The sequence below is a fragment of a genome, unplaced genomic scaffold (genome assembly GCF_019419815.1).
Source record: "Pyrus x bretschneideri cultivar Hongxiangsu unplaced genomic scaffold, Pyrus_bretschneideri_v1 Contig90, whole genome shotgun sequence".
Classification (NCBI taxonomy): Eukaryota; Viridiplantae; Streptophyta; class Magnoliopsida; order Rosales; family Rosaceae; genus Pyrus; species Pyrus x bretschneideri.
Window position 1 is genome coordinate 1,078,495 of NW_025999832.1, and position 72,089 is coordinate 1,150,583.

Here is a 72,089-nt window from a genome sequence, read left to right on the forward strand (position 1 = left end):
TCAACATACTTAGTTACCCCCCCCACACTTCAATCAAACATTGTCCTCAATGTTTTAAGCTTAAAACACATCAAACAAAAGTAAACACATAAACAGCAACCAAACAAACTAAACATGGCAGAATGTATCTAACAAAGAGAAGAGTTTAGGGATGCAAATCTGGTTATGGAGTGTAAATTCCATCTTCTCCTTGGTGATTGCAGTGAGGCTTGATCTTGAGTTTTTCCACAGGCTTACTCTTGAACTGGGCTGAAGATTCTTTTGGTTTCCTCCCATCGTTGATTTTCCTTTGTGCTACTCTTGAACTGGGCAGCAGGATTCTTTTGGTCTCCCCCGAAGGTCTGAGCTTACTCCTTTTATCTGTTTCTTTGTTCAATCTCTCCAATTCGTATTGAAGAGGGTTAGAGGATAGCTCAGCATATGCAGTTGTTGCTTGTCTCCTCATGCTTCAATGTATCATTTTCACTTGCCTTACTTGCTCCCCTTTGCAAAAGTGGTCCCTTCTCTGGAAGTGTATCAACCGTTGAAGATGACTACTCGAGAGCAACGCTAGGTAAGCAACCAGGGAATAGAGTCCAGGTAGACTCCAAGTGCCGGCTGATTGCTTCTTTCACTTTGCCATGCAAGTAATATCAAGGACAAAGGAAAAGACAGGGAAAGAGCATGATATGAGATACCTTTGCTTTCGCCCTTGATGATATGAGATACCTTTGCTTTCGAAGAGGCATCGAATGAATCAGCACATATATTTGTTGCGCTTATCTCCACATGCTTCGATCCATCGTTTCCTCTTGCCTCATCCGTACTCCAGGCATCTGGTATCTTCTTTGGGGGATACATCAATGGTAGAATAGGTGCTCTCAAGGGAAGAAGAAAACTGAGCATGTTTGAGAGGGTTGGTTGCAGCTTACATTTTCGCCCGAGAAGGAAAGTTATGCGTTTTTGGGTGTATGCCTTGCCATGAATGTTGATGTATATAGGAATTGTAATGGCAAGTGGCAGTGCGGATGCGGCAATGTCCTCCACGCGTCTTCTGAAAAGCCGGGAGCTTTTGACAAAGTGGCACGTGTTTTCTGAAAAGCCGGGAGCTTTTGACAAAGTTACACACGCTTTCTGAAAAGCCGGGAGCTTTCGGCTTTGTCACCCACGCTTGTCGGCAAAAGTGTGTAGCTGCTTTCTCGGCCTCCACGCGTCTTCTGAAAAGCCGGGAGCTTTTGACAAAGTTACACACGCTTTCTGAAGAGCTGGCGATCTTTACGCCAGAAAATCTGCTTTGAAGGGTGGTGTCTCTTCAATTCTGAATTGGTGATTGTGTCGCCTCTCCTTTAATAGAGGTGATCGATCACCTCTATCATGCACACTTTGAAGATTGCCCAGAAATCGTCTCCGGCCCGTCGAGATTTTACTCCATCCAATCTTTCTCTTTTAACTTCTTGAAAAATGCCTAGCTCATCTAACCCATCGAACATTTGCTTAGATTTGAATCTAAGCAGTGATCCGGTTGCGCCACGTCAAGATAAGGTATGGTGCCTGTCTTTCTTATCTTCTCATGGCCCTCTTACAGGTGAGGACTCTGTGATGACGGATGCAACAACGGCTACGATAGTAGCTCGGAACCTCCTCACTCCCAAAGATAGTCAGCTGCTTTCAGGACGGTCCGATGAGTTGGCCGTTCAAGAGTCCCTGGCTCTCAGTGTTCAGTGCGCTGGCTTTGTGTCCAACATGGGCCAACGCCTACTTGCTCGCTCCTGTCAGGTTGAATCATTGACGGCGAAGGTGGAGAGTCTTAAGCAAGAGATCAAACAGCTTAAGTACGAGAATCGAAGTTTGCACGTGCTTGCCAACAATTATTCGACAGGCATGAAGAGGAAGCTTGATGTGCTGCAAGAATCTGAAGGTCGAATTCAAAATGACCGTCAAAGGCTTGCGGCTTTCTTCCAGAGGCACCTCTTTCCTGCATCATCTAGCGTTCCACCAAGGATTGGGGCCTTGAATGATCTATCTTCGGTGCATCCCGCTCCTATGCCTCTCGCTCCGATGCCTCCTGCTCCGATGCCTCCTGCTCCTAGAGTGTTGCCACGTAGTGGGGCCTCACGTACACAACCCTTGTGAAGGCTCCATCTTTCTCTTTCTTTGTTAGATACATTTGTAATTTCTCGAAAATTAATGAACAAGCTTTGTTTTATTCAGTGCATTGGGTTGCCTCCCAAGTAGCGCTTTCTTTTACGTCTTGCAGCCGGACGAAGAACTTCTTTTCTCACTTAGGACCCACGACATGGAATTGATCTTTGAATGGGGGGTGATACTTGAGATGATCCGGTAATGGTTTAAATTCTAGAGTGGGTGCCTGGATCATTAACAACATATTAGTATAAAAGAAAATTGGAGGCGGCTTACCTGTGTGCTCCGACAAGAACTCAATGAAAAACACCACTCCCTTGAAAGTTTCAGGGATATTGGACTTGGCCAGATTGCATGTGATGGTTATGACTTGTCCAATGTCATCAAATTCAACTTCTTTGGGTTTTGTGGTTTCAAATATGTCTTCTTTGATGCCTTCTACATCTTTTCCAGCCACTACCTTCTCTTGAATCATTCTTCTTGGTGTACAAAGTCCTTTGAAGAATTCAACACCATCTAAAACTTGCTGTTTTGCATGCCAAGGGATGTGTGATGAATGATGAAGGGTTGCAAGTGGCTTAATGATTAAAGGGTGAGGGAATGCACGGCACAAAGGGAGATGGATGAGATTGTGGAGATGCAAAGCAAAGGATGTGCTGGAATTGCAATGTGAAAAGCTGGAAAAGGAAGGGTAGGCCACGGCAAAGGATGATTTCTTGATGGTTTTGGGGTTGTGATACATGTGAATGCATGTGAATGGTAGCTAGGGTGTGTGATGATGATTGCATGTGGAATAAAGAATGAATGGTGGCTGAATTGAAGGAGTGGGAAGCTGGAAAGTGGAAGGGGATACACGGCAATGGTAAGTGTTTGTGTGAAGTGTGTGTGGATGATTGGAATGTGGTGCAATGATGAATGATTAAGAGTGCATGTGCGTTATGGCTGAAATAGGTATGAGAAATGAAGGTGTTTAAGTGTTTAAAATAGGGAACAAAGCCCTTCCTTGTATGGCAAGGAAGGGAGACACAAGGAAACACACGGCAAGGGAGAATGTTTGGTGCTTGAAATGCATGTGAATGCATGTGAGTGCATGTGTTGGTGGTTTTGCATGGCTTTGATGGATTGTTTGATTGGGCTAGAGGTTTTCCATGGCTTAAAGGATTTGTTTGATTGGGCTAGGCCCTTTGTTTTATGTCCCAAAGAGCATACAAGGCTTCAATTTCGTCCATCCTCTTTGCTCCATGATTAAGCTATCCAATCCATGCCTAAAAATGCTCCAAATAGCCTCAAAATGCACTTTCTTGCTCCCTAAGCCCTTAGAACCTGAAAACACACAAAAGAAGCATAAAGGACTAAAATAACTAGAGAAACATAACGTAAATGCACGAGAACAAGCCATTTAAGTCGCATGAATATGCTCCTATCACTTCACAACGAGATTAGCAATCTTGTGACATCCCGTCCCGGAATTATTGGGAACGTACGTGTGAAAAGACCGTTTTGCCCTTAGTTTGTTTTCGATACGTAATTTGGTTATTTTTGTGTTGTGTTGGCATGTCTTTAGGCCACACACACACTCCCATACCTGCACCACCTTCTGTCACTCTCTCTCTCTCTCCCGTGTCTCTCTCTCCCTTCCTATCACCATAAACGTACGGACAAACACCAAACTCACCCAAACCAGCACAGATCGAGGGAACCAACTACACCATCGAACTCGTGAGGTTGAGAGGAGTCCAGTGGTACCATTTTCAGGCTCGTAGATGTCTTTGTGAGGTCCCAAGAAGCTTAGGAGTGCTTCGTTGGACAAATTTGGACGTCGGGATCGTCCTGTACGAAGTTGGCCGGTTTTTTATTTCGTGGACAGGTGACACGTATCCCGAGGATGAGCGTGCACATTCGAGGCAGGGGGTTTACGACCTTTCCACATACCAGTGAGTGGGCTTTTGTTTTCCGTATATACCTATATACATATTATTTCCCAGAATTTAGTTTGAATGCTTCGTTATATGCCATTCCTTTTATGTAATTAGTGGTTATGCATGATTAGTAGCATATACGTTTAATTATATATTCGATTATGATATGTCATATATATATATGTTGGTGCTGTGGAGGCATAGGTAAGTGCCAGGTAAGCGTTATTTAACGATTGCATTAAATAGTGTTTAGAAATGCTTAGAGAGCTCATAACCTGCACCCCCGGTGTTAGTGCTCCTGCCCAGAGTAGGGCACAGTCCTTGACGTGTTGTTCACCTCCCGCACCACACGCTCAGCTTGGATTCAAGTTAGGTGCACAATCTTGTCGTACAGACCACCATAGGTGGTTCCGACTCGTAGGTGACCCGCGATTATTCGCACAGCCTTCACGTGATCGTATCACTAGAGCGTTCATATGTATTACACCCAGGCTTGTCGTACAGACCACTATAGGTGGTTCCGACTCGTGGGCAGGTTTAGTGATTAAGTTTGAGATTTGAGCTCTACATTCAGCCGTACAGGTCACTTAGGGAACTCCGGCTGTCAGATTATTATGCTATTGATGTGTTTATACCTGAGCACTTGCATGTTATTATGAGGTTTCGAGATGGCATACCTGTGAGCATGATTGGCATACCTTTGAGCATGACTTGGCATATCTACGTATATGTGTTTATTTTCTGGGAAGTATATAGGTTTTACGGCGAGGGGTTAGAATGTATTTTATGAAATGATTTTCAAAGATTTGGTTTTTGCCCACTCACGCTTTTGTTTTTCGCCCCTCCAGGTTCTAGTAGCTTAGCGGGTTCGGTGGTTTTCCCAGGGGACGTTCCAGCATTCTGACAGACACTCACCTATGTAGGGTCACCTTCGGGTGCACTATTGTTGTATCGTTTCTTTTGGACTGCTGTAGGCTTCAAGCTCTGAATTCAGCGTCTTACTTTCGCTAGCACATACGTCATCACATTATATTTGCTAGTTTTTAAATTATTTGTACTTTTATATTACTGTTTTTAGCTTCCGCACTGTGCACATGGCTACGTCACTTCCACGTGACGGCCAGCATGCCCTGATCTCGGTTGGGGTGTGTCAGTTTGGTATCAGAGCTTAGGTTTGGCAGTCCTGTGTCTTTTGTGAGTATTCTAATGGTTTTGGTGCCTTCTGTCATAATTATGCCGCCTCGTCGGGAACCACGCCGTTCAGATGAGTCTAGTTTCCCCGATATCACTCAGCTGGGGGAAGCTATTGCTACCGCTATCTAGGCAGCTATCCGCCCTCCCCAGAGGACTCCTCTGGAGACTATGTATAATCTGAAATTGGATAAGTTCCACGGTCACGAGGGGCACGAGGGCGCGGAGCGTTGGTTAGAGCATATTGAGAAGACTTTCCGAGTGTTGAACAATCAGGGGAATCTTCCTATTGAGAGGTGGGTCGAGACGACCTCATGGTTTCTGGGTACGGAGTCTGCATCCTGGTGGGAGCAGGAGCTTCGTAGTTTGACTCCAGCCGAGAAGACGGACTGGAATGTTTTCATTGGGTTATTTAAGAGGAGATTTGTGCCCCCAGAGTACATCGATCGCAAGAAACAGGAATTCACTGAGTTGAAACAGCGGAAGATGTCTGCGAACGAGTACTATCAGAAGTTCACCGACTTATCTCGCTACCACCCTGAGATTGCTAGTAATCCAGCGGAGATGCTTCGTCGTTTTCTCATCGGCACTAAGAAGAAGTGGCGTTCGATGTCGACCTCCACTCATTGTGATACTTATCAGGAGTTCTACGAGGTTTTGCTGAGGGTTGAGGACTCTGAGAATATGACGAGCGAGAGTGATGACAATGAGAAGAATGGTAACCAGAAGAAAGATGTCAAGGGTAAAGGTCAGGCATCGCTCGGGCCTTGTCAGACTTAAAACTTCAAGAGGGGTGGTAATAGCTCTAGCTCTTCTAGTGGTGGTTTCAGTGCCACTGGTCAGGGACGAGGAGGTAGATTTACTGGTGGCGCTCGAGGCCAGAGACAGGGGGACGGTGGTCGAGGTAGGGCCCCACTTTGCCGAAGGTGTAATAATCGGCACACTGGCGAGTGTAGGCGGGGCAGTAGTGGTTGTTTCACTTGCGGGCAGATGGGGCATCGAGCCGCGCAATGTCCCCAGAGTCAGCAGCAGAGACCGCAGCAGACTTTCCTGCCACCACCTACCCCTATCCAGCAGATTCAAGGTCCGAGTGGTTATGGACAGGCCGGTCAGGGTGGTGCCTACCACTACCAGGGTGATGCTGTTCCCTATGCCCCGGGACAGTATCAGTATCCTCAGGACCCCTACTCCCAGGGTGGTTACCCTCAGTATTCGGGCGGCTATATGCCGTATCCTCCAGCTCCAGCCGGTGGTTCTCAATGGTATCAGGGAGGACAGTTTCAGTCAGGAGAGATTGCTACTAGCAGTGCAGGGTCTTCGAGACAGACCGGTCAGGCCAGTCAGGGGCGTGGTACGCAGGGCCGTGGTACTCAGGCAAGCAGAGGTCGTGGCGGACGGCAACAGGGCCAGGGGCGTATTCACAACATCTCTCTGCAGGATGCTCAGAACAACCCGGATCTGATTATGGGTACGTTAAATATTCTTGGTTATTTTGCTAGAGTCTTAATTGATTGTGGAGTTACACATTCTGTGATTTCTCATACATTTGCTCAAGTGACGCAACCTCGCCCCACACCTCTAGAGTTCGATTTAGAGTTCACTATGCCTAGAGGGGAGAGATGTATTGTAGATCGTGTGTACCCAGGGTGTCCAGCGATAGTTGAGGGTGTTGTTATGCCAGCTGATCTTATCCCGTTAGATATTGTTGATTTCGATGTGATTTTGGGCGCGGATTGGTTGCACCCCAATCGTGCCAACATTGATTGTTACGGGAAAATAGTTACATTTCATCGTCCTGGACTACCCGTGGTTACTTTTGTTGGTGAGCAGAGTGGGGTGAGACATGGTGTTATTTCAGCATTACGAGCGAAAAAGTTGTTGACTAAGGGTTGTCAAGGGTACTTAGCCCATGTGGTGTTGGATGAGGCTCCTCCTTGTAGTGTTGAGGATGTGAGGGTGGTCCGACACTTTCCAGATGTTTTTCCCGAGGATTTGCCTGGGTTACCACCAGATCGAGATTTGGAGTTCACTATCGAGTTGCTTCCAGGTACTAATCCTATTTCTTTGACCCCTTATCGTATGGCACCTGCTGAATTATGGGAATTGAAGGTGCAGCTGCAGGAATTAGTGGATAAGGGTTTTATTCAGCCTAGTACTTCACCTTGGGGTGCTCCAGTATTATTTGTGAGGAAGAAAGACGGAACTTTGAGGCTGTGTATCGATTACAGGCAATTGAATCGGGTGACGATTAAAAACCGTTATCTGTTGCCACGTATCGATGATTTGTTTGATCGGCTTAGAGGTGCTTGCGTGTTTTCCAAGATTGATTTGAGGTCTGGGTACTATCAGCTGAAGATTAATAGGGATGACGTTCCTAAGACGGCGTTCAGGACTCGTTATGGTCATTACGAGTTTCTGGTTATGCCATTTGGGTTGACGAATGCACCAGCAGCTTTTATGGATTTAATGAATCGGGTGTTCCAGCCTTACTTGGATAGGTTCGTCATTGTTTTTATCGACGATATTTTGGTGTATTCTAAGTCGAAGGCGGAGCATGTTTGACATCTTACATTGGTGCTGAAAAGGTTGAGGGAACATCAATTATATGCTAAGTTTAGCAAGTGCCAGTTTTGGCTAAACCAAGTAGCGTTTCTGGGGCACGTTATTTCTGCTCAGGGTATTCTGGTTGACCCTCAGAAGGTTGCGGCGGTGGAGAATTGGGAGCAACCGCGAACCGTCACCGAGGTAAGGAGTTTCCTTGATTTGGCGGGGTATTATCGGAGATTTGTTAAGGATTTCTCGGTAATTGCCTTACCATTGACGAGACTAACGAGGAAAGATGTTAAATTTGAGTGGGATGATATGTGTGAACAGAGTTTCCAGCAGTTGAAGCATTGTCTCACTCAAGCACTTGTTCTGGCACTCCCGGACGATAGTGGTGATTTCGAGGTTTATAGCGATGCTTCCTTGAATGGTCTGGGATGTGTGTTGATGCAGCATGGTAGGGTGATTGCTTATGCTTCGCGTCAGTTAAAACCCCATGAGTTGAATTACCCTACTCATGATTTGGAGTTGGCTGCTATCATTTTTGTGTTGAAGTTGTGGAGACATTACCTTTACGGCGAGAAATGTAGGATCTTTACTGATCATAAGAGTCTCCAATATCTTTTTACTCAGAAGGAACTTAATCTTCGTCAGCGGAGGTGGATGGAGTTGCTCAGCGATTACGACTGCACGATTGATTATCACCCTGGTCGTGCGAATGTAGTTGCTGATGCACTTAGTCGGAAGTCTCAGGGCCGCATTAATGTGTTATATGCAAGCCGTATTCCTCTTTTGGCGGACTTGCGTGCTACGGGAGTGAGGTTAGAAGTAGAAGATCGAGATGTGGCTTTACTTGCTAATTTTCAAGTTAGGCCCATCTTAGTTGATCGGGTGCTTGCAGCCCAAGCAGCTGATGAGCAGACTCAAGAATTAATCCAAGCTCGAGAACAAGGTAGGAGGAGAGACCTCAGGGTACGTGAATCGGATGGCATGTTGATGCAAGAGGGAAGAATGTTCGTGCCAAATGATGTGGATTTGAGAAAGGAAATTCTTGATGAAGCACATATATCGGCTTACGCCATGCATCCAGGGGCTACAAAAATGTATCATACCATTCGACCATTTTATTATTGGCCGGGTATGAAGAGGGAGATAGCCGAGTATGTGAGTAGGTGTGCCATTTGTCAACAGGTTAAGGCAGAAAGGAAGAAGCCGTTTGGGTTGTTGCAGCCGCTTCCCGTTCCCGAGTGGAAATGGGAAAATATCACCATGGATTTTGTGTACAAGCTTCCGCGTACACATAACGGTTTTGACGGCATTTGGGTGATCGTTGATCGACTCACTAAGTCCGCACATTTTATTCCAGTGAGAAAGAAGTATTCTTTGAGTCGTTTAGCGGAGTTGTTCATCTCGAAGGTAGTGAAGTACCATGGTGTCCCGGTGAGTATTGTTTCGGATCGTGATCCACGGTTCACATCTAAGTTTTGGGTGGCTTTCCAGGAAGCTTTGGGTACGAGACTACTCTACAGTACGGCGTATCATCCTCAGACAGACGGGCAATCTGAGAGGACTATTCAGACGTTGGAGGATATGTTGCGAACTTCGGTGTTGCAGTTTGGTGATGCTTGGCATCAGCGATTGGATTTGATGGAATTTGCCTATAATAATAGTTTTCATTCGAGCATTGGCATGGCACCATTTGAGGCATTGTATGGTAGAGCTTGCCGCACATCGTTGTGTTGGTCAGAGGTAGGAGAAAGAGTTTTAATGGGTCCGGAGATCGTTGAGGAGACTACTCAGAACGTTCAAGTAATCAAGACTAATCTGAAAGCAGCACAGGACAGACAAAACAGCTTAGCGGATCGGCATGTTACGGACAGAGTGTACGAGATCGGAGATTGGGTATTTTTGAAACTTTCACCGTGGAGAGGTGTAGTGAGATTCGGGAAGAAAGGCAAGTTAAGTCCCAGGTACATCGGACCATACATGGTCACGGAGCGGGTTGGTGAGGTAGCTTACAGGTTGGAGTTGCCTCCGGAGCTAGCCAGGGTGCATAACGTATTCCACGTGTCTATGCTCCGACATTATGTTGCTGATCCATCTCATGTGATACCTCCTCAACCATTAGAAATTAATCCAGATTTGACGTATGACGAGGAACCGGTGACGATCATCGATGGGAAAGAGAAGGTTCTGAGGAACAAGACGGTGAAATTAGTGAAAGTTCTGTGGAGGAATCATTCAGTCGAGGAAGCTACTTGGGAGACAGAAGATCGGATGAGGGACTTGTATCCTAGACTGTTCTTTGGCTACTAGGGGTTGTTACTTGGTTGTTTTGAATTTCGGGACGAAATTCTAGTAAGGTGGGTAGGTTGTGACATCCCGTCCCGGAATTATTGGGAACGTACGTGTGAAAAGACCGTTTTGCCCTTAGTTTGTTTTCGATACGTAATTTGGTTGTTTTTGTGTTGTGTTGGCATGTCTTTAGGCCACACACACACTCCCATACCTGCACCACCTTCTGTCACTCTCTCTCTCTCTCTCTCCCGTGTCTCTCTCTCCCTTCCTATCACCATAAACGTACGGACAAACACCAAACTCACCCAAACCAGCACAGATCAAGGGAACCAACTACACCATCGAACTCGTGAGGCTGAGAGGAGTCCAGTGGTACCATTTTTAGGCTCGTAGATGTCTTTGTGAGGTCCCAAGAAGCTTAGGAATGCTTCGTTGGACAAATTTGGACGTCGGGATTGTCCTGTACGAAGTTGGCCAGTTTTTTATTTCGTGGACAGGTGACACGTATCCCGAGGACGAGCGTGCACATTCGAGGCAGGGGGGCTACTGTTGGAAATATGCCCTAAAACCAATCATATGATGATACTTTATGGACATTTCACATGTTAAACTAATCTAGTTTAATATTAAGGGCAAACATTATTGTTTGAGCCGTCTCATATAAATGTTATATGCTTAAACGATAAGTCCAAGGAATATGTGATTGGAAGAATGCGATCTAAAGAAGTTAGATTCAGGAGACCATTCTTTCGTTGACACATCCTAAACGTTCCTGATCATAGGATTGTCAATTGGGCATTGACAGTCCGTTAAGATCAGTACGTGCTATGTCTTCTCTCAGGGAGAGTGACTAGTCTCGAGTCATTGGTGTGTGTGACATCAAGACAAGTACGTAGGTGCTCAATAGAGAATGAGTTCACTGAACACGATCAACGAAGAGTTCTCATATTCATGTCACATGAGAACTCATGGTTGGGATAATGCAAATTAGTCTTTTGACCTGAGGCATCACAGTTGTCTTGTGGTTAGGTCCTTAATCTTTGATTATGTCAAAGTCACTCCATCAGGAGGGTGTCCATGGCATCGTTGGGGTTAAGCCACTTAGCCATGGAGGCAAGTGAATGCGCAACAAGGGATCTCTAACCTTCAAACTGTTTGAGGGAGAATACTCTATGATATGATTAAGAATCTTTGGCCAAAGTATGAATGAGATTTAGGAATGTGTTCCAAATCACATTCAAGGTAATCATATAAGCACAAGACTCACATTTGGATAGTAGACATGAATAAACTATCATACCAAACAATGTGGTCAAGAGTATTGTATTAGAGAAAGACCGTATTGCATTTGTAATCCTAAAACTGAATAGGTTCTCCACCTCTTCTGATTAGCTTGGGTAACCATGACATGCTGCTAGGCGTCAACCATGGTTTGTGGAAGCCCTAAAAGTGTATTATCACTAACGGGAGAATTGAAAGTAAGTTTCAATTCACAATCGATTAGAAAGAGTTTTAATCGCCCACTGCCTCGCTAAAAGGAACCTAATGGATCGTTCACCGAGTAAGGTAGAGTTTGAAGAAACAACGGAGATGAGTAAGAATAATTAAATGGTTTAATTATTTATCTAAGGCTAGGATTAATTAATATGTTAATTAATCAAACGAATAAGTTCGTTAAAGACCTCGGGTTAGTTTTGGGCCGCAAGGCCCAATGGGATTTGAATGTCAAGCCCATTAACTCAAGTTGTATGACAACTTGAATAAACAAAGGGCTTGAAAGCCCAATAAACCCTATAGGCTTGCCATGTTAGAAGAATAGGGCTTTTGGTCCATTAGGTCACTTATTTGAAGGGACTATATAAAGGACTTTATAGCCTAAAATTTACATATGGTAATTTTTGGGGAAAGGATGAGAACACAAGCTCTCCTTTCTCTCTAAAATTTAGACCACCTTGGAGCGATCATCTAGCAATCAAACTCCTCCAAGGTCACTCATTTCTTCTTCATTATGCCTTGGTGATGAATCATTAGAGGTTCTCAATTTTGGGAACTTGGAGAAACCTTTTGATCCATCCAAATCCATGGATCTAAGATGCAAGGAATGAAGGCCCTGTCTTTGGGTGATTAGCCTTTGCTTATGCAAAGAGGAATCTACAAAGGTATTGATTTCTCAACTCACTTTGTTTTGAGTTGAGTCTTGGTTCACCTATCTACTAGGCTTTGAATTTCATGGGTAAATGTTTTGTTTTAAGTGCATACAAGCATGATTCCGCCTTTAATTGTTAATTGCATGCTATTGATGTTGCTTAAATGAACATGTTTTTCACAAATCTTCCTTCAAGTGGTATCAAGAGCCTAAGTCTAGTAGTTGGTGAATCCTTTTGGGTTTTGTAGCTCATAGTTTGTGATTTGAATGTTGTAATTGTTACAAGCTTTATTCTTGCTTTTTTGAATGTAAATTTTGTTAGAAAATTTGCCATCTCAAATGTTGTAGATGTAGTTCATATGAGCATGAATTTTGGAGCTAAAATTTGGTGCCATGTTTTTGGGGAAATTCGGCCAAATCCAAAGGGTGGAATTTTGGGTTCTTGTTTGACTTGTTAAAAGTGTTTTAAAGTGACTTTTGGAACCCCTATGTACCCTAGTATGGTTGTATGTTATTTCCCTTAAGTTTGAGTGGTTTTGGTATGTTTTTGGGTGAAGAATGTTCATGGAGCTCTTATGGGTTTTCATGAATGTTCTTCATTGTTCTTGATATGTTCTTGCCAAGAACAAAAGGTTTGGTGTTTTGATTCAAAGTTTTGATTTATTTCATAAAGTTTTTGTTTTGAAATATTTCTTATGTTTAAATATATTAGATATTTGTTTTGAAAAATTAAAGAAATTTTAGTGGGTAGGTGTGTAATGATTTATTCCATTACACACACCCCACTTACAAAAACTTTGAAATTTTTTTTATTACTTTGCTTCAAAACCAGCCACCCTACTCAATTAGGGTCTTTGTGGGGCTTTCATGCAATTACATAAAGTTTTGATACTTTTGTGTATTTGTACTTTGACCCAAAAGTTTACGTTTTTACGTAAAGGTCCAAAATCACTAAAAGGACAAATTGTTTTGCTCCTTTAATGAAGTTTTAGTTTTTGTGGAAATTTTTTGGGTTCTAGTTGTAATTACATGAAGTAGTGGACTTTTGTGTTTTTACAAAGTGACCCCAAAAGTTTAAGTTTTGCAAAATGGCCCAAAAAGTTGAGGTCATAGCATTTTGGCCCAAATTAGGTAGAGAACAAAATTGTTTTGTCTCTTTAAATGAGAATTGGATTTTCATTTCATTTAGCTCCATTTAAATCAATTCTATGGATACAAAAACCAAATGAAAATGTTGCATTCAAGTTTAGTTAGTTAAAGCGTTAATTAATTAAAGAAAGGGTGATTATGAACCTTAGCCTACGATAATTGAGCTATGTGAATGGCCGTTTCAAATTTGTTTGAACCATGGGAATGTGTAGATTAAATTTTGGTTGTAATTTGATATGATCAATTGTTGTAAAAGAGCATAAGCTCTTCTTTACTTTAAAGTAATTTGATTTGATCAATTGTTGTAAAAGAGCATAAGCTCTTATTTACTTTGAAGTACTCCTTTCTTGTTTTATTCGATATGCATGAAATTGGAGTAGTTGGGTCCAACGCCCAATAAGACAACACGCCTTAATGTGATTAAACGCGTAACTAAAATCAATCACCATCCCTAGACCGAGATTCAACACTAGGCTCGTGTTGAATCGAATCAAAGGTTCATAGTCATCCTAAGGCCCTAAGGCAACTATATAGTCCATCAATGAATGCAAATCTTATATTAGTAGTATCATATACTCTTGCTTTAAAAACCGTTTTAAAAGTTTAGTGGGAGTATTATATACAACTAAATCAATCAAATGGACCAATAGTTGTAATAGGACCAAAATGTTTTAATTGGATTAAAATGTATGTTTATATGTGATGAGACCTAAAAACCCTCAACCAAATCAATATTAAGTTGATAAGCGAGAGATGCTTTGAATATCTCTTCGTGGCCTTCCACCGTGGTAGGCTCCAATCGTTTGTGACTTGTACACCGGCTTCACCCTATCATGGGGGAGTACAAAGTGCATGCTTACACTCAGGAGGAGTCTATACGCATATGATGAGGTGAGTGTAGGCAACGAGGATGGCCAATATCATATCATTGTGAGGCTATTCTTGAACCCCTTCATGAACTAAGCATGGTGGGAATAACTTAACTAAGTGCAATGGCGCCGATATCATATCATTGTGAGGCAACATTCTCTAGAGGCCAAATAAGATGGGTACTTGCAAGAGATGCAAATGAGTAAGCGTACTCACTCATTATTATTAATGCTAGCCGATATCGTATCATCGTGAGGTGGGCTTGGTAATAGTGAGCCTCCCATACCCTACTAAGAGTTTCCTCCAAAACTCTCGAATTCCGATGAGGGATATGGAATTTGCTAAAAATAGTGGGTGGTGCTATTTGATTTAAAGACCCGAATCAAATGGCTTAAAATCAATCAATTTATATTCGTTATGTATTTGTTTACCAATATATTTGCAAACGCTATCCAAAACTTGACAAAGAAAAGCCGAATGCTTTAATTTCCGGACTTAGTTCTACAATCCCATAGATTGTCTTTAATGGCTTGTAGATGTAACTAAGTAGTCTCATCCTCACAATCTTCCTATTGATAATGTATCATTGGAAGAATATGTTAGATAAGTCTAACATGAGAAGGACAACACTTTTAAATGTCATAATTCTTCAAATACAAATTGTTGTATGAAGAAATAAGAGTTGCTTTGAACAACCCTTAATCAACACAAACTTTAGTGCTTGTCTCTTTGTTACACGAACAAGGAACTTGAGAAGTAAGCACAAGGGCATGGACACTTTATGTGCCATGATTCTTCACTTACAAATTGTTGTATGAAGAAATGAGAGTTGCCTTGAACAACTCTTGAAAGTTTGTTATTATGTTTAGAACATAATGGTTGGTTGACAAAAGTAGTCCATTTATATGGACTTATGATGATTTTGAATCATTGAGTGTTGAAGTGTTAAACCACTTAATGAGACGGAAACTAGGCAAGGACTTCACCTTTGTGTCCCTATCCTAATGGGTCACTAAGTTTATTGTAAACTATATAGTGAACAATAACCGCACGCTCTCCAAATCGTTTGATGTGTATAACACATTTGAAATAAGTTTCAAGAGAGATAGTGGGAGTTTAGGGACCATGACTATTGTAGTCAAAAGGGAAGTCAAATGAAGAAAGCAAAAATAACTCCAAGGGAACAAACTTTCTTTATGAAAGGATGGACATTGGAAGGGGTATTTGCAAGAAATATCTTGCAAGTGTCAAGAACACACCTTTCGAAGGTGTTGTAAAATGTTATTGAAAAGTTCATAACAGTTGGTTCTTCTACTTGAATGCATGATTCTGTATTAGTAACTATGTTTTACAATTGTTGTAAAAGTGTGCTAATAAGAAGTAGAAGATTAATGAGAGAAGAGAAAGTACTTCACATTCGCAAACGTGAATCGAATATAGATCTCTGCGAAAGCGGATTGTACTTACTTCCTCATATGAACTACCAAAGAAATTGGAAAAACCAAAGATTGTCTTTACGTCCCAATTTTAAAGGAACATAATTCCGTCACAGTTGTAGAGATGGATGAATGTTTTGTTTGACAAAACATTGTTCTTTATTAATGAATGATTAGATTATGGTAATCTAATTAATTGTCTCTATAGTAGAGATGATGTGGTAGTTTAACTGTTTACAATACGATGATGCTTAAAACCCAAAAGGTTGCAAGGTAGTGACTAATCCCAACTGAGTTGTGATACCTCTAAAACATAAGTTACGAGTTGGTCATAGATGGATGCTTTGGATCGTTAGATCCGGATCCAATACCTTCTTGTTAAAATTGTATAGAGGCGAAATGTTCGAATCTTTATTCTTTTGGAAAGAAGAAAGAATCACAAAGTTGTTGAGGTTAATTCACTTAGATGTTAGTGGCACTTGTCCACAACATAATACTACTCATGTTGTATGACATTCACCGAAGATCACTCTCGGTTGGACTATAGTTTATTTTGAATAAACACAAGTCCGAATACTTTGCAAAAGGTTTCAAAGAATTCAAGAAATGTAAGTAGATGAGTAAGACGTCTAAAGTATTTACCTCCTTAGATTTGATCCAAGGTAAAAGTAACACTTTAGATTAATTTCCTTGAAAAATATCAAGGAAAGTAGCATCGTAAGATAATGAATTTCTCCATTAGGAGAAGAATGAACATGAATAAGATTTAGTTCGTTGGACATTATCAATTACCCATATATATATGATATATACTTCTAAGACAACCTAGTTCCTATACCACAAGCTCCAAGGTAGTCCAGAAGGATTTATAAACCGTCTCAGTTGAATGGTTTGGACATAATATGGGTTTCCGAAACCATTATTAAGATAGTCTTGATAATATATGTCTAAAAATATAAATCACAAGACAGGTTAGTTGTAGAGATCCATCCATCATGGATCTTAGCAAGCTAGTGGGAGCTATAAGCGTCTTATGAGAAAAGGTCAATTGTTTGATTTCTCATAAAGATGTAAATGAATCTTTTGTTTACTAGGTTTACAAAAGATTAGTGGGAGTTGATCATATTCCTAAATTTGAATATATATATATATACATGATATATATTAATTTTGAAAATGAAAGGAATTCTTCATCGTTAAAGTTATAACTTTAAACATTCTATAAAGATAGAATGTATATGGGAGACATAGTCTATATACATGGGATGGAAATCTATAATGATAGATTTCAAGATATAATTGGATTATATCAATCCCTAAAATAGACAATGAGATGCTAGGAAGTTTCTCATATGATGATAAACTTCAATTAGAATGACAATTCTAGTGAGACTAGGAAGTTGTTCTTCTCAAAGGGAATGTACCCTTTGACTCCCAAAGAAATAATACGTAAATAGAATCCTTTATGCATACGCAAAAAGGTGATTTATGTATTACATATTGTATGAAAACATTGATATAAGTTGTACCTAGAACGGTACAAGATGATATCAGTGCAAGCCCAGGATCAGAACCATGGCAACTGTCAAGTGAATCCTTAGGTATTTAAGAAATACTAAGGATGGATTCCTCAAGAATGAGGAAGAATTAGAGTAACATAATGGAAGCGTAAATGTATTAGATTATGAATCTAATCCATCATAGAATATCTCTTCATTATGAATGAAGTGATAATGAGATATCTCTTTATTATGACTAAAGAAATATTTGGGTGGAAACGTTAAAAGTAATGACTTTAATGTGTTCCATCATGTATGCAAAATATATTGCCATATAGAAGCTTACAACATTGTTGTTTGGATGGGAAAGTTCATTTATGAACTCTCCATTCGGTTCCAACCAGAAAGTGTATGACACTAATGGGGCGATAGCTCAAGCCAGGGAATCAAGGTCTCATCAAGGTCCGAACTCAAATGAGAGACTAAACCACATGATTGAGAATCATGTATAATGGTGACGTCGTTATTCTCAAGGTTGCTTCTATGGATAACATATAGATATCCATTGTCTAGGCCGACTTCTCAGCCATTTATGAAATGACTACAGAAGAGGTATCATCACTGATGACTAAGCTGATTGGCTCTAGTGCAAGTGGGAGATTGTTGGAAATGTGCCCTAAAACCAATCATATGATGATACTTTATGGACATTTCACATGTTAAACTAATCTAGTTTAATATTAAGGGCAAACATTATTGTTTGAGCCGTCTCATATAAATGTTATATGCTTAAACGATAAGTCCAAGGAATATGTGATTGGAAGAATGCGATCTAAAGAAGTTAGATTCATGAGACCATTCTTTCGTTGACACATCCTAAACGTTCCTGATCATAGGATTGTCAATTGGGCATTGACAGTCCGTTAAGATCAGTACGTGCTATGTCTTCTCTCAGGGAGAGTGACTAGTCTCGAGTCATTGGCGTGTGTGACATCAAGACAAGTACGTAGGTGCTCAATAGAGAATGAGTTCACTAAACACGATCAACGAAGAGTTCTCATATTCATGTCACATGAGAACTCATGGTTGGGATAATGCAAATTAGTCTTTTGACCTGAGGCATCACAGTTGTCTTGTGGTTAGGTCCTTAATCTTTGATTATGTCAAAGTCACTCCATCAGGAGGGTGTCCATGACATCGTTGGGGTTAAGCCACTTAGCCATGGAGGCAAGTGAATGCGCAACAAGGGATCTCTAACCTTCAAACTGTTTGAGGGAGAATACTCTATGATATGATTAAGAATCTTTGGCCAAAGTATGAATGAGATTTAGGAATGTGTTCCAAATCACATTCAAGGTAATCATATAAGCACAAGACTCACATTGGATAGTAGACATGAATAAACTATCAAACCAAACAATGTGGTCAAAAGTATTGTATTAGAGAAAGACCGTATTGCATTTGTAATCCTAAAACTGAATAGGTTCTCCACCTCTTCTGATTAGCTTGGGTAACCATGACATGCTGTTAGGCGTCAACCATGGTTTGTGGAAGCCCTAAAAGTGTATTATCACTAACAGGAGAATTGAAAGTAAGTTTCAATTCACAATCGATTAGAAAGAGTTTTAATCGCCCACTGCCTCGCTAAAAGGAACCTAATGGATCGTTCACCGAGTAAGGTAGAGTTTGAAGAAACAACGGAGATGAGTAAGAATAATTAAATGGTTTAATTATTTATCTAAGGCTAGGATTAATTAATATGTTAATTAATCAAATGAATAAGTTCGTTAAAGACCTCGGGTTAGTTTTGGGCCGCAAGGCCCAATGGGATTTGAATGTCAAGCCCATTAACTCAAGTTGTATGACAACTTGAATAAACAAAGGGCTTGAAAGCCCAATAAACCCTATAGGCTTGCCATGTTAGAAGAATAGGGCTTTTGGTCCATTAGGTCACTTATTTGAAGGGACTATATAAAGGACTTTATAGCCTAAAATTTACATATGGTAATTTTTGGGGAAAGGATGAGAACACAAGCTCTCCTTTCTCTCTAAAATTTAGGCCACCTTGGAGGGATCATCTAGCAATCAAACTCCTCCAAGGTCACTCATTTCTTCTTCATTATGCCTTAGTGATGAATCATTAGAGGTTCTCAATTTTGGGAACTTGGAGAAACCTTTTGATCCATCCAAATCCATGGATCTAAGATGCAAGGAATGAAGGCCCTGTCTTTGGGTGATTAGCCTTTGCTTATGCAAAGAGGAATCTACAAAGGTATTGATTTCTCAACTCACTTTGTTTTGAGTTGAGTCTTGGTTCACCTATCTACTAGGCTTTGAATTTCATGGGTAAATGTTTTGTTTTAAGTGCATACAAGCATGATTCCGCCTTTAATTGTTAATTGCATGCTATTGATGTTGCTTAAATGAACATGTTTTTCACAAATCTTCCTTCAGCTACGACCCTTCCACATACCAGTGAGTGAGCTTTTGTTTTCCGTATATACCTATATACATATTATTTCCCAGAATTTAGTTTGAATGCTTCGTTATATGCCATTCCTTTTATGTAATTAGTGGTTATGCATGATTAGTAGCATATACGTTTAATTATATATTCGATTATGCATATGTCATATATATATATGTTGGTGCTGTGGAGGCATAGGTAAGTGCCAGGTAAGCGTTATTTAACGATTGCATTAAATAGTGGTTAGAAATGCTTAGAGAGCTCATAACCTGCACCCCCGGTGTTAGTGCTCCCGCCCAGAGTAGGGCACAGTCCTTCACGTGTTGTTCACCTCCCGCACCACACACTCAGCTTAGATTCAAGTTAGGTGCATAGTCTTGTCGTACAGACCACCATAGGTGGTTCCGACTCGTAGGTGACCCGCGATTATTCGCACAGCCTTCATGTGATCGTAGCACTAGAGCGTTCATATGTATTACACCCAGGCCTGTTGTACAGACCACTATAGGTGGTTCCGACTCGTGGGCAGGTTTAGTGATTAAGTTTGAGATTTGAGCTCTACATTTAGCCGTACAGGTCACTTAGGGAACTCCGGCTGTCAGATTATTATGCTATTGATGTGATTTATACCTGAGCACTTGCATGTTATTATGAGGTTTCGAGATGGCATACCTGTGAGCATGATTGGCATACCTTTGAGCATGACTTGGCATATCTACGTATATGTGTTTATTTTCTGGGAAGTATACAGGTTTTACGGTGAGGGGTTAGAATGTATTTTATGAAATGATTTTCAAAGATTTGGTTTTTGCCCACTCACGCTTTTGTTTTTCGCCCCTCCAGGTTCTAGTAGCTTAGCGGGTTCGGTGGTTTTCCCAGGGGACGTTCCGGCATTCTGACAGACACTCACCTATGTAGGGTCACCTTCGGGTGCACTATTGTTGTATCGTTTCTTTTTGACTGCTGTAGGCTTCAAGCTCTGAATTCAGCGTCTTACTTTCGCTAGCACATACGTCATCACATTATATTTGCTAGTTTTTAAATTATTCGTACTTTTATATTACTGTTTTTAGCTTCCGCACTGTGCACATGGCTACGTCACTTCCACGTGACGGCCAGCATGCCCTGATCTCGGTTGGGGTGTGTCAAATCTTGTCTTCAGATTCTAACAACTCTAGATCGAGAGTGTTCCTCAGCCGTAGTCGCTCGGTCTAGAAGTCAATAGTGCGATTCTACATCACTACTACATTCATCTTATTCGCCCAATTCACCTCGGTGGCTAGGTGACACGCCCACATCAATCACAAAAAGGACGTAGTTAGTTCTTAGTTATTCGATCTGCGCGCCATGTAAGCTTGGTAGTTTTTGGGTCAATAATTGTTTATTTCATTTGATGTGCTTGTTTGAAGAAACATTCAACTCAAGCTGCTAACTACGTTCTTATTGCGAAATGTCGAAAGCTATATTTATAATCCGAAAATGTATGGTTTCTAAAATATAATCAAAATAAATGCTTCTAGCTAGCTAGTAATGCCATTGAATTTTTTCCACCTTCGGATTGCATCTAATGCTATTGTTTGTTTGTTTGTATGTTTTTTTTTTTTTTTTGAACAAATGATAAATTGTTTGTTTGAACAAAACCGGGAGAGGTCGTTGAAGGTGGGCTGAGGCTTTTTGAGGGACGTGTGTGGGTTCTTTTTATACATATACTCAAACTATAAGCATATTTTTAAAAGAAAATGTTAAGGAGACTACATTGTATCATCTCAACGGAGCAAGCATATCTTTTTACGCTAGCAAAATGTAACATATAGCTATGATTCCAAGTGAAGCAATGCATATATGGCACCCCGAAGTCGCTGTTTTTGTTACAACCAATTACGCTTAATTATAGCAGGTTGATAGGGAAAATTACACTCCATGCATGCTATGCATGAAGGACGAAGCAATGGCCAAACTCAAATCTCGTTGCACCAGCCATTTCTTTCTCACGGTAAAATTTGGCTTCATCCATCTTTTAAGACCTCTCCCTTCTCTCCCTATTTGAAAGCCTATCTGTAAATTAACTGTCCCATATATCATCTCTCCCATCCCCCAATTGTACATATCATTTTAAACTAGACCAAAAAAAAAAAAAAAAAAAAAAAAAAAAAAAAACAACGCCTCTCTCTGTAGTCCTCCCTCCATGAATCTCTGATCGGCTTGTGATGTGGTTTTCACTCACAATGCCTCGCTAATTTACACATGCATCGTACAAGTTATGATGATGATGATGACGAGCAAGTAAAGTGGATTAATTGGCGGAGAATCACATTAAACACACCGATCTGGGTCGAAAATTCAAGAGAAATGGAGGTGCAGAGGATGAGGCAGTTGATGTTGTTATGGTCTAGAATGCAAAGCACTCGTGTGGCTCTCGTGGGTGGGAATCACACCGCCGCCCGGTTTTGCACTCGCTAAATTCTTTTGGCTTTCCGCGCTAAATCTCCCTCTCTGTCCCAAAACAATCCTTCATCGGCTCTCTTTTTTTCTCACAATTCAATATTTTACCTGTCTTCGCATCGGCCGATTTATCAGTCTAGTAATTCTCGAATTTTGCGCACAGCATTAGTACTCAATTTTTTTTCACGACTATGGCGGTCAATTTGATCCAAGGTTTCCATACCAAACACCAACCGAAGCATGCTGCTCCAATCGGATTGTATCCAGATGCCAAGTACTTGGTTATTCAAATTCCGGATTCCAGAGCCTTGATCCTCGTCGCTCGTTCTTTCATCTTGGCTTTGTGCATCGTCTCACTCCTATGGTTGCACGCACTCATCCCCATTGCAACCACTTCTCTGCCTGACATAATTAGCTCATCCGACATGCTTAATCTGGAGCTCCTGCCTTTGATCTTCAGGGACTTGGCCAAAGAAGGCCTATACAAGAGAGGCACACATAAAGCTGTTTTTGTAAGCAGTGGGGACGAAGAAGCTGCCAAAGCATCTCAGATCTTCGATAACGAAGATATTAACGAAATTGAGCTTATCAACTCCGACAAACAAAGATCAATCCCTGAAAACTCAATTGACTTTGCATTCGTCTCTGCCTTCCCTGCCGCCTCACAGTTCGTCGAAAGGACTATTAAAATCGGTGGGATCATCGTGCTTCAGCTCAGCAATGACGCCTCCAACAGCTTCAAGAAGCCTGACAACTACAAGCTGGTGTACTTGAGGCGATTGGACACAACCGTTTTGGCAATGGGGAAGACCAGCACCCACGCAACTGAAACTTCATCCTCTACCACAAGCTCTCCCAGAAGAAGAAGGCTCTTGGCTGAGGAGGCAAAGAAGGAGGCGTTGAAGAGGCTAGAAGATGTGCTTCTAGAACCCCCTAGAGCCGCGTCTCGGAAATCAAGGCGGTACTTGAAGCGAACGAGGTTCCTCCCAGACTTGATGGGTGACTCGCTCGAGAGCTACCCTAGAAGGGTTTTCATTGACGTAGGATTGCCGGAGAAGGAAGGCGGAAGTGGGACGAGCTGGTTTGCGAAGAACTACCCTACCCGGAACAAGAACTTTGAGATGTACAAGATCGAGACCGTGACAGAGGAGAGTTCCGGGAAGGAGGTGGTTCAGACTGGAATGTCAGAGTGGCTGAACAAGAATGTTAAGGAGGAGGAGTACGTGGTGATGAAGGCCGAGGCCGAGGTGGTGGATGAGATGGTGAAGAGTAAAGCGATTCATCTGGTGGATGAGCTTTTCTTGGAGTGCAAGCCACAGGGACATAATGGGAAAATTAATGTTAGGAGCCGCAGAGCATATTGGCAGTGCTTGGCATTGTACGGGCAGCTTCGGGATGAAGGTGTTGCGGTGCATCAATGGTGGGGTTAGACAGAAAAAAGTTTCCGGGCATAAAGAGAGAGAGAGAGCAGAGGGAGTTGCACGAGTTCAGAGAGAGAGGTAACAATATAGCAAGCAAAAACTGTCCTTGTTTTGATTATTTTTCTTCTTTTTTGTTTTCTTTTTCGATTGCATTTGTTTTGTTGGTGTGTACTATTTTGTATGTATGGACTTAGAGTTCATATAATTCATCGTCATGAAGAAGAAACTCTCTGCAAGATCTTGACGACGAAAAAAGAAGATGAAGCGTTTGTGACACGAGGGATGGTTTCAACAGAAAGTTGTACGGTGTTTTGTTCTTAAACAAACAAAGAAATACAGAGAGAGAGAGAGAGAGAGAGAGAGAGAGAGATATACATATATATAATGTGCTGTTGCTAATTATGTCATTGATTTTTCGTTCTTGTATCATTTATTCATGATTCAGAGCTAAGCTGCTCAGATGTGTATGAACTGGGATCACAGTTTTACAGGATAGTGAGAAATTTCAAAGTTTTCTCATATATCGGACGTCTAATTTCAGCTTCTTTTAATAATATTATATATGCATTTTGTTAGGTTTTTTTTTTCTTTCTCTCGTGTGGATTTGAGTTCTCTAGTTTCACCAACCTTGTGTTAAAAATGTTCTATCTTGCCTTTGATACGGAAAGGTTTGAGCCAGTTTGGGTTTAGCCCAGTAGTGAGAGTGGTGGGTCGGTAGGAGTAGGCTAAAGATTCAAAGTTCGAAACTCTTCTTTATAACCCGAAAGTTGTCAAGAATTTGCCTGTGGATAATTAGAGGGATATTTGCATTTTTGTTGAATTACTCAACGCCTTATTCATGAGGCAAAAAAAAATTGAAACTCATTTGGATGTTTTTTTAAAATGACTGAAGGCGTTTTTAGAGAAAATATTTTTTGGTTCCAAAATCACTTAAAGTGTTTTATGCAAGAAACACCAATTATGTGTTTCTTCCATGAAATACTTTAAGTGTTTTTTCAGAATTTACTTGCATTTTTACTAAGGATTAGTTTCAAAAATATTTTCATCAAAAACTCTTTTAATCATTTTAAAAACACATCCAAACGAGCTCCTAATTACCTTCAATTGCTTGTTTTCCCTTTATATACTAATCTACAAGCAATAATGGATGGGAGATGTGGTAACCGATACGGGACCTCAAATGTAAGAGTAAATGATCATAATGACTTGTTTGCTTTTGTTATATGTGTTATGGTTTTGCTCACCAAAATTGTTGGAATAGGTTTGTAGTCGAAATCTGGACGAATAAATGTTTGACAATATCATACACGAATGTGCACAATTACTTGATCAACCATGCCGACCAGCAACAATATTATGGTTGTTCAGAGTGTTTAAGCGGCTGTATGACAATGGTTGCAAAGGGTTTTCCAAGTGTTTAGGCATGTTCACGCCGCACTAAAGCAAGCAATGATTTTTTTTTTTTAAAAAATTTCTTTAAGGATTTATATTCTTACTTCAACAAAATAGTATTAAATTTAACGAGAATTGCAAGAGAGATGCCAAGAGGGTTAGAGCAGGTTACAAAGAAATTAACAAAAAAGGGATAAGCGAATTCTTTTAGTCAAAGTTGTTTCTTCCTACTAAAGGAATTTCTCAAGGCAATCACAAGGACATGAACACAAATTACTAAACCTCGTTAAATTATTGTGTTCTTGTGTCTCTGTAGCCTAAATGGCTACTGTTATTGTTATGTGAAGCAAGATTCTAAAAAACGTTACACGGTAGTCAGGCGACGGGTTGATACCTAGTGCCTAGGCGGCTAGGTGGGGCCTAGGCTAATTTAATTAAATTTATTAATAACATATAAATAAGTATCTACTTACACTCTAAAAATAAAAATATATATACTTGTATTGAGAATTTAGGAAAGTTAAAACTTAAGCCATATTGCCGTCATCATTGACAAATGCAACAAAAAATAAGAAAAAGACCAAAAGTCAAATTTGAAAATTCACTATTTTTTTTTTTCAAACGATAGATTTATTAGATTAGATGTTAGATTAAGGAACCGATGAGATTTGAACTCACACAGTGGTGCAAGAATAACACTCATCTCCACCATTGTGGTAGAGGGCCACTTGCTGAAAATTCACTAACTAGGTAGGTTATTAAAAAAAACATTTAACTTAATTAAAAAAAAGGTAAATTACACAAAACTATCTCCACTATGGATCACACCATAATTTCATACCTTATGTTTTAGACATTACAATATCACATCTCAATTTACGAATTCGTTGCAATGTTAGACATTTGTTAAAAATTCCGTTAGTTTATCTGTTAACTGTTGTTGTGACAAAAGTAGGGCCATACGTTTAATGACCTATCATCAAATTTGTATCACGTGACAAAAATAATAATTTAAAAAAAGTTTAATAGTTTAATAATGCCAAAAACAAGAAAACATATTTAAAATATAATTACATTAGTTAATTAAAAAAAGAGGTATTCATCAATTCCCCCCCTAAACTTGTGACCATTAGCCAATTTCCCCCCTCAACTTTAATTTTGGCCAATCTTCCCCCTCAACTCTCATAATTAGTCAATTTCCCCCCTCAACTTTAATTTAGCCAATTTCCCCCCTCAACTCTTATAATTAGTCAATTTGCACCTTACTGTTAATTTTTTAATTTGATCATAATTAAACAAATGTGTGTAAGAAACTAAATAAGATGTATGTTAATCATGTTCCTATATCTTTATCCTATTAAAAATAGATTAAAATTTAGAATTTTACAATTTATCATAGATAGTATTATTAGTCATAATAAATCAGTATGGAGTAATTTTATTTGATTTTTGACTATACAAAATTGATAACGAAAAGGATTGATGTATAAATTTTTGTATGTGAATACAATTTTCTTTATAAAAGTGAAAGCTAAGTTCAAGTAAATTGCAGAGAATCGAGCTTTAGTGAAAAAATGGCTAGTCTATTCATAATTTTCGACTCCTTATTAAGAATAACCCATTTTATTGAATAGGTCTGATCCATGAGTTTAGGATTATTATTTCTTTTTGTTATTATTTCTTCTTCTACATGCTTTAAACCCAATTCATAACTTTTTCTTATAATCAACCCACATCACATACTAACTGTATTATGTTTTTGTACATTTTACCTTATATTATGCATGTGAGTTTATGTTAATTTTAGTACTTTGTTGGAAGTTATTAGAAAGATTGAAAATTAAGAAAAGAATAGATGGAAAATTAAAAAAAAAAAAATTAACAGTAGGGTGCAAATTGACTAATTATGAGAGTTAAGGGGGAAAATTGGCCAAATTAAAGTTGATGAGGGAAATTGACTAATTAAGAGAGTTGAGGGGGGAAATTGGCCAAAATTAAAGTTGAGGGGGAAAATTGGCCAATGGTCACAAGTTCAGGGGGGAAATTGATGAATACCTCTTAAAAAAATATACAACAATGAAAAGGATTAAACAATAAACAACCATCTTTCACTTCCCACTCTAGTCCCCCAATTCCACGACCACCTGCTTTCCCACCCAGATGCAAATCATGCAATCTTCAACCCAGAAATAACGCCAACATGCCGCCTGCAAATTAAATCGGAGCAGGTACAAGAATTTGTTTGGGTCATTGCAGTTCAGTCACGTGGGGAGTCGCCGCTCTCGCTGGAGTTTAAGTTGGTGGAGTTAGGATGGTGGGTTGGGGACTGCGATGTGAATTGGGGAATAAGGTTAATGGAGTTCTGATGGTGGATAGCAATTTGGGGCCGAGGGGTGGGAGAAAATAGGGCTTATCTACTTTCATTTTTTTTTTTTTCATTATTTTAAATTTTGTAAATTTTTTAATTAACTAATTTAATTACACTTTTTTTTGAACAAAAAAGTATATTTTAAATATATTTTCTTATTTTTGGCATTATTAAATTATTAAACTTTTTTTAAAATTATTTTTTTTTTGTCACGTAGCACAAATGTGATAATATTTCGTTAAACATGTGCCCCAGCTTTTGCCACGTCAGCACTTAACAAATAAGCTAACATAATTTTTAACGAAAGTCTGACATTGTAACGAATTTGTAAATTGAGGTATGATATTGTAATGTTTAAAACATGAGTTATGAAATTGTGGCGCGACACATAATTGAGGTAGTTTTGACTAATTTACCTTTAAAAAAATTAAAAAACAATGGAATTGCCTAGCATCTGCCTAGCCCCCTCCTAGCCCACTTAGCCACTACCTAGCCCGTCTAACCGCCCAGCTGCCTAGCCTTTACCCGATTTTTCTCCATGAATCGGCGTAAATCGCATTGGTCCTCCATTGCCTAGGTCAATTTTTAGAACACTGATATGAAATCCGAAATAGTTCATTTCAAAGATCACCAAGTCATAATCAGAGATTCAGAATAAGAAAACTCCAATATTAAGCTCTCTTTCCCAAAACTACCACATAGTAATTATGTAGATATCGAAATTTCGGTGAAAATAAATGTTCACCAACACATTGAATTCAACATGTAGGGCTTACATGCCATGAACCATGAGTCTCACAAATCTTACACATGACATATATATGCCATCAGAATCGAACTAGTCATCAAGAGGGACATGTGCCAACACTTGACAGAAAGAAATTAAGGAATTATTTTATTTTTTTAAATTAAACAAATTAATTGATTTAAATTTGAAACAAATGAAAATACCAAATCGGGAAAGATTGATTTATTTGATTTTTATTTGATTAAATCAAATATTAACTGATGAAGTCAAATCACGAACCAAGCCACAAATCAAATCTCAGTCCTTTCGTCTATTAATCAGACCACAATCATGGCCAAATCCACTCGTAGGCAAGACTTGGAGAGCCTATAAATACGAGGCTCCAAGACAAAGAAAGGGGCGACGGCAAAGGTTTGCCTATCACTCACTCTGGTTCTTCTAGTCTTCATACATCTACTCATACATTTGATTTGAACAATGTGCAGCACCTTCCTAATTTGAAACAAGATTTGATTGCTGCAAATCGATTTATCATTGATAATTGGTGCTCCATTCATTTATATCCCTTTCACTTCATTGTGAAGGATCTTACTTCGGGGAAAAGGCTTTTTAAAGGCCCTGTCAAAGCTAAATTCTATCCATTTCTTGCACCTTATGTTGCTGGCAATCATCATGCTTATGTGACCAGTGCTAAAGCTTCTCAGGGTATCTGGCATCAACATTTAGGCCATCCTTCTTTCAAAATTTTAAATAAACTAGCTTCACGGTCTAGTATCTCTCTTTCAGATAGGATAAATAAATTTGTGTGCTCTAGTTGTGCTTTAGGTAAATGTTCTCGAAAATCATTTACCTCTGTTCCTTATAACACAAGCAAACATTTTGAGCTAATGCACACTGATGTATGGGGTCCTGCACCCATTTCTCGTTTTAATGGATATCAGTATTATCTTCTCTTGGTTGATGATTTTACCAAGTATTCTTGGTTCTTTCCATTAAAGTACAAATATGAAGTTTTCAGTACATTTGTTCATTTCAAATTTGTGGTTGAAAACATGTTGCGATTCAAAGTTATTACTGTGAGATTTGACTCTGGTGGTGAATTTGTCAATCATAACTTCTCTGATTTCTTTCAAACACATGGGATCTCTCACCAACTCAGCTGTCCTCATACTCTAGAACAAAATGGTTGTGCTGAAAGAAAGCACATGCATTTAGTTGAAACTGTCTGAACTATTCTTGCAGCATCTCAAGTTCCTCACACCTATTAGGTTAAAGCATTTTCAATAGCCCTTTATCTCATCAATCGAATGCCCATTGGTGTCAAACCTTCTCCTTAGGAACTATTATTTCATAAACCGCCAGATTACACAACTCTCAAGGTCTTTGGTTGTAGGTGATTTGCTTGGTTAAAACCTTACACCTCCTCTAAACTTGATCCTAAAAGCAAACCTTGTGTGTTTTTGGGATATGGCCTCAATCACAAAGGCTATAGGTGTTTGGATGCTCACACTGGGAAACTTATATTTCCAGACATGTAATCTTTGATGAACACACATTTCCATTTCATCATAACCAATCTACTGTGGGTCATCTTCCTCCAGTTCAACCTATTTCCAATTCATCCTCCATCCCAACCTCATTAACCTTTACTCATTCCTTTGATCTTCCTTCATCATCTGCTTTATTAAACACTGCATCTATATCACCCTCACATTCCAATCCTTTACCTACTTCACCTACTCTTTCATCCTCAGATTCCAATCCTTTACCTATCTCATCACATTTCCACCCTCTTCTTCTTATCACTAATCTTCATCCTATGACCACTTGATCTAAGTCTGGTATTTTCAAACCTAAGGCTCTCTTAGCAACCAAACATCCTCTCCCATCTCATCTATCTCCTGATTACACACCTTCCACATATCTTCAAGCATCTAAACACTTGCACTAAAAGCAAGCTATGCAGGAAAAGTTCAATGCCCTGCTTCAAACTGGTACATGGTCTCTAGTACCTCCTAATTCCTCTCAAAACTTAGTGGGGGTGTAAATGGGTTTTCCGTATTAAAAGAAAACCTAATGGCTCAGTTGACAGATACAAGGCCCGCCTTGTTGCTAAAGGATTTCGTCAGCAACAAGGTCTGGATTACAATGAAACATTCAGTCCAGTTGTAAAACCAGTCACCATTTGACTTCTCTTAACTCTAGCGGCTAAATTTGATTGGTTTCTCAATTAGTCAGATGTTAGTAATGCATTTTTGCATGGCAATCTCAGTGAGTCTGTGTTCATCAACCTTCGAGTTTTGAAGATCTTGCTCAACCACATCATGTTTGTAAATTGCATAAGTCTCTGTATGGCCTCAAACAAGCTCCCAGAGCTTGGTACGCCAAGTTAACAGCTGCATTACACTCTATTGGATTTTCTGGTTCACAAAATGATCATTCTTTATTTGTCAAGAAAGATGCTTCAGTGGTGTATGTCTTGGTGTATGTTGATGATATTCTAGTTACAGGACCAGATTCTGCAGCATGTAAAACTGTGATTTCTCAACTCTGTGAATTATTTCCTGTCAAGAATTTGGGATCACTTCATTATTTCTTGAGAATTGAGGTCAAGAGGTCTTTGAAGGGTATATTTATCTCTCAAACTAAATACATCCTGGATCTTCTCAAAAAGCCACACATGGATAGTGCCAAACCTTGTGCCACTCCACTGAGCATATCTAAATTAGATCACCCTTCTCCATTACTGTCCAATCCAGAAGAATACCGGTCCTTAGTTGGAGGGCTTCAATACTTAACCTAGACTCGACTTGATTTTTCTTTTGCAGTAAATTTAGTTTGCCAGTTCATATGAAGTTCACAAGAATCTCATTTCCAGGCTGCCAAATGCATTTTCAAATATTTGAAGGGTTCTATTGATGCGAAAATTATACGCACACAAATTAAACCCTCTTTTTGTCAATTGTAGTAAGTATGTAAGTAGGGATCGTTCTAGACCGGGGATTAGGAGGGCTTGCTAAAACCTCTAAATTGACTCAAAAACATAAAAACAAAGTTAAAAACGTTCACAAAGACTCAAAGGACTCAAAACAGGTTCAAAAGACTCAAAACTGCCTAAAAACACTAACTAGGCAGTTTCTGACCTTAAACACAAATTTGGACGAATTTAAGATTATAGGTTGATTCAAAACACTTTAAAACACAAATTAAGACACTTTAACACTAAACTAGACTCAAAGAATGCAAAACTAAAAGTTAAAACACTTAAACAAACCTAAAACCCAAAACAGCAACTAGAAGACCCAAAACTGCCTAAAAACCACTTTCTGGGTAGTTTTGAGCACCTACACTAATTTGGACGAAATTGGATGAAAACTTGAATCAAAATACTTAGAAACACAAATCAAAACACTTTCTAACTAATCTAAGACTTCAAATTAAAGGGGGATTTGTTTTGGACGAAAATTGAAATAACGAAACAAGTTAATAAACTAGACAGAATGTAAATATGAGATTGATGAAATGGAATGAATGGATGCTAGCCAAGGGGTTCATCTCCACACATGTTACACTTGCATAATAAAAAGATTTCCAATTGCATTTCAATAAATTATGAAACTCATCACCCCGGGTTAATTAGGTCCGCTTAAATTAACCTTCAAATCTTCCTAACGTTATTGAATTGGATGATTGCATACGACAACCCAAAACATTTCCCACAAGTCCCCTACATGATTGCATAATAGAGATGCAAGCAAGAATCATTACGCTCTATGAAAATTATAAGTGTTGACGAGGCATTCGTTACTATGATTGCATGAAACTTATGCCAAGAATTCGTTTAACGCGATTGTTTATAAGCAACCTCCACTACTTGTGAATATAAGTTCGTAACTATTAGGTGAAACTCACTTATATTCTAGCGTCATATTCATGCATGAAAATTAAGCGTGCACTCTCAATAAACATACATAAATAAGTTATCAATCAAACAGTTAAACAAATTGAATCCACGACTTATGAAATTCAATTAGAAGTAATCAAATCAAAACGCAAGCATAAACATATATTTCGAATCCCCCCCTAGCCAAAGGGGGGGTTTAGTTCCTCATGATACAAAACAAAGAGAATCAAAGAAACACCTAAACATTCCAACAACTCAAACTTGAATTGTATGAACGTTTAGGCCCTCTTCTCTTCCATTCCTCATTCGTACAAAACAAAGAGTATTGAAATTAAACATTGAAATCAAAGAAACACCTAAACATTCCAACAACTCAAACTTGAATTGTATGAACGTTTAGGCCCTCTTATCTTCCTCTTCGTTGTAGCACAAGGTCTAAGGATAGTTTTGGGGATTATGGATGAATGGATATGTGATGGAGTGAAGTGTTGGAAGTGATGGTGTTTGGATTGGTAGGGAGACTCACGACACAAAGGGAATGGTTGGTGTTTGTGACTGAAATGTGTATGGAAGAATGAATGAGAATGAGTGGGAATGAATGCTTATATATAGGCGAAATGGAGGGGAACATGACAGCTAGGAGGGAATGTGGCTGCATGTTTGAATGATTAAAGGATGCATGTGGGTTGGAAATGCATGTGCAAGCATGTGTTGGCTGATTTAAAGAATGTGAATGCAATCTGAAATGCATGTGAATTATGTTGGAAAGAAGGGGAAGTCACGACACAAGGTAAGGGGGAGTGAATGTGGCTGAAATGCAAGGGGGAATGATGATGAATGCATGTGCAATGACAGCTAGGTATGTGGTGGAAAGCTGAAATTGCACAAAGGGAATGCATGTGCACGGTTTTGGTGTGGAGAAAGGAATAATCTGAAATGGGAGAGCATGTGGGTGGAAATGCATGTGGGTTAAAGTGGAATGATGATGGGAGATGCATGTGGCTGATTTATGCATGTGATTAAAGGGAGTGCATGTTTGAATGATTAAAGGGACATGTGGGGGTGCAATGATGAAGGAATAATCTGAAAATGCAAGGTGAAATGAAGTGGAATGATAATGGCATGTGGAATGGCTGGAAAGTGTATGAAACTCAAGGCAATGATGGTGATTTTCTGGTGGTGAATGGTAATGCAATGTGTTTGCATGTGAATTAAAGCTATGTGAATGATTAGGGTGAATGTGCATGTGCTTTGATAGCTAGGATGAATTAATTAAAGGGAGTGCATGTGGCTTGGCTGGAATGAATGGAATGCATGTGCAATGGATATAGGAAAGGTTTAAATGTCCTAGAACTAAAGGGAACAAGGTTCCAACACTTTGGTCTTCAATTAGGTCTTCAATTTCGTCCAACACTTTGGCTCCAAGCATAAGCTATCCATCCTTAGCCCAAAAGTGCTCCAAAAGTCTCCAAAATGCATCTTTTTGCTCCTTTAGCCCTTTGGACCTACAAACACACGAAAATAGCTTAAAGTACTCAAATAACTAAAGAAACATAACGTAAATGCACGAGAACAAGCCATTTAAGTCGCATGAATATGCTCCTATCATCTATTTCTCTTGGTCTCTGGTTTCCAAAATGCTCTATGTCTCTCAGTATTAACAGTTTTTAGATGCAAATTGGCTGGCTACACTATAGATTGGCGATCCACAGGTGGATTCTGTAATATTTTGGGTGATTCACTCATAAGTTGAAGTGATAAGAAACAACCCACCATGGCTAGATCATCCACTGAAGCAGAATACTGATCTTTAGATAACACTGCTGCTGAATTGACTTTGATTTGCAAATTGTTAGTCGATATTGGTTTTCTTCTTACCTGTCTTCCCAAACTTTCGTATGACAACATATCTGCTATATCACTTGCTAAGAATCCTCTTTTTCATGCTCGAACCAAGCATGTGGAGATTGACTATCTCTACATTAGGGAGAAAGTCTTGGCCAATTCTATCACCATGAACTTTGTCTGTACACAGGATCAAACTGCAGATATTTGTACTAAAGCATTATCCAAGGATCGGTTCCTTCTTCTCCAAGACAAACTTTCTCCTTGGCTACCTCAACTTAGTTTGAGGGGGGATATTAAGGTTAGTAATGTAAAATGATGTTGAGTAGTGTTGTTAGAGTTTGTTATGAGTAGTTTGTTATACCTTACTTAGTCAATAAGATAGGTAGTTATTCTATAGGTAAATGATGGTATATATACCAAAGTGTAACATTATTCAATCAATATAATTCACAATTTCATTCCTCTCTTTCTTTCTCTATCTTTCTTACTGAATCTCTCTTTAGATTCTAAAAACATCAATAACATTAGCTTCTGGTTCTATGTAAATAAGTCCACATGATATATGTCTATCAATTTATATATATATATATATAATTTTTTTTCTAACGTTTGAATTAAAAAAAAAAAAAAAAAGTCTCTATCACTCTGCTTTAGCTCAAAAGGAAGAATAAAAATAGAAATTCCACGTAACATAGCCTTAGTTTTTTCTTGACAAAGAAATATTCAAAACTACTATACTCTATAGGAGAGGGGAGAGTTTTTTCTTGACAAAGAAATATTCAAAACTACTATACTCTATAGGAGAGGGGAGAGGGGGGAGGGATCGAAAAGGGGAGGGAGAACTAACCCATCGACATCTGTCGAAAATAGTACTATTGGCAACAAAAAGAAATAGGAAACTCATATGATATTAACTGGATATCACATTTGTCAAAGTAAATCTTACACGAGAACACGTACATTAGGACAACATCGCTTTTGCTGCCGACATTGTATATCTTAGAGCATATCATGATGGAGCATGTTATGTGGTTACCCTTTTAAAACTTTTGCCAAAGGAACCCACAACAAATTAGTGGATATGACAGACAACTATAAACCCTAAAACCTAATTAAAATACATAAAGATGCTAATGACGTAGCACATGCGTAGAGGGTTACGATCGTATGCCTTCAAAGAACAAAGTTTTCTAAAATCCACCAAAGATTGGGATATAACCGTAAGGTTGTTTGATTATTTTTGAATTGACCATAACAATAGGAGCCAAAAGGCTTACATAGACTCAAGGTTCTAAAAGACGCTAGGTGCTATTCGGGCAACGAGCTGGAGCCTAGCGCCTAGTCGGCTATGCGGGGTCTAAGCGGGTGCCTAGACGGATTAGGCGGATTTAACTAAATCCATTATATTTCATGTAAATAATTGTATGTTTATACTTAAAAATATATATATAATTTCATCATAAACTACAAAATAGAATGACACATATTATGAAGTATTGGAACATAATGAAAACATAGGGAACAAGCATATAATGTGTGCCCATTTAAGTATTCAACAAGTCTCTTACAATTTATTGAAAAAAAATAAAATGCAAAATGAAAGTTATCTATTTTCTGTCTAAGTGAGTCGCAACCTAGTCAGGTGCCTAGGTGGGTCTGGGTGGGCTAGGCGAGCGCCTCAGCAGGTCTAGGTGCCCTTTCTTAATTTTCAAACGCCTAGACATTAATCGGGGTGGTGGCCAATCACCTAGTGCTGTTAGAATAGTGTATAGACTTAATTGACCTTGGAAAATTCATAGGAGGTCTTAGAAAAGACAAAACATTAATCAGATGAAAAAAATGAAAAGTCAAATTTTTATTTCAAACTTTAAAACGGTATTTGGAAGTCTAAACTAACGTTTGTGGCTGCAAATACAATGGGCTCATGGTGTTATTATGTGTCTTGTTCAACTCAAGATTCCCTTCAAAATGATTTATTATATGCCCAATTCTCACACCAAAATAACAGATACCAAGAAGAGCAAAAGACCCTGGACACAAAATGGATCTTGAAGTACTATTTTGCATCTCCCTAACCAAATCCACCCACATTAGGATTACTTGTTAATGGTTGATCAAGTTTGATGGATTCACCATTTGAAATAAGAAGTGGTCCTCGAGGGATGATTTTTCGGCCGCCATCTTATGTTCTACAAGGATCATTTTCTGCATTATGTTAGATATCAAGGAAAATTAATTTTGTTTTTGAAGGATAACCTTCTTCTGATTAATAAATGGAAATATTATCTTGTCAATTTATGGCATCTAATAGGAACAGTTGATAATAGAAATCAAAATTTCCCATTATTTTCGTATCCGTAATAGTGCGAAAAGAAAGCCTGACTCCAAGTTGTTCAAGAGTAGTGGCATTGACTTTCTCAACCTTTTGCCTTAGGATTATCCAGTTCTATTTTACCTGAGGGTTTAAATTAGCCCCTCCTGATCGTATTCACGTGAGATTAAAGAAAAGATGGGAATCTATCTTTTTCAGAGATATCATCCCACTAAAATAATATTCTTGTGACTCATAGTGATCATTTATCAAAGAATGATTATGGTTAGCAAATGATTAAACAACTGGGAGCAATTTACTTTCGATACTTAGTTGACATCCATAAAAAGTATCTAATGAATTATGAGTTCAATACATCCTGTTTAGCAGAAAGACAAATATTCTTCTTCTTCTTCTTCTTCTTCTTCTTCTTCTTCTACTTCTGGTAAATCAAAAGGTAATGTCTCACATTTTGCTAGGGAAGAAATGATAAAAAAGATAAACTTTATAGGTTGACGCGACAAATTCCACCCAAAAAAAATCATATTTTGATTGCGCCTCAATAGTATCAATTGTGCTTTGAATTGTTTGACCTATGGACAAATATGCAAGCATATGTTTCATGCTTGTTTGAGTAACATCAATGAGATTCCCCAATATCATGCTAAAAATAGCTAGGATTTCCAGAAGAAGATGAGTGGTGAACCCTGAGCTTGGTAACTTGAGCCAACAGTTTGGAGAAGGTAGCGTTTCGTGTGGAAACAAACACATGTGTGACCAACGGGTTCAACACAGTGTTGGTTTAAATTAAGGTTCTATTAGACATGCATTGGTTTAACATTAATCCATTCACATAGAAGTACAACATTAGGGTTCTACTGGACATGTATTGGTTTAAATTTATATGAAAAACTTCGGGTTCAGCACAGTGTGCTTCTCTAAGGCGCGACGGCTCTAGCCGCGCCTCGCTTAGGGTTTTGAAACCCTAAATTTATTGTTTTTATTTATTATTTTTGAAATCAAATTCAATTTATATAATTCAATTCAATATAAATATCAATTCACAATAATCATAGGATTATGAATATAATGCATAAACAATTTATGTAGAATCTAAAATTCGTAAACATAAAGTTGGGTCATGCATTATGGTGAAGGTTCATGCTATCAGGGCTAAAAAATATCAAGATTAAAATTATTTTTTTGGAAGAATTTGATTGCGTGATGATATTGATGAATTGCTTTGTAGTAGAAATTCCATGTTAGATTCTGTAGCCTAGCGAAGGAGCGTGCTGATAAAGTGTTGTGGCCAACTTAACTGACAAGGGAAGAGGGCGAGTGGCAAGGAGACAGAGTGGAGAAAGTGTAGGATTTATCTATGTGTATAAGATGTTGCCATTCCCCTTCATAGTGTCTTTATTTATAGTAGTAAAGAGGAGAGGAATTATTTGTCCTCCAAGTAAACACAATCCTATAGGAAAAGAATAACTGGTAACCAAATCTATCTTGGATTTACATAGTCACACTTTAATATAATATCTATAATGTAACGACCCGTCCCCAAATATTATGGTTTTTATAATTTTACAACGTGAATTTAAGAAAATGCCTTTTGAGGCAAAAATGTTGACTTTTGTTGACCGCAATGTTGTGTTGCACAAGGCTTTTTTCCTTGGTGTATCCTTGTAGCACTCGTCGCTACAAGCGTGTTGGCATAAGCGGAATAGAATTTGGAGTTACGATGAACGTTTTACGGAATTACGAAGTCGAGGGGCAAAATAATCAATTCACTATTCTAGATATTAGGGAGATATTTTTATTATTTTAATAATTTTCTATCATGTGGGCCCACACCCCACTTCTTCTTCTTCCACGTGTCCTTCCCTGCCCCAATCTCTGGAACTCTTTCTCCCTCATTTTTATTTGTCACTCCCTACCTCCTCGAGCACACCCACGGACCATCTGCTTGTCATTCTCTCTGGTGAGCACTATAAACCAACCACCACCTCACCACTTTTCCTCTTGCAAACTACTCAGACCACCATCACTTCCCCTAACATGCTTAAGACGTTAGGATTGATGGTTCAAAACGCACGGTGGCTGCAACCACTATTCTTGATTTTCCTGGTAATTCCTCAATTTTTTCGATGAAGGTGAGTCTCGGGACTTCCTTAATCCTTCTCATCCCACTATCCTAAGTTTAATTGTTAGGTTAGACGTGTGTATTGATGAAGTTTTGGTGCAATTGACTGGTAGGAAAAGTTCTCTAGATTCCCGCAGATATCCAGCTGCTTTGAGCTGTTTTTCAGCCAACTCCGGCCATAACCAGTCCTCAAATTGGAAAAACCTTGTTCTTTTCTTCCTTAGCTTCATTTTGAGTTATAGAGTAGTAAAGATAGTAGAGATTCGAGCTCGATCGGAGCTTGGGATAATTTTCCCAATTTTCGATCTTCTTTTTCGTTGGGTTCAGCAACTCGCGAAGCCAAACGAGTCAAACCCGATCCATAACCCAAAGCCCAAACCTGTTTGGCCCAACCCAATAACTCGGCCTAAACCTGATCCGAGTTCCAGCCTAAATCCATGACCCATAAGCCTTAAGTTAGGGACCTGGCCCAACCTAGCAACCCAAAGCCCAAATCTGACCCAACCCGACTCGACTCGAGCCCTAAGCCAGTTTCTATGGTCCGCATGTGGGTGTACGTGGTGGGCTATCATGGCTAGTGCATGAAGCACACGCGCCTTCGCTTGAGGTACTATGGACGGCGGCGTCGGGAAAATTTCCGGTGACCCACCTCGGCCTGTGGTGGCGCGCAGGGGGACCCAAGGTCCCTTCTTAGGTTTTTTGACGTGCTGAATCTGAATTCGCTATTCATTTTCCCAAATTCTTTAGTTTTAGTAAAGTTTTATTAAATGGCCTCTATTTGTGTTTAGGTGTGTTGGTGGAAAGTGACCCCGTCATCTCTAGTTCGAGTGGCTCCCCGACAATGGAATACTGCGAGTGGACCCCTTCTCAAATTGCATATTTAAAAAAATAATATTAGGCTTGCATTCATGAAAAGCATGATTTCATTTAACATTTTATGCATTATTTATGATTTATCAAGTTTATGTTTTACCATAGGTTATGAATTATTGGATTTTCGTATATGAAATTCTATGGATTTATGAATATGAATTATCATGGATTTATGAATTAAGGCTTTGTGTAACATCCCACATTGACCAACGGAGAGGGGGTGATGTGCCTTATATGTACATGCCCACCTTCATTTAGCATAAGGCCTTTTGGGAATTCATTGGCTTCCGGTTCCATCGGAACTCCGAAGTTAAGCAAGTTCGGGCGAGAGCAATCCTAGGATGAGTGACCCACTGGGAAGTTCTCGCGTGAGTTCCCAGAAACAAAACCTTGAAGGCGTGGCCGGGGCCCAAAGCGAACAATATCGTGCTACGGCAGAGCCGGTTTGGGATGTGCTTTTAGGCTTCCGTTATTTGATATGACATTTTTGAGATATGTTTTCGGTGCTTTTCTAGTGGGTTATCATACAACACATACACACAACCGAGTATGTAGACGTCTATGGCCATAGGGCACAATTGATGAGATTTATGACATACTCCCAGCTTCAGTAGCCCTCGGTTAGTGTTGTTATGTTGTGTGTGTGTGTGTGTGTGTGTGTGTGTATTTATTCTCTGGCGTAACCCAGAGTCATACAGCTTCACCTTCGAGTGATGGACCCACTGTATACATATATATATGTTTCTTTTTTGGTGTAACCCAGAGTTGTATAGCTTCACCTTAGGGTGATGGACCCTTATTTCCTTCACTGGCGTAACACGGTGTCGTACAGCTTCATCTTTGGTGATGGTTATGCCTTCGGGCCAGTATGATACCCCTAGTTGAGTACATCATGGATGTGATTTACAGATGTTTTATGGATTTTCCTTCGGATGACTATATCACCATTATTAAGCATTGTTTTATACATACATGATTTACGAAAGTTTTTCATGGCATGCTAGAGTTTTCAGAAAACCTATTATGTAGTACTATATATGTATTTTCAAAACAGGGGGTTAGTATTTTCAGAAAGAAAATGATTTTCTTATTATTAGTATTAGTATTATAAACTTTGGTCCACTCACCATTTGTTTTGCGCCCCCTTCAGGAGTTAGAATTGAGGCATTTAATCCCGGCATCAAGGCACTTTTGTATCGGTATCTTTGAGCCTTCCTTGTGTAGGACCCACTCCCTTTTTCATACTTTTTATAATAATTCTTTCACATTACTTTTGATTAGTTGTATGCTCTAAACACGATTCTGCATTGGTGCATTTCTTTCTCATTACATATTTTGTTTGTATGCATGTTAAAATGCCATTGTCACCCTTGGGTGTCGGCCAGCACGTGCCTATTCTGGTATTTGGGGATATCGGGATCGGGACCGTGTCATATAACAAAATTGTCTTCTCAAACATTTTTTTATTAATAAAGAATATTTTATTAATAAATAGTTTAGATATTGTCAGCCTAGTCCTAACCAAGAAGAAGGAGAGGAGGAGAAGGGGGAGGCCAAGAGAAAAAAAGAAAGGACTATATGTGACGTGACAACAGCAACGCGAAGGCGACGTGAATGTAGTGGTGGAAGGCAATGTGTTGGTTAGAGGGCCCGTATTTATGTGACCCATAAGGCGAGAGGGGATAAAGATAAGGTGTCGCTTTGGCTTCTTATTGTGCTTTTTGTTAGAATGCTGGGGAATCTTGTGGCCATCTTCTTTTGCATTGTCCTCAAACAGATGCTCTATGGAAATGGATTTTCATTCATTTTGGCAAGCCTTATGCTCTTTGGCATTTCATTGAAGATATTTTTGATGGTTCTTTGGTCTCATCTTTCTCCCCATTTGTTCAGAAACTTTGGTTCTTTTGGTGGTTCTCATATTTTTGATGGTTCTTTTGGTGGCTTTGGCATGAAAGGAATCAAATTTGGTTTGAGAACAAAAAATTTAGTATTGTTGCACCCCAACGTCGTCTTTTATGGCATTGGAGGAAATCAACTTCTATTTCTTTTTCTTCTTTCACTGGTTGTGTATCGATTCCCATATTCTCCATGTTAAGAATTTCATCCTTTTCTTTGGATGCTTTTAGTTTTGTGCTTTTGTTTTGGCGTCTGCCTCATGTTAGGTGGATTAAGATTAACATAGACAGGTCTTGTAAACAGAATGGTCATGTGGGTAGTGGTGGTTTTTTTCGTGATTCCAATGGTCTTTTTTTAGGAGTGTTTGCCTCCTCGTCTTCTTATCCAAGTGCAGTTGTTACGGAGATTGTGGCTGTGATCGAGGCAATTCAGATTGCATGGGATAAAAAATGGCATAACATTTGGTTAGAGATAGATTCTATGCATGTCATTAGCCTACTATCAACTCACTCCATGGATGTTCCATGGTTTCTTAAAGTTTCTTGGGCAAATTGTTTATGGCATATTGTTCACTTACACTTGCGTTTTTCGCATATTTTTAGGGAAGGGAATTGTTTGGCGGATGCTTTTGCTAATTTTGGTGCAATGAATAGTAGTTTTACACAGTGGGATTTGGTACCCGATTTTGTTGATGACTGTGGCGGCCTTCCATTTTTCCTTTCGAGGTCATGAGGAGCAAATTGTTGTTGTGGAAGTGGATTTTGGCAATGAAATATGAGCAGCGAAATTATTGGAAATCAATTTCAGGTGGTTGAAGCTGAAGAAGTCTTAAACTAGACCATATCATTTTCGTTAATTGTTTTTAGTAGGTATTGGCTTAGTCCCTCTGCTTGTTTTTCTTTTCTTTTCTTCTTCTTCATATTATTAATAAAATCTAGTAGAGGGAGGATGGGCGGGAGGTTTTTGGGTGCAACGGTCCTTTCTCCTTTGGGAGAAGGTTAATGCCTCGCATAAGACTGTTGACGAAGAACTAATCTCACTTAATCCGTTTCTACAAATAATTAAATAGAATTAAAAAAAACAAAAAAAAAAAAAACCTTAAACGGGCCGTACAAATGTTACAATCTATTTCACTACTGTGTGAAGTCGTACCGAGCACGCCCAATGCTCTCTGGGTAGTAGACCAGCACACCCTTAATGTTTGGTTAGTAACCAAAAACATCTTTATCTAATTTTTAGCCAATAGAAAGATTAAGCGTCTAAAATAAACTAATATAAATATGTAAGTACTTAGTTTGACTATTTACAAAAACTCAGAGTCATAATCAAACCAATTCTAATTTTTGGTTAATTCACTAGGGTTCAAAACCAAACCAAACCAATCATTACAGTTCAGATTGGCCAATTTATCAAGTTGGTCGGATTGGTTCCACCCCTTACGCCTTTAAGAACCTATGGAAAGTAACAAAAAATTGTGACAGCACTTAAGGTTTTATGGGCATTGGCTTGAATTGAAGTTTGAGCACTCAAAACTAATTCACAAATTAGAAGGCAATGTGCAAGGTACAAAGTTCATGAGGCATGGCTAAGGTTTCCCCAAAATTAAACAAATTACTATTTAAAGGATTTTCGAGTTGTTTCTTCTTCACATTTTCTTGACAACATAAGCATAAAATTTGGTTGAAGGGCTAGACTCTAACGATATTCGGTTTAACTATCAAGAATTCAGAGACGGATAACTTGTACCTTATCACCTGCATGTCCCAATGACTTACAAAAGAACAATTCTATGAGGAAGTAATTGTAATGGCACTCCCAAGATTTAAGTCACACACTATATCACATTCTCTCAGCAATCAGTGGCGTGACCAAACAGAGAAATACAAAGATTAATTGCAACGTTGATCGAGTGGTACGGCTACAGTGCAAAGTTAAACAGAAATTTGAATCGTTTTTGTACAATTATGTCTTTTATAATACGAAATCAATTCAAATAATGATGTTTAGGAAAAAACGGATAATTTTATGAAGCATATTTGGACATTCACTTGTAAGTCCACAGTACAAAGTATTTAAGTTAAACTTGGATTTAGGCTGCATCAAATTGAAAAAATTAGGATCTAAGCAAGCCAAAAAAAGCAATCTGAATGCTATAATTTATAAAAAATTAAACATATTTTTGGATTGAAGTTTGAATCGTTATGTACAATTGTGTGCTTCTAAACTTGAAACGATTAATGCACTTTACAGTTAAAAGATATAACAACAATCAACCTCTAACAGACTTGTACTGAATTTATCACATCAAATAGCAACTTCATGATTCTACACTCCAGATCGTATACCAAAACCAGGGGCAGGCTAAATTCTAGGAACAATCGCAGTGCTTGCGTGGTATTTTGCACTCGGTTTGAAGCAACAGACGCCATATGCTTGACCTAAGGCTGAGTTAACCACCTTTACCCTGACATGACCTGTTTTTTTGGGTGCAGCTGCGCTACGGATGAGACAGGAGTTCCTCAGCAGTTAATCTTCTCCCAGGTTTCATGGCAAGGCAACTCTCTAGAAAATCCCTGACCACATATGAGATTTCAGCAGCAATTCTTGAAGTACGCAGATGATCCAACATTGCCACATCGAGTATATCGACATGATCACTACAACCTGGCTACAACTCCCAGGGCAACTTACCCGCTAGCATCTCAAACACTATACAACCAAGAGACTATGTCAGAGGACTCATCTTGCTTGATATCTTTTAAAGCTTCAATGGATAGATACCTAGGAGTGCCTCTCCATCCACTGTATTTCTCCTTGCTTCTCTTAGACAATCCGAAATCTGCAATCTTTGCTACGACAGTAGAAGTTGTAGTGGAAGGCACAAGCAAAATATTCTCGGGTTTCAGATCGCAGTGAACATAACCACACTTGTGAATATGTATAACCTCTTCCGGAATGGACGGTGTGTATGCTTTAACATGAGCTTCAGGTAATCCATGGCCATTGGATCTTTGGATAAGACCATCAAGGGTTCCTCCAGCGGCATATTCTAATAGCAAGTTGTGGACCTTGTCGCCCTTTTTGGTGGTTGTGATTTCTTCGCCAAACCACTCGCTGATAAAAGAGCACCCCTTAATCTCAAAGAGAACCTCTGCCTCATGCTAAATGGGCTCTGAAGCAGAGGGCTCTGCCAATTTCACGGCCATCAATGCAGGAAAATTGCCAGTCAAGAGACCCCTTTTACGTTTATCTGGAGTAGCAAGAAAAACCGAACCAAATCCTCCTTTTCCAATCAAGGCTCCTCTCAACCAGCGCTCTCCATGATTGCACATGCTCTAAGTTTCTTCTTCCGCTTTTGTTTTCACCATTCCTCTCTTCTGTTCACTCGAACAATCTAAGTTGTTTGTTTGCTTCACAAGAAATAAGCTAATGATTCTGAATAAAGGGACTGGGAATGAGTGGTTTAGGGTTTTAGGCAATATCGAAAGTCGGTCAGGTTAATTTGATGCTCAGTAGGTTTGGTTTGTGACGTAAATGCCAAGCTACTTGTTAATGAACAAGGCACTTAATTTACATGTGCTAACAAACTTCCCAATTTTCCATTTTCTTAAAGAGTCACAATTTTGACTAAACAAATTTCCCAATTTTATTTGGATTATTCTATATTGTTTGGGATGGCGATAATATGATAATTATTTACAAAACCAACTTTATTCTAATCATTAGGGGACTTGGAAACCAAGTACCAACAAATTTTGTTGGATCAATGTCATAATTGTCTTGGATTCAACTTCCCTTGTCACATCCCGGGGGGACCACTTCCCGTGCCCGCTCCACCACTGTAGCATGATATTGTCCGCTTTGGGCCCTGACCACGCCCTCACGGTTTTGTTTCTGGGAACTCACATGAGAACTTCCCGATGGGTCACCCATCCTTGGAGTGCTTTCGCGTGCTACTCGCTTAACTTTGGAGTTTCGATGGAACCCGACGCCAGTGAGCTCCCAAAAGGCCTCGTGCTAAGTAGGGATGGAAATATACATATAAGGATCACTCCCCTGGACGATGTGGGATGTCACATCCCCCGTTACCAAGTTCCATATTCACAAAAAATATCACATAAAATAAAAAACTAATTCAAATTTTGTTGGACTGCAAATTAATTCAAATTTTGTTGGACTGCAAATTAATTCAAATTCTATTTAATAATTTCAATTGTGTTGTGAACTTTCCTAGTTTAAGTGTGATTGTGTAAATTCTAAATTAGGTTTGATTATAGTTATTCTTTCCTATATGGACTTGTATTCCTTGGGGATGAAGGATTTATTTTCTCCTTTTACTACTATAAATAAAGGCACTACGCAGGGGAATAACAAATCCTCAATACACAATTCCCCTACGATTCTACAATCACATCTCTCCTCTTTCTCTACCCTTGCTGCCAGCCCTCTTCTCCTTGTCAGATAAAATAGGCTACAACACGTTATCAACACACTTCTACCGTTAAGCTTAGGAATCTGACGTTGAAGCTTTTTCCGCATCAAACCAGTTCATCCATATCATCATGCAATCAGGTTCTTCCAAAACAATGGTTTTTAGCTCGATATTTTTGCAGCCTTGATAGCATGAACATTCACCATAATGCATGACCCAACTTTATGTTTTTCGAATTTTAGATTCTACATAAATTGTGTATGCATTATATTCATAATTGTTGAATTATGTGAATTTGATATTTGCCATGAATTGCATCAAATATATATATATACATGCATTAAAATATTTGAATTGAATTGAAAAAAAAAAAAAATTTTGCAATTGGGAAACCTAGGGGTTTTTTTGAACCCGTGACCTTTATCACCCATCTATGTAGATGGGCCCTTGAGCCAAGAACCCAGACTGGAGCTTTTGCTCCTAGCCTAAAACCTAGAACCCGACACCCAGAAGGTGTCGCCGCCCTTCAACCACCGTGCTGCATGACCTGCAGCCATGCCCAGCTATCTCGGCTACCTCTCTGATGACTTGAAGATCGTCCACGGTGCCCCATGGTTGAAGATTCCTTCGAATCTCATCGAATTTCTCAAAATTCTGATTTTAATTTCTAGGGATTTGGTTGAATCGTTGAGATTTCCCTATCTTCGATTTGTAATTGTGGTAAAAAAACACCCAACAAGGGTGCCCCAAGTCACCCCGTCTAAGAATTGGCCACCTGCAGTGGCGGAGCTAGTCACCTTCTCGGGCGACACCTCCTAGCTTTGCTAAGACTTCTTGGTCCAAGTCAACCCTAGTTTGGGTTTGTTTTTCCGAGCCCAACCCTACTATATAAACAAAAAAATAAAATAAAATAAAAATTTTAGGGCCCGCCTGCAGCGGTCCGCGAACATGGCTCGGCCCAATTCCCGACACCAACCCACGCGACTTTGGTGTCCCGTATCACCACTGCACCTGATCCATGCCCTCTCTGTTTGGGCCAGTAGCCCAGCCGAGCACAAGCCAACCCAATTTTTGGGCTTAGGCTACACGTCTTTGATTACCTAGCCCACCTGTGGGCTTAGGCCTTAATTTGAGCCTCGAGTTTAATTGCCTAATTATTTTTAGGCCCAATGGGTTTTATACTTTTTCACCCACATTTCAAATTTGGCCCGAAGTCTAAATAATTAATTCAATTATAATTGTAGACCTGAAGTTCTATCTGCATATTTTCTTGTTGCATATTTCTGTGTATATATTTGTGTATATTTGCGTTTGTCTGTAGGAACATATGAACCTGAAGTTCATAATTATTTCGAAACCTAAAATTTCTATAAACATGCCTTGTTTGAAAACCTGAATGTTTTACTCATATGTGAATGGATTGATTATTTTTCTCCATTCCACAAATCACATCTTGCCCTTTATTTTGTGATAGGAACATGTGGAATTTGAACAAACTTAATTTCACCACATTGGATGTTTCTGGAAGGAACTACCTCAAGTGGGTCCAAGATGTGAAGCTCCACCTCATTGCAAAGAATTTGCATCTTGCCATTGAAGATGAGATGGACAACCTTGTTGGCTGAGAAAGCCACCGTTATGATCTTCATTTGAAGACATATCCACGATGCCTTGCAAACTGAATATCTTGCTGAGCAGGATCCACGAGCACTATGGGTCACTTTGGCTGATCGCTTTGATCACCCAAAGGACATCTTCTTGCCTGAAGTAAGATATGACTAGCAGCATTTGCGCTTCCAAGACTTTAAGTCTGTGAATGAATATAATTATGAAGTTTGTCGAATTTGATCACTTCTCAAGTTTTGTAATGAAACCTTGACTGAAGACGATCTCCTGGAGAAGACCTATTCGACATTCTCTGCTACTAATATTGTCCTGCAGCAACAATATAGAGCTTTGAAGTTCACTAAGTTCTTGGATTTGATCTCTGTATTACTTCTCATTGAAAAGCAGAACCAGATGTTGATGAAGAATCATCAAGCCCGACCTATTGGGGCGACTGCTATGCTTGAAGCATATTATAGCACAAATCAATGCCCAAAATGCCAAAAGAGGCATAATAGCGATAGCCAGAAGCCATCCCACCAAGGCCAACAGAGTCAAGGCCCATTTAAGGGAGGAAACACCAATGAACGCCTAAACCTGGCTCCCAAGGCCCCAAAACTTCAAGAATAAGGGCAATGCACCTAAAACTATGGATGCGAATATGTGCTATCGTTGTGGTTCAAAGGACCATTGGTCCCGTGTTTGCTAAGCTCACCAGAAGGTTGTAGCTAAATATCATTCTCGTCGTAAGAAGTTTGAATCAAACTTTGTGTAAGTGGATGATCAAGAGAGTACAAAGATGGAGGTTTCTGACTTTCAAGTGGCTATCACACCTATGGAAGATTAAAATCTTAGACATAGACTTATTTTTTAGTTGAAATAAGACCACGGGGCCGAATTCCACAGTAGTGGCTTAACCCCTCCTTTGTTTTTGATTAAATTTTGAACAATTTTCCTTTATGTTTGGATTATTTGCAGGTGATTCATTTTTTGGATATTAAGTTTTAATTAATTTCCGTCCTTGAATACTTAAAATTATTTTGAATGGATATTTGTTTTTAGAACTTTTATGCATGTGATTGATTTAAATTAATTTTTCATTCTAGGTATGACTAGTGGGGAAGTTAGTTCTCAGGCAGATAATGCAACCACGCACATTGTTTTGCATGAACGCATCTATTTCACTAACTTCGTACCTAAGAATGCACGTCTGACAACCCTCTCAGGCCTATCCAACTTGATCGAAGGATACGGTAAGGCACATATAATGTTGTCTAATGGTACAATTTTGACCATTGATGAGTCTTTTTATTCTCCACCTTCCGGAAGAACGTTGTTGAGCTTTAAGGACATTAGAGATAACAATTACCACGCTGAAACTCATGTAGAAAATGGAGTTGAATTTATGTGCATAACTTCCTGCGAATATGGCCGGAAGCGTATTCTAAAGAAGATGAAGCGTATCCCGAGTGGTCTGTATACTACGACAATATGCCGCATAGAAAGCCACTATATGGCCGGCCCTACCTCTGGGACCACGTATGAAATTACACTTTGGCATGATTGTTTGGGACATCCTGGACGAATAGCTATAAGCCGTATCCTTAAATCATTACACGGGCATCCACTAACCCGAAGTTTAGGTTCGATTCAAGGAATCGCATGTCAAACATGTTATATGGGAAAGCTTATTACTTAGCCTTCTTATGGCAAGATTCGTTCGAATCTTCCCATTTTTCTACAATAGATTCAGGGGGACATTTGTGGACCGATTCACCCTCCATGCAGACCATTTAGATATTTTATGGTTTTGGTAGACGCTTCCACACGTTGGTTACACGTGTGCTTGTTGTCCACAAGGAACACTGTATTCTCCAAACTATTGGCTCAGATTATCAAGTTCAGGGCTCACCACTATGATTATCCAATCAAATCTATTCGATTGGATAATGTTAGATAATTCACATCTAAAACTTTTGATGACTATTGCATGTCGGTTGGGGTTGAAGTTGAACATCCTGTACCCCATGTTCACACCCAGAAGGGCCTGGAAGAGGCATTTATTAAGCACTTACAAATGATTGCTCGATCGTTGGTCATACGTACCAAGCTCTCGATCGCTACTTAGGGCTATGCAATATTGTATGTAGCCATGTTGGTCTGCCTAAGGCCTGTTGTGGTGCAACCGTATAGTGCTCTTCAGTTGGTTACTGGATTCAAACCCGACATATTGCATCTAAGTGTTTTTGGTTGTGCGGTCTATGTGCCAATATTGCCGCCTTTACGTACAAAAATGGGGCCTCAGTGAAGGATGGGAATCTATGTCGGATATGATTCTCTTTTGATTATTCGTTACTTAAAACCTTTGACAGGCGATCTGTTTATCGCTCGTTTTGTGGATTGTCACTTTTATGAGGCAGTCTTCTCGTCGTTAGGGGGAGATAAGAACGTCAACTTTCCTGAACAACGACATGAATTATCGTGGACGACTTCCACTTTGTCTCATTTAAATCCCTGAACCGCTCAGCCTGAAATTGAAGTGCAGTGCATATTAGATCTTCAGAGCATAGCTCAGAGCATGCCAGATGCTTTCACTAATCTAATGCGTGTGACAAGATCACATATTCCAGCTGCGAATACACCTGCAAAGATGGATGTACCAAATGTATGAAGGATTTCCCTCCTAGAGGCTCGGGATGCCAATCTTGGTGATCCACGTACATTAGCAGCTAGCCAATCATCTACCCATATACATAAGCATGGCAGACCTCTTGGTTAAAAGGATTCACACCACCGAAAGAGGAAACACATGGCACAGGCCCCTGAAGAGCCTACCGTTTGACCGTCGCTTACTCATTTTATCTAACTCATGAGGAAATTCTAGATTATGGAAACGTCCTTGAAGAGACGAATCCTCATTTCGAGAATCATGAGATTTCGGTCTTTCATGCTAGCTTAGATGATGTGTGGTGTAGAAATGAGATGATCGTTGATGATGCATTAACATATGTAGTAGCTACTGAAATCATGTTGAGCGATGACATTGAACCGCGTTCCGTTAATGAATGTCAACGTGGAACCGATTCGTTAAACTAGAAACAAGCAATCTAAGTCGAACTCGATTCACTTGCAAAATGTAAGGTGTTTGGACTTGTAGCTCATACTCCTCCACATGTCAAGCCCATTGGCGACAAGTGGGTTTTCATTCGGAAGCGTAATGAGAAGAAAAAATTGTGTGTTACAAAGCTCGTCTTGTTTCACAAGGCTTATCACAACACTCCAGGATTGACTATGATGAAATTTATTCACCCGTTATGGATGTGATTACTTTTTGGTACCTTATCAGTTTGGTAGTTTCTGAAAAACTGAATATGCAACTGATGACTGTAGTAACTATGTATCTTTATGGGGATCTTGATATGGAAATCTATATGAAAGTTCCCAAAGGACTTACATTGATTAGATCAAATATTTCTAAACCCTGGAACACGTTCTCAATTCGGCTGAGGCGTTCACTTTACGGTTTGAAGAAATCCCGAACCATGTGGTATAACTGTCTTAGTAAGTATTTGACTAGTCAGGGATATGTGAACAACGAACTATGCCCTTGTGTGTTCATTAAGAAGTCACATTCCGATTTTGCGATAGTTGTAGTATATGTCGATAATTTGATATGAAAGATCTAGGTATGACTCCATACTATCTCGGTCTCAAGATAGAGCATCGTTTGGATGGAATCTTTGAACATCAAATGAACTACACCCAGAAGCTGTTGTGCCACTTTAACGAGGATAAAGTGAAGCCTTCGAGTACTCCTATGGTCATTCGATCACTAAATGCAAAATGAGATCCCTTCCGTTCGAAAGAGGATGATGAAGAGATTTTAGAGCCTGAAGTTTCTTATCTAAGTGCAATAGGCACTTTATTGTACTTAGCTCAATGCACTAAACCCAGCATCTCATTCGCCATTAATCTTTTGACAAGATAGAGTAATGCATCAACATGCAGACACTGGACCGGCATGAAAGACATCTTCCATTACCTTAAGGGTACTACGGATTTGGGTTTGTTCTATCCCTACGGATCCTCGAGTGATGCTGCACCCTCTGCTTCTCGAGTCGATTCTCACCTTGTTGGTTATGCCTGATGAGGCGATATTATACCATATATTTTACCCTAATCTTAGTATTAATTTATTAGTTATTTTGGTAGAATTTTGATACTTTGTTATATATTTTCAATGTAGGACATTCGAATTCCTTTGGAGCAAAAAGTATTCAAATGGATGAATTTGGAGCAATTCTAATTGGTTGATGTTCGTGTGCCTTTCAAGATGATTGTATCAAAATTCTAGATTTTTCTACCAAGTCGTTTGACTGTGACGATGAAATTAAGGCCCAGCGCACAACTTTCCCAGATTGACGTTTCTGGATGTTTTGGGTATTTTGGAGTTCAAGATGGTGTATTTTGAGGAAGATTACTGCTGAGAATTTGTAGGGGATGTCTTCAGTTTTAAAAAGAGACCTTTTGGGACCAAATCGGAGTTGATTTGGTCAGTCAAAAATGTGATTTTCTGTGAACTCCGAATTATAGTTCAAATAGGAAACCTTTTATTTTCTGTTTTATCATTTAATTATGTTTCCTAGTTTTCTTCTAAAGCATTTTCAAGGTAGGATTTTATTTTGTAGTAGTATAAATAAGGTTTTTTAGCCGTTAGGTTAAGAGAAGGGGGAAAACACAATACTTTGGCTTTGGAGAGCTTTTAACGATTCAAGTTTATTTTCAAGGTGTTTTCTATCCATATTTTTAATAATAATTTGTTTTATGGTTGTTAGTAACTAGTTTCGTTTGCTAGGATGATGCCTTGAGCCTTAGCATGAATATGTAGTTTTTATTTAATTGCTTATGATATTATAAATGCATACTTTGAATTATTAATCATTGTGCTCTAAACTATCTCTATATCTTAATGCTTAGCTACTATTATGATGTTTAGATAAGTAATTGGATGCAATTTTGGCGGAGGGCTGTCCATAAAATTGACTAAGGTTTCTTGTGGTTAACATGTGTAACTACTTAGAATGAACGACATGTCTTAGGAGTTACATGGCTTTTCAAAAGGTTTTCACAAAACTTAATGAGTCTTGCATGTTCACATTCGATCTGGACGCCACAAAAGGGTTTCATGTTAGATATACGTTCTATATTGGGGGTAGGGCATACTTTAGGAAAACCTAACCTTCAAAATATGCATGTGTAACTCATAAGGAATTAGAAGAACTACGTAGGATTGTTAAGGGTATGGCGGAACCCTAGGCTTTTACAATTTGGTTTTCAAAACTTTTTCCTTTGTTTTCTTTAATTTGCTAATTTCTTTAACCTTTTTAATTAAATTCGTTTTTATTATTTTTAAATTCAAAACCAACCTCTTCAAATCTTTGTTTTCAAATAATTAATTAAGATTTGATATTTACATAAATTATTCATTCAATCCCTATGGAAAACGACCTTACTTGAGCTGTTTATACTACAACTACCTTGTTCTCTTGCAAGTATTTTTAAGTATTTTTATCCCTACTTTTGCAGGTGGTAAAATCCCTATCAATGCTGAAGCATGATACTTGTCTAATCGGCACAAGGTGCGTTCTCAAACATGTTATGTCTTTACCCTTGAAGGCACCGCAATCTCTTGGGGGTCAACTAAATAGACCTTAGTTGCCACTTCGTCTAACCATGCTAAAATTCTCAACTTACATGAAGTAACTCAGGAATGCTTTTGGTTGAGAGTAGTAGTGTGCCATATTCGAAGCTCCTGCGATCTCTACCCTGCCGTAGATGTCCCTATGAGGATCTTTGAAGACAACGCAACATGCATCAAACAACTCAAGAAAGGTTACATCAAAGGAGACAACACCAAGCACATTACACTGAAGTTCTTCTTTTCACATCAACAAGAAGAGTATCAGAAGATTAAAATTATGCAAATCCGTTCACAAGACAATCACATCAACAAGAAGAGTATCAGAAGATTAAAGTTATGCAAATCCGTTCACAAGACAATCTGGCCGACCTCTTCACTAAATCACTACTGAAGGCGACATTTCAGAAGCTTGTTCAAGGAATTGGTATGCGTAAACTTTCTAAATTGTAACATTGCTATTTCCCTTTGGAATTGTGTCAAACTGAAGGGGAGTAACCTGAAGATACTTGCTTGATCTTAATGTACTCTTTTTCCTACGATTAGGAGCATTTTTCCCACTAGGTTTTTGCTTCCTAATTGGGTTTTAATGAGGCACCCACCTTGGGCTGGTTATATCCCTGATAACGTCTCGTAGATGTTTCTTTTGACTTTACATTTCTCACGCATTTTTCCTTAGACTATGGATTTTGGCCCTACTCAGGTTTTTGCCATAACCTTAGGGTTTTTTTAATGGGACTTACTTCTTTATGCAAGTTCCTACCTTATTAAGAATAAGCGTTGTTCCTTAGAATCAGTGCCGACGAGTCGACTTCCTCAACTTCTGCATGATGTTGAAACTACCTTAAGTATTTACACACTCAAAGGGGAGTGTTGTGAACTTTCCTATTTTAAGTGTGATTGTGTAAATCCTAGATTAGATTTGATTCTAGTTATTCTTTCCTATATGGACTTGTATTCCTTGGGGATGAAGGATTTTTTCTCTCCTTTTACTACTATAAATAAAGGCACTTCGTAAGGGGGATAACACATCTTCAATACACAATTCCCCTACGATTCTACAAACACATCTTTCATCTTTCTCTACCCTTGCTGTCGACCCCCTTCTTCTTGTCAGATAAAATAGGCTACAACAAATTGTTATTTTTCAAGGTGTTACTTAAATTATATTTAGAAAGCTTTTATTCCCTGAAAAGAAAAGAAAGTTTGCCTGAGCCTCCCTTATTTTCACACAGCAACAAATTAATATTTCTTTTCATGAAATATTAAGAAACCTTTCCCAATGAGAAAATGAGTAAACTTCATTTCATCCCCCATCCTTATAAATATCGATCACTAGTCATAACCTCTTCTACCAAATTGCATCCTTATCTCTTTCTCCAAAATCTCTCTCTCACTTTGTCTTCTAGCAAGTTGGAAAACACACTATTATAGACAGCCTTAGTTATCACATTGGTGAGTTGATTTTTAGGTCCCACAAATGGAAACATAATAATTCCAACATCCAATTTTTCCTTGATGAAATGTCCAATCTCTTCATTTGTTCAATCAAGTTGCATTGGATTATGAGCAATCTCAATAGCAGCCTTGTTATCACAATGGCGTTTCATAGCATCCTTGGGTTTAAATCCAAGATCTCTCAACAATTTTTTTCAAGCACAACAACTCATATATACCATGAGACATACCACAAATCTCAGCTTCAGCACTTGACATAGCCACCACTTTTTGTTTCTTACTTCTCCAAGTAACTAGATTACCACCCATAAACGTAAAGTATCCAGATGCAGATCGCTGATCAATAATAGAACCTGTCCAATCTGCATCTGTATACCCCTCGACATTCAAATGATCATTCTTGGAGAACACCAAGTCTCTGCCAAGAGCTATCTTCAAGTACCTCAAAATATAGATTACTGCATCCATTTGAGCTTTACTAGGTGAGTGTATAAATTGACTTACCACACTAATTGCATAAGCAATGTCAAGGCGAGTGTGAGACAAATAAATTAATCTCTTCACAAGCCTTTGATACCATTCCTTGTGAGTAGAAACTTGATTCAGAAATAAGCCTAGATGATGATTCTGCTCAATTGGAGTATCAACAGGTTTGTAGTCTAACATACCTGTTTTAGCTAACAAATCAAGAACATACTTCCGTTGAGACAGAAAAATACCATGCTTGGATCGTGTAACCTTGATTCCAAGAAAATAATTCAATTCACCAAATTCTTTCATCTTAAATTCAATAGAAATAAAGTATGATCTGAATGACTCTGGACATACGCAAACTTCTTCATTGAACTTGTAAACCTCCCAAACCATGCTCTAAGAGATTGTTTCAAACCATACAAAGCCTTTCGCAATCTGCACACAAAACCTTTTTCAAGAGATATTTTGATACTAGGTAAGAGATCCATATAAACTTCCTCCTTGAGATCACCATGAACGGAAACATTTTTAACATCAAACTGCAATAGGGGCCAATCCTGATTTGTTGCTAAGGACAGAAGAACATGCACAATATTAAGTTTAGCAATATGAGGAAAAGTCTCCTAATAATCCACCCCATAGGTTTGAGTATAACCTTTAGTAACTAATCTGGCTTTTTACCGGTCAATAGAACCATCTGCTTTATGCTTAATAGTGAACACCCATCTACATCCAACATCTTTCTTTCCGTTTGGCAAGTGGAATTCTTTTCTAAAGCTTCCATCTCAACATTCATGACATTAACCTACTTAGGGTCAGACAAAGCATCCTGTAATTTTGTTGGAACTTATACATTATATAACTAACATATGTAAGATGCATATGGTTTAGACAAACGATGAGTAGACACATAATTATGGATAGGATACTTGGCTTTGGCATGTATATCAGGCTTATAATGTACTTTAGGTTTTCCACGATTAGCTCATGGAGGCAACTGATAAGTAGAAGATCATCATAATTTACCTCATGTATGTAACCATTTTTTACCAAACTGTTAGAAGAATCATCACTAGACAAACCATCATCAGGCAACTCATTAGGCATACTAGCAGCAAGTAATCGATCATTAGCAGGCAACTCTTTGTGCACATCTAACCGGTCGTTAGTAGATATAATCTCAGCAATAATAGTTGACCGATCACTATCTATGGTCGACTGATCATTATCTCACAACATCTCAAGAAAGATAGTTGACCGATCATTATTTATAGCTGACTAATCATTATAGGTTATATCCCCAACTCTACCTATAACACATCATCTATACCATCTCTTTGAATATGCACTTCACTCCCCCTAAAGTGGAGAGTCGGAAGAGGGCTTCATAAATTCCAAAGTCCCTCGTGGAATGTGACATCTATAGTAATATAAGTTTTCTAAGTCGGAGGATGATAACACTTATAGCCTTTCTGATTGTTAGCATACCCAATAAATACACATCGGAAAACACATGCATCAAGTTTACTCCATTGATGAGAGTAGACAAGCACATACGCAATACACCCAAATACCTTCAGAGGAAGTTTGGATACAGAAACAAGAGAAACATGTTTTTGTAGCACATCAAGTAGTGTCTGAAAATCAAGAACCCTACTCGGAACACGATTTATCAAATACACAGCAGCCAAAATAGCATGACCCCACAAATGATTAGGAACACATTTATCCAACATCAAGGAGCGAGCAACCTCCATTATTTGACGATTCTTTCGTTCAGACACACCATTTTGTTGGGGTGTAAACGGAGTAGTCATCTGGTGAATAATACCCTGATCACGAAAAAAGCATGCCAAAGCGTGACTCACATTTTCTCCTCCGTTATCAGACTTTAGCTTTGGTGTGAAACTGAGTAAACACCTTTGCACAAAATTCTTGAAGAAGTAAAGGGCGACCTGCTCTGATGCTAAGTTAAACTAAATATGGTAAATACCAAAATTATATATGACTATTTGAGAATTTCTTGTATATTCATTAATCTCCAAAGTGGAGTATATATAGGAGTTACAATTGGTATTACATATGCACTTCATCAATGTGGGACAACATACTACTATTTGCACTTTAACTAATGTACAATTTACAGCACTGTCGTCATTGATGATGACAAACAAAAATGGGCAATCTTCGTCTGTGAAGGTTTCTTTTAGTTTTCAACAAGAAAAGCTCAGAGAAAAAAAAAAACAAAATGTCTGGATCTGGAGCTGATCTTTGAGCTCCAGTTTCCACTGGTGACGACTATAATTTTTAGTGCATCATAATGAAGACAATCTTCAAATCTCACAACCTATGGGGTTTTGTTGAAAATGGTTATAAACTACCTTCAAATGAGAAGGAGATGGATGGGAAACAACTGATTGCTGCTCAAGATCTCATTGCCGTTAGTGATGAAATCTTTCCCACAATCACAAATGAAGAATCAGCTAAAGATGCTTGGGATGTACTCAAACAAGAGTTCAAGGATGATGCTTAAGTAATGGCAATGAAATTATAAGGAATTGGTCGTGATTTTGAATATGCTAGAATGAGAAATGGTGAATCTCTCTCTCTCTCTCTCTCTCTCTGTGTGTCTTTCTCTCTTATTATTTGACTAGATTGTTTGCCTTAGTGAATAAAATGAAAATGCATGGTGAAACTTGTTAAATAAGAGATAGGTAGAGAAGCTGTTAACTAACTTAACTTCTACACTACAAATGATAATATTATATTTGTTATTGAGGGAACAAAGAAGATTGGAGAGATTGATCCAACTGAGGTTGTACCAACTCTCAAAAGCTTTGAACAAAGGTTAAAGAGACTTACTGAAGATGAAAATGTATATTAGAGAGCATTTAGTAGTCTGAGTATTCAACCCAAGGGCAGCTCACAGGCTGCTGGATGTAAGGGCACGAAACTTTGTAAGAATAAGGAGAAAAAAAATTTTACAAAGCAAAATGAAGGGCCTAAAATGGTTGTGACGAACAATGCAAACAAAGATGGATGCAAGCACTGCGATAGCCTACATTATGGTGAATGTTGGTTCAAAAGAAAACCAAAGTGTCACAAATATGATAAGTTTCGGCACATTGTAGAAGAAAGATTGGTTAGCAAGTTCATTATGCAAAAATGGTTAAGGAAGCCTTGCAATTCTGCATATGTGATCAGGAATGAACATGTATGGTTTATTGACAGTGGCTGTAGCAATCATATGACATCTCATGAATCTTTGCTAGTGAATGTGGCTAGGAATGTGTTAGTAAGAATTAAAATGGGAAATGATTAAATTGTTCACGTTACTGTAAATGGAATTCTTGTGATTGAAACTAGGACCAGGACTAGATAAAACTTGCTCTGTGTGGGACAAATGATGCAACATGGTTACTTTCTATTGTTTGGGGACGATCAGGTTGCAATCTTTAAGGACAGGAGCTTGGAGAGTCATGTAGTTACTGTGCTAATGATTGGGAACATGTGATTTCCATTACTTATGGAATACATGTGCTATTCTGCACTAAAAACTATTGTTGAAGGTGATGTTCAAGAATGGCACAGAAGACTTGGCCATTTGAATTTAAAAAGTCATCAACTACTATCAGACAAGAAGATGGTGTATGGTTAGCTTAAATTGAATAAAGTTAAGGATGTATGTGAAGGTTACGTAAGTGGCAAGCAGCACATGAAGGCATTTAGTAGGGTGATGACTTAGGGAACAAACAATCCACTAGAACTAATTCACACTGATGTGTGTCAACCAATGCAGGCCACAACACTTAGTAGAAACAAATAGTTCTTTACTTTTATTTATGATTGCACAAAAATGTGTTGGTTGTAGTTCTTAAAGCAGAAATGTGCTGGTTGTATCTCTTGAAGCATAAGTCTGAGGTATTTGTTATCTTTAAGAAGTTCAAGGTTGGTTGAATTGCAAAGCAGAAATAAGATTAAGAAGCTAAGGAGTGACAGAGGTGGATAGTATACCTATTTGGAATTTCAAGAATTTTGTGAAGAAGTGGGACTTGAGAAACAACTAATAATGGCCTATTCTCCTCAACATATTGGTGTTGCAGAGAGGAAGAATATGACCATTGTAGAAATGGCTAAAAGCATGTTGCATGACAAAAGAATGCCTTATGCTTTCTAGGGACAAGTTGCAAATACAGTTATGTATATCCTTAACAAATGTCTAACAAAAGCATTGGAGAACAATGCACCTTTTGAAGCATTCAATGGTAGAAAATAAGGAATTAAACATCTCAAAGTTTTTGGTTCAGTATGTTATTCTCATATACATGGAAAACTAAGATAGAAACTTTATGAGGCTTCTATAAATGGAATTTTTATTGGCTATGGGAAGGCTAAGAAGGGTTATAGGGTGTACAATCTAGCTACCAAGAAAATAATGTTGTCCTGGAATGAAAACTATTCATAGACATTCACTGTGAATTTGAACTTGAATGAAAATAAGGATAGTGGTAAAGGACCACATATAAGTATTGAGAAAGAGTTTCAACTAAAAGGGAGCAATGTTCAGTTGTAGGAGTTTGTTGATTCTCAAATTGAGCTTGGAGAGTCTAGCAGTCCAAGTGACACTCTCATGAAATTGAAAACACTAAGTGAAGTGTATGGAAGGTGTAATGTCAGCATGAAAGAGTCTGAGAGATATGAGGAGGCTGCAAGTGATAATGCTTAGAAGAATGCAATGCAGGCTAAAATTGAGATGGTTGAAAAAAAAAAACTTGTGAGTTGGTAGATAGACCAGCAAACAAGTCAATTGTTGATGTCAAGTGGGTTTACAAAACCAAATTGAATCTTGATGGAACAGTACAGAAGCATAAAGCAAGGTTTGTTGCCAAGGGTTATTCTAAAAACCCTATTGACTTTAATAAAACCTTTGCACCAGTAGTAAGCTTGGATACAATAAGGACCCTCATTGCTCTTGTTGTTTTGTTGACCCTAAAAACTACCAACCCTATGTGGCGCATAGGCCGAGTAATTAATAAGCTAACTACATTATTAGGTTATGTGCGGGCCGTGCTAACTCGTCGGTCGAGCTCGGCCGGGGAGTAAAATATATTGATATGGTGTTGGGCATGCTGCTAACTTCTTGATCTTGTGACTACGGTTGAGGAAGGAACGTGTCTCGGCCTTCTGGTTCTAAGGCCTGAAGGCAAGGCTACTAATTCTGTGAAGTTCAATATGAAATTCGACTTTTATTGTGCCGAATGTAGTAACCTGTAACACCTCACTTCATCGAGAAGGCTGATGAGATAACCTCTACCAACAAGGACTTGAAAATCCTTATCGTCTAAGACTTGGATAAATAACTAGTCGGTCTCGAAGCAGTGTTGTTTATCTAAACTGAAAGTGCTCTTCGGTTGGTTGATTCTATGGCTTTAGTGCTGTTTAACCAAACTGAAGATGTTACTGGTTGCCTTTATAGTGTTGTTTATCCAAACTGAAGATGTGTTGGCAAGAAAAGAAAATAAAAATCTCAAGGTATTTGAGAGGTTTCGGGTAGATTTTGTGTATGGCAGTTTGTGTGTTGAATTGGAGAAGGCTTTCTCGTTGTATATTGTCGTGTAGTTATAAGACTAGATATGCATGTGCTTTCCATGAAATATTCTTTGCTGACCACAATTGAACTCTTTTGGAGATAATCACCTCATTCGAAAATTCATGATAATCATTCTTAAATTGGCCACTGGATTTGATGCTAATCTTGATCTGTGTCTGCCACTCGTGATAGCCATGTGTCAGATCCATTTGTACGCTATTAAAACTCTTCCCGACAACCATGCAATGTTTACACCTTTCTTCATGTCCAAGTACATGGACTGCCAAAGCTAAAACACCTTAGGCCATGCCGTGCTTGTCCCTGAAGAATATGCTAATTATTAGCATATATTTCTGTGCTAATAATTATCCCAATTTCGAATATGCCATTCCATTATCTTTTGGTGATCATCAGATATCACCATTATCGAAATAACCTACATGCATGGTTCGGTTCCGAGCAAAGTTAGCCCTTATCCACCTTTGACATCTTTATCTCCATTTCTAACTGCTAATGATCTTATGCATGAAACGCATAGAAAATATTCTCTTAACCCGCTACGTTAGCTTTCAAACCAAGCATCATGTAACTGTAGCAATTCGAACTGGAATTGATCTCCTTTGCTTCCAAAAATATATTTCATAAGATAATTACTACGAAAATCCAATAGTAATGTCTAGAAAAATATGAAATCCAGCAGTCTTGAACTCGCTCATTCAACGACCTCGATTGCTCAAACTAATATTGTAAAATCGCAAACATGTTCAGAAAAGCTGGAAGTTGTTTCAACTTGATGTCAAGTCAGCCTTTCTTAATGGTGTTCTACAAGAAGAAGTGTATGTGAGCCAACCAAAGGGTTTTGTGATTGAAGGGGTTAAAGATAAAGTCTACAAGCTTAAGAAAGCTCTCTATGGACTTAAGCAAGCACCACAAACATAGTATGAGGAGATTGACATTCATCCGCACAAATATTGTTTCAAGTCCTAGTGAAGCTACGTTATACATCAAAACCAGATGTACAATTGAATCCATCATTGTGTGTATTTATGTGGATGACATTATATTTATTGGTAGCAGCATTGATTTGATGAATGAATTCAATGCTAATCTAATGCAAAAGTATGAGATGAATAATTTGGGATTTATTGTATCACTTTCTGGGATTGGGGATACTTCAATTTGAGAATGGGGTCTTTATGAGCCAGAAGTATGCATTAACCTTGCTGGAAAAGTTTGGATTAAAGGACTGCAAACCAATGAGTATACCTTTGGTAGTGAATGAAAAGTTAAAGAATGAGGATGAAAGTAGTGAAACTAATGAAAACACATATAGACAATTGGTTAGAAGTTTGTTATATCTTACTGCAACTAGGCCTGATAATATGTTTGCAGCTAGTTTACTGGCAAGATATATGCATAATCCAACTAAGAAACATTGTGGCACTGCGAAAAGGGTACTCAAATACATTCAAGGAACACTTGACTATGAAATTGAATACAAGAAATGTAAAATTGCACTGTTAATTAGGTATTGTGGCAGTGACTGGAATGGAGATGAAAATGATTTGAAGAGTACTTCTGGCTATGCTTTCTCTTTTGGCAGCGGAATTTTCTCACAAGCCTTGGTGATATAACATAATGTGGCACACTCAACAGATGAAGCTGAATACATGAGTGCCAGTGGAGCAACAACACAAATAGTGTGGCTAAGGTTTGTGTTTCATCAAATATCGAAACACATCGCCAGAAGATACCGTTATATCAGAGAAACTCTGCAATCAAACATCATTAATCTTTTTTATAGCAAGTCAGAAGAACAACTGGCTGATGTATTTACCAAAACACTAACAAGTGATAGGAGGATTTATAGGGACGATGCTATGAGTGGGTAAAGCAGTAACTTGAGATTATATTGATCATTTCCTAAGAATGAAAATAAGGTTCAATGTGCGAGAGCCCCTGATGAGAGGAACATATGTTAACTTCTCAGATGATTGGAGGGTATGGGTGGAATTTAAATAAGAATCTCTCCCAAAATATTGTTTAATACATGGAGTCTTGGGACATGCTACCAAGGTGTGCAAAGAAAACTATTCCAGAGTGTTGGAAGGGGATGATGTGGAATTGTAGATGGAGGAATTCTATGCCTATAAGTGTCTAGATGTCGTAATTGACCTCAAAGGGCATCCCCTTGAAGTTAGGGTTCGAAAGTATGGTTCTGCGGGTTCGAATGGGGGAAAACAGCATCCTGGTAGGGGTCGTCATAGCTGAAGTGGTGGAAATGAGGACCAAAAAGGGGTGGCACGGTCTAATGTATCAAAATGGAAAGGGGGTTTGATTTGTTCTGGTGTTGGAGGGCATGCGACTGGAGAAGACTTGGGCGAAGAGAAGCTTGTGGATACTACAGTTTGGCCTAGTAAGCCACAAACAAAACGGGGTGAAGTGGGCCTGGGGTGAAGTGGGCCTGGGATGAAGTGGCGATGGGTGTAGAGAATGTCGTAATCAAGGTGCATGGAGATAAATGGGTGATTGTAAAAGAATACGTGTCTAGTAAGAAAATAGTGTGGAGATCGATTTAAATGTGGCGTTGCAAGCTACGAAGGGATTTACTGTAGGCTGGGTGGTGGAGGCACCTAGGGGAGAATCAAGTACGGGCAGTGGATATGTTCTCCATGATAAAGTGTGGACAAGATTCAGACCTATTTGATTTGGCTCCGTTTGAGGAGATTGTCATCATATAATGATGCGGATGAGACCAACTTGAAAGGGTATTGAACCATGAAAATCATCTGTTCCAACTATCAGGGGATTGGGGGTGCCCATCTTCTCAAGGGCTAAAGCTTGACCACGGGGTTCAAGGGTACTAAGGGCGCATGTTGGAGAGATCTATGTCTTTGGCATTCTTTACACCATTGGGCATAAGCTTTGCAATTTTTCTCCATCTCGGGGCAGAAATAGCCATATCTTCTGAGCAACCATCTCATCTTAGTTCCAGCCTGATGTGCCCCACATATTCCTTCATGTACTTCGGCCATTACACTCATTAATTTTTCCTGGCCTAAACACTTTAGCAAACGTCTATCTGGAGTCTTTCTTAACATAACTTTACCCTACAAAACATACTTAGTTGCTTGTCGTCTATTTTTCTTACTTGTGGGGAAGGATAGATCTTTCAAATACTGAACAATAGGCGTCCTCCAATCCTCTATCTCCATTTCTTCAGTCATCATATCTAAGCTGAATCCTGTTTCAAAGATAGAATGGAGATGTCTTTTCTGCACTTCTATATCCATTTCAAACTTTATTTCTTGGATTTATGCTCCAGAAGCCAATTGTGCCATTTCATTGGCCATTGCGTTTGACTTTTTGGGGATATGGCTGATTCATATTTCATTGCCCCAATAGCTCAAAGTTGTGTAGATGTGAAATAGTAACCTACCATGGTGATGTGTCTGCACTTGTATTCTCCATTTAACTGATTGATCACTAATTCTGAATCACCAAACATCTCAACTTCAGTTGCTCCCAACTCTATTAATATTTCCAGGTCGATTATCAATGCTTCATACTCTGCCTGATTGTTGGTAGTCTCTTGATAATCTAGGAGGAATGAATAACAATGGTGCATACCTCTAGGATCAACGATGACAATCCCAGGTCTAGCAGCATTTTGAGTGGAATAACCATCGAGATACAATCTCTAAGGAGTGACCCAGAGGCTATTGATTCTTTTTAACTCTTGCTGGATCCATTCTTCTCTGCCCGAGAAGGCTGTGCTTGGTGGGATCCATACGCTGGTTACCTCCAGAGCTCCTGGGATGCTGATAATCTTCTCTTGAGACTCTTGGTGCTCAGCCAAGAAGTCTGCAATTGCTTGTCCCTTGATAGCTCTTTAAGGCACATATTGAATGATGAACTCTGGTAGTGTTAGAATTTGCTTTCCAATTCTCCCAGTTGGCATTGGTTTTGACAACATGTACTTGATCATGTTTGTCTTGGCAATGATGTGGATGTGGCAAGGCAACATATAATGCCTTAATTTCCAAGCAATGAAGTATAGAGCCAAGCACAACCTCACCACTGGTGTCTATCTCGTCTTTACCTCAGTAAGGATTCTACTAAGGTAGTATATTGCTTGTTCTTTCCCACCTTCATTGTTTTGGGCCAGCAAACTTCCCATTGACTTTTCAGAGGCAGAAATACAAAGCGTTAAAGGCTTCCCCTTTTGAGGTGGCATGAGCACTGGTGGAAAGGTCAAGGAAGCCTTTATTTTGTCAAAAGCCTCTTGGTGTGGTAGGCCCCACTCAAACTCTTCTTTGTTTTTCAATCTTAGCAGAGGAGTTAGCGGCTGAATCTTGCCTGCCAAGTTAGCAATGAATCTCCTCAAGAAGTTGATATTTCCCAGCAGCCTTCGCAGTTGTACTTTATTGTTAGGAGAAGGTGATTCCATTATTACCTGAGCTTTATTCTTGTCAATCTTTACACCTTTTTGATGAACGAGGAATCCCAAAAAGTTGCCCAACTTTACCTTGAAAGAACATTTCTTTAGATTCATTTTTAGCTGATGGATCCTTATTCTTGTTAAAGCTTGTATGAGGTCTATCAAGTGATGTTCGTAATTTTTAGACTTCATCACAATGTCATCAATGTATACCTCCATGCTATGACCGATTAAGTCATGAAAAATGGCATTCATCGATCTTTGATAGGTTGCACCAGCATTTTTGAGCTTAAATGGCATGACTAAGTATTCATATGCTCCCACATGACCTGGGTACTTAAAAGATGTTTTGTGTATATCTTTTTTAGCCATTTTTATTTATTATAACCGACATTCCCATCCATGAAAGATAGGACTTTGTGTTTGGCAACTGCATCTATGGATAAATCAGCCATGGGTATGAGATATTCATCTTTAGGCATAGCTCTATTAATGTTTCTATAGTCAACACAACATCGAACTGCTTTAGTTATAGCTTTTAATACGGTTGCAATGTTGGCCAACCAGGCCTAATAAATCTAGCCTTTACTTGCCTTTCAATTTCTTTTTTGACTTTCTCCTCGATCTCCTTTGACATCCTCTGTGGTGCTTGCTTATAGGTTTGTATCCCTCCTTAATAGGCATACTATGTTCTACTAAGGTTAGATCTAAACCTGGCATCTCAGTCTAATGCCAAGCAAAACAGTCTTTGAACTCGTGCAAAAGGTTAACTATCTTTGCCCGATCCTCCACTTTTAATTAGCCATTAACCTATACAGACCTTGGATTTTCCTTAGTTCCCAAATCAATGGTCTTCAAGGGGTATTGCACCTCTGGTGATGGCTTGTTAGGTTTTGCACATAAAAACTCAACTAACTCTAGATTCTCATGCAAGTCTTCTGGCCCATCCAGGTAATATATACATATGGCCATTTGTAAGCCGCTTCCAACTCTCTTCCAAAAAGCTTTTCTTTACCTCGGTTCTAGCTGCTTGAAGCTTCTTCCCCTTGTTTGTTGGCCAAGCTCTCCCTGTCTCGCTTTTTCTTTCTTCCATACACCAACAATCTTTTGATCAAGGACCTGACTGCAACTACTTGGTCCGTTCTTCTTTATTCTGTCATTATTAGTGTTGAAGAGTTGGGACAACATAGGGTTTATCCAATTCTTCCTTGGTGAGGAATAATCCTTGTTTTTTAAGCTTTTGGGCTGTCACATTTGTCCGGCGACCGTTCTTAACAGCTCCTAAGCATTGGAGAATCCTAACAGTAAGATTGTAAAAGTTGGCTTCTATAACATTAGCAGTGGGGGAAGAATGGTCGTGACTTAGCCTCAACCATCTCCCAAAATCCTGGTCTTATAGCTTATTCCTCGTGGTGAACTGCTACCTGTTGGTGTAGGGTGGAAGGCACATAAAGACTTTGATGAATCCATTCTCAGCCTAATAAAGCTTCATAAATGGAAGTGTTGTCCACCACAAAGAAAGCTAGCATGATTTGCTTGGAACCCAAGTCAACCTTTATGGGCAATATCCCATGAGTTATAGTGATGGCTCCAGAGAAACTAGACACTATTAGATCTATGAGGATGAGGTCCTCTTCACTTCTACACACCTTTTTCGTATGCTTATAAGGGAACACATTTACCTCAGCTTCTCCATTAATCAAAACCCTCTTCAAGGGCATTCCTTTCATATAAGCAGATACATAAATAAGCTTGAGATAGTTAGCTAGGGTCAAGTTCGGGTGACTGAAGACCATTCGATCTGAGTATATTCTTTCAAGCTCTTTCTTTATGAGCTCGGGCAAACCTAATTTGCCCGACTCCTCTTTTTCTGCCTCTTCAACACTAACATGTGCCATCATAGGTTTTGTTACCAAGTAATCACCCTACATTGTGCTAGGTTGATTATGTTTGGGACAAAGCATGGCAGATAAAACATACGTCATGTTTACATGGAAGTTGCTAGGTTCAGGTAAGTCCTTCTTCTTGCCTCTGATGTGGCCTATGAATTCATCTAACTAGGCATGTGCTTCTTTTGGAATCATCAGCTCGGGCAGTGCTTCCTTTTGAGTTATGCCAAAGTTTGGCATTTGTCTTGGAACTTCACAAAGAGCACCGCCAACAATGAAGAGGGTATCCCCTTTTCAGGTGAGATAGTTCCAAAACATATTGGTTCTGTGCTCTATCTTGGGGTTGGCATCATCACCATATCTTCTTGAGCTCTCCTTAAGATTATGTACTTCCCTAGATGAGGGTTTTGTGGCACATGATCTCCTTCCCCCTTAGTCTTGCTATTTTCCTTTTCGACCTCCTTTTTTGTTCTCCAATTGAGTTGATTTCTTCCTCCATTAAGTACTTTCTCAAACTTTACATTTTCAAAGGTTTCCAAGGCAATGGGGATTTTAATGAGTTGATGTGGGTTTGTGCTGCCTCTGAACTTTCCTAATCATAGAGGCTCCTATTTCTTTGACGAGTCTTCCATCTTTTCCAACCACATACCATTTTCGCCCGAGTCTAACATGATTCTTCCTCGTGATTGGATTCACTATCCTTTCCCTTTTTCTGACATCTCCACTGATATAGCTTGGCTGTACTGGCCTCACATCCACCCATCTTGGTATTTTGGCTTCTCGATCCTCCACCTCTTCAGATGCTTCATAATTTCTGAATACCTCTGATAAGCCCTTTGATTGAGAATCTCCTCCCAACCTTTGGAAAACATTTATGGAGGTCTTTTTCTCAGCTGTCCGTAAGATACTTTTGTGGGCTTTTTGTTCTTCTCTCTTTCTTCTTTTGATCAACTCCTGATTAACGATAGCTCATAATGTTGGTACTTTCAACCCTGGCATCTACGCATAACACCACTTCTTTGACTATGGCTGCTTTGGGCTTCTCGGGCAACTTGATAGCTCATTCTATTGGCCTGTCAACTTGCCTCCTTTCTGCTTTGACCTTCTAGGTAGCCTTCCCTTTTCCCTTTCTCAGCCCACGTCAAGTTGATCATGTTTATTGGGGCTTCTGAGAAGGGATTCATGTCAATCATCAAATTGGCTTATGGTTTCTATAATAATAATTTTCCCTTGACTATGAGGTCTTGTATCGAATCTTTGATCTGGACATAGTTAGCTATAGAGTGATTGAAAGTATAATGCGGCTTGCAATACTTCTTCCCTCTCAATTCTTCTGGTTTAGTCAAGTATTTAGTGTTGTCAGGCACGATCACTCTTGCCCGAACCAACTCTTCATAGATCTCAGAGGCTTTGGTCAAATCAAAAGAGTAACTCTGGTATTTAGAGGGTTTCATGGGGACAAATCCACCATCATTCATCTCTATTTTCTGATCTTTGACGGGTTGGACTAACCCTTTCACTATTAAAGGTTAAAAGGGGGTAGTCATCTCTGCCGCGCACATGTACATCCCTTCTTTTCTATGGCCATCACTTTCTTCTGGCTTCGCTTCTTCAAACTCCACTTAGTGAATGCCAGCTTTACTATTGTAGAACAGAGTTACCTTAGATGAGTGTTTTACTTGCTATCCTTCAAGCAATAACTTCTCATACTTTGTGGCGGCAATCACCAATTCTTGCAACTCATTAAATTGTACATCATAAAGCTTATTCCTCAAAGGCAACCTCAAAGCCTTTTGAGTAATGGATATGAGTTGCGTATGATTGATAAGAAATTGGCACCTCATTCTTGTCCTTTTGAACCTTATCATGAAGTCCTCTGTAGACTCATGTTCATGCTGCTTCACCTATACTAAGTCATTGATGGACATCTCGGGCTCCATCTTATATAACTGTTCATGTAAAGCCATATCCATACAATTAACAATAGAATTGAGAGGCATCAGAAAATAGCATTGAGATGCTAGGTCAACCAATGAGTTCCCAAACAATCTTAACTTATAATTAGGATTGTCTTTAAATGCCACAAAATGGATGGTGAATTTTAAAATGTGGTCTTTAGAAGACATACTGCCGTCTTCCCCACTAAAAGTGGGGAATGCAGGCATCTTGAAGCTGAAGGGAAAAGGATTATGCTTATCTATATGCTTGGGGCATGGCTTCTAATAGGTGATCCTGAACAGCGTGCGAGCTTGGGGTTGAGCATTTTGGGCCACCATCCTTCTTAACTTGGCTAGCTCATCTCTGAGTTGTTGGTTAGCTGTATTGTTGTATAAGGTATGTAGAGGTTCCCCCTTCAGGATGCAATCATTGCCCGAGAAAATCTCCTTCTTTGGTTTGGGCTTCGTCCATTTGGCATCTTCTCCCTTACTGGTTAATGGTGGGGGCCTATAAAGAGAAGGCTTGTTTGGCTTGGTAAGCTTACCTTTTCCACTGGATTCCCTGATCAACTGGGGCATCCCATACTTTGTTTTTTCTTGCCCACTCAGCCCCCTACTATCTAGTGAAAATAATAGGAGGTCGGGAACTCTGCATTTAGGATTTCCTCCAACATTAGCTAATTAGCTCCAGATCCTTCCTTGTTTTTAACTTTATCCCTCTTTTGCTCAAGCAAAGGAAATAGAGGGATATCTGATTCGTTCTCAGGACTTCTTTCCCTAGCATAACCATTTTTTGGAGTAGAGTACTCCAGATCTAATCTTTTTTGCAAACTCTCTATTCAAGAATAGAGTCTGCTTACTTCTTCTCTGGTTTCCAGAGTGATACTCTCCATAGTTTTCAGCACTTGCATCATAGTGGCTTACAAGTCCTCATTGGTTACCTTTCCTCCGAACTTCTCAAATGGGATCGGGCTTCCTATAATAGCCGATCTTTATGAGATGGTGAAATCTTCTGGCTGACCTGCCATGCTTGATCTTGGTAGACATTGGGTGGCCTATATTTTGTGTTCCACCTGAAGGTTTTCTCTTTTCTTTTTCTTCTTAGCATACAAGACTATAAATATCCCATCGGGCGTGCCAAAACTATGTTAAGGGTGAAGATTTCCAAGGGAAGGGTCTTCGGCACCTCAGCACAGCTCCCCAAGGGATTGGCACTTTGGATGTGTAGTCGGGTTCTTGCTTGCTAATATGTTGCAAGAACATGACAGAGTTAGTTCTGAAAGGTGCCTTTGTGGGGCCTTAAGTATAGGCCTTAAGGCTCGCAATAAAAAATAATTGAGTGCTAGGTGTGCCACTGCTATCTCAGTATAGCAGATGTAGAACAAGAGTGTGTTTAGTCAATTATTTGCGCCCCAAGTTTCTCGGACTTCTTGTTATCAAAGGATTATTGTGGATGGGTTAAGTTCACATTAAGTTCTTTTTCTTGCCTTGTGACCACGGACTTTCAGTTCATAATCTTATATATTCGTATGAAGGGAGTCCAGATCCTCGTTAAGCCATTTAGCCGTTTGCTTTGTTCTTGATTGATTTTAATGATAGCCTATCCATTAAACTAACTAGATCCGGATGCAAATGGGACTCTTAAAGTAGGACAACAGTTGAACATGACTTGACTACATACTAGGGAATACATTACGTAATACTTCTACAAATTTAGAAAACAAATAAAGAGATTGGGGCAAGATTTGACCTTGTCTGTTAAGATTGAACTTCTTGCAGTCATTTCTCTTTGTGATTACAGGGGTTTGTATGCTAAAACGGGATGGATGGTAAGCAAGTTTACACAAGGAAATCAATACTAAGCCAATGAAGGTAGATAACAGAGCTTTTAAACTAGAGAGAAAGATAGCTTATCACTAAAAATGACTGAATCTGGGTTGATTTCAGCTTTTGGATGCAAATCTGGCTTGAGAGCAAAGTTTGTATGTTTGTTTGTTTGATTGGTTGAGTGTCCTTATCTCTGGAGTGTCTTCTTCCTTTTATAGGCGATTTAGCCCAATTACTGTGACTTTGGTTTTGCCCGAAAATATTTGGAGGGTAGTGACTCATCATCGTTTTACTTGTATTGCCACTAAAATGTGCTTTTTGGCTGATTATGAGTTAGTCTCCATCACTTGACCTTTAAATCATAGACATAGTCTAGGCATTAATAGGGAGGCACCAATTTGTCTATAGGCCTGGTGCTAGGCTTCGGGCAAATCTTCTTCTAATTGGCATCTCTGGGCTTTCTCACAATTGCAGTCCAATGTTCAAATATTAACCTAAACAAGAATTCAAGGCTTGGAGGATAAGAATGGGGTGTGGTGGGATGAACCGAGTAAGGTGGAGGAAATCGCATGTAATTATTTTGATAAGCTATTTCTTACATGCAACCCACAGATAGTTCATAAGGTCGCGGAGTGGTTGAACCAAGGTTGTTGGGGGTGGACAATACAGAATTAATGAAACCTATTTCGGATTATGAGATTCAGAGAACAGTCTTTCAGATTCTGGCCTTGAAATCGCTTGGTCCAAATGGGTTCTCTGGTGGTTTTTTTCATGATCATTGGGATGTGGTGAGAGATGAAATTATCTCAATGGTAAAAGCTTTCTAGCACTCGAGGAAGTTATTGAAAAAAATTAATCATACTCACATTGTTCTTATTTCGAAGGTGGCGAGTTCTAGAAAGATGACCCAGATGCATCTGATTTCTCTGTATAATGTTATATATAAAGTGATTACGAAGCTTGTGACTAATAGAATTAAAGGGGTTACACCGAGATTGTTTAGCCAAAATCGATCTGTGTTTGTGGCGGGGAGGCAAATCCAAGACAATATATTGGTAGTCCATGAGATTTTGCATTCATTGGAAGTGGAAGAGCGGGGTATGAACAACACATGGCTTTGAAGCTTGATATGGCTAAAACATATGATAGGGTTAAGTGGAGTTTTTTGTTGGCTATGATGTGGAAACAAGGGTTTGGTGAAGCCTTTTGGCAGCAGTTCAAGGCTTCTATTTCTATAGTGACTTATAGTGTCCTGATTAATAGGTCACCGTTGGGATACATTCAACCACAAAATGGGCTTCGACAAGCTGATCCGATGTCACTGTTATTCTTAATTTGTGCAGAGGGTTTATCGACGTTATTATGAAGAAAAGAGGAATTGGGCGCGATACATGGGATACCTGTAGCTTTGAGAGGGGTTGCTATATCCCACTTATTCTTTGTGGACGATTCAGTTATTTTTTGTCAAGTTTCGAAATATGAAGTGGGGGAGGTTTTGAGTGCCCTTTATTGTTATGCGAAGGGCTCAAGCCAACTTATCAATCGAGATAAAGTTCTTTATTTTTTGGCGCACATTGTTCTAACAGAGAGACAAAGGAAAATTGATCGGTGTACCAATACTCACGCCAAAGATGGTTTTGGAAAATATTTGGGATTGTTTCCGGACTTCAAGCTATCCAAAAAAAGGGTTTTCGAAGAAGTTAGAAAAGGGCATGGATGCACGAATCAACGAGTGGGCAGAATAGTACTATC

General features: G+C 39.1%; 1 protein-coding gene and 1 pseudogene across 1 annotated transcript; one reads left to right on the top strand and one right to left on the bottom strand.

The window, feature by feature from the left end:
* Window positions 1–22,273: 22,273 nt before the first annotated feature.
* On the top strand, window positions 22,274–23,512 carry LOC103964299. The gene has a single exon (XM_009377219.2). The coding sequence runs from the start codon at window positions 22,274–22,276 to the stop codon at window positions 23,510–23,512; it is 1,239 nt and encodes a 412-aa protein (XP_009375494.2).
* Window positions 23,513–43,284: 19,772 nt separating this feature from the next.
* On the bottom strand, window positions 43,285–44,318 carry LOC125473647 (annotated as a pseudogene).
* Window positions 44,319–72,089: the final 27,771 nt, after the last annotated feature.

Coding starts and splice junctions, on each gene's coding strand:
- LOC103964299 (XM_009377219.2), top strand. CDS start 22,274: ATGGCGGTCAATTTGATCCAAGGTTTCCATACCAAACACCAACCGAAG.